Source organism: Zea mays, chromosome 5 (genome assembly GCF_902167145.1).
Source record: "Zea mays cultivar B73 chromosome 5, Zm-B73-REFERENCE-NAM-5.0, whole genome shotgun sequence".
NCBI lineage: Eukaryota > Viridiplantae > Streptophyta > Magnoliopsida > Poales > Poaceae > Zea > Zea mays.
In genome coordinates this window covers 155,115,263-155,186,525 of record NC_050100.1, presented here as the reverse complement: position 1 = coordinate 155,186,525, position 71,263 = coordinate 155,115,263, and the positions used below count along the sequence as shown (strand labels likewise).

Below are 71,263 nucleotides of genomic sequence, written 5' to 3'. Positions count from 1 at the left end.
GCGGAGCGGAGCTCGCCGTCTTCCGGGGCCCAGCCCGAGTCCGAGCCCTGGGTCGGGCGGAGCGGAGTTCGCCGTCTTCCGGGGCTTAGCCCGAGTCCGAGCCCTGGATCGGGCGGAGCGGAGTTCGCCGTCTTCCGGGGCTTAGCCCGAGTCCGAGCCCTGGGTCGGGCGGAGCGGAGTTTCCTATGGCGCCTTTGGCAAGGCCTGACTGCCTGTCAGTCTCACTCTGTCAAGTGGCACTGCAGTCGGAGTGGCGCAGGCGGCGCTGTCCTTCTGTCAGACCGGTCAGTGGAGCAGCGAAGTGACGGCGGTCACTTCGGCTCTGCCGGGGGGCGCGCGTCAGGATAAAGGTGTCAGGCCACCTTTGCGTTAAATGCTCCTGCGACTCGGTCGGTCGGTGCGGCGATTTAGTCAGGGTTGCTTCTCAGCGAAGGCAAGGCCTCGGGCGAGCCGGAGATGTGTCCGCCGTTAAAGGGGGGCCTCGGGCGAGACGGAAATCCCTCGGGGTCGGCTGCCCTTGTCCGAGGCTAGGCTCGGGCGAGGCATGATCGAGTCGCTCGTATGGACTGATCCCTGACTTAATCGCACCCATCAGGCCTCTGCAGCTTTATGTTGATGGGGGTTACCAGCTGAGAATTAGGCGTCTTGAGGGTACCCCTAATTATGTTCCCCGACAGTAGCCCCTGAGCCTAGAAGGGAGTGTTAGCACTCGCTTGGAGGCTTTCGTCGCACTTTTTTGCAAGGGGACCAGCCTTTCTCGGTTGCATTTTGTTCCGGTGGGTGCGCGCGAGCGCACCCGCCGGGTGTAGCCCCCGAGGCCTCGGAGGAGTGGTTTCACTCCCCCGAGGTCTTAATGCCTTGCGTAATTCTTTGGCTGGTCTGGTTGTTCCCTCATGCGAACTGGCCGTAGCCCGGGTGCACGGTCGGGGCCTAAGCTCTCGGGCTGGTATGTTGACGGTGTCAACGGTTCGGCCGGAGCCGGTTTTGCGAGAGCAGCCCCCGAGCCTCCGCACAGGGCGAGAGGGCAATCAGGGACAGACTCGGCTTTTTTACATACGCCCCTACGTCGCCTTTCCGCAAGGAGGAGGGGGGGAGAGCGCCATGTTACCCTCGATGGGCACCGAACATGGTGTCTCCGGTGAGCTACAAGCGGGTAATCCGAGTGGACGTCCGTGCCCCGTTCGTTGGGGGTCGGCTAGGGGCCCAGAGGCACGCCCAAAAGTACCTGCGGGTGATCTGCCGGACCTGGTCCCCTGGCGACGGGGTCCGAGGGCTCGATGCCTCCCTCTGATGGGATTCCGTTACAAGATCGCTCCCGCTGGTCTCGGAAATGTCCTAGGGTACCTCGGGAGCGCAACCCGAGCCTCGGTTATGTATCGAACGTACCCCTGGTCATCCCTCGCTCGGCGTCTGAGGCGACTGTGAACCCTTCGGGGGCCAGCCTTCGAACCCCTGATCAGTAATGGGCGCGGAGCCCGAGTAGCCTGAGGCGGCCGTGGAGCCCTTCGGGGGGCCGGCCTTCGAACCTCTGACCAGTAGTGGGTGTAGGGCCCACGCGATCTGAGGCGACTGTTGAACCCCTCGGAGGGCCAGCCTTCGAACCTCTGATCAGTAGGGGGGCTCGGAGCCCGGTTCCTTCACAGGGAAGGATCCTTTTTGGGGTATCCCCCTTTCCCGGTCCCTGTTGCAAGAGATAGAGAAAGAAGAAAAAAGGAAAAGGATACGAAATCGAACGACGTGGCGTACCTTTTTTGGCGCGGTTATTACGGCGAAGGCGAAGCGTCGCCCGCTTCTCCTGCCAGAAGCGCCGCCTGTCCTGCCGCGGAGTTAATGCGACGGGGCGAGTGGTTGGCGGGGCGGCCGTTGCGCGTGCGCGAGCCGTTCGAGGAACGGATCACGGGAGCCCTATCTTCACGCCGTGAGAGGGGGTTCTCTTGCTGCCCCTAGATGGGACGTGAGTCTGGCCGACGACGTGACCGCCACTCCCGCCCGCCTGCCACCGTCATTACTGCCGCCCCACTTTCGGCTGCATTGACCGTCGCGCCAGGCTGGCGCTGCTGGGTCATGCGCTGGGCCGCCTCGAGTCGCGGTATTGGTTCCGCAACCGAAGAGGCGCGGTGGTGGCGCAAGTGGCGGTGCAGTTGCTTGCATGCAGCATCTGGCGCGCCGGTTGCGTGACGCGTGGGCCTGGGCCTCCATGCTGGCGTGTTGGGAGTCGGAGAAGCGCGTCCACCTGGCGCGGTTGCATGCCGCCTGCATGGCTGCCCGCCCCTTCTGCCCGTTGGTCTGGGCAAAAGTGGGGGGTCGCTTGTAACTGCTGGGCGGTTGTGTGCGCCACGCGCGGCGGTTTGGCTTCTTCTGCTCTGAGCCGATATGCATGACATGCGGGACCCAGCCCCCGCGCCGCGGGGGAGGGCCTTGGAGCGTGTTGGAGAAGACTCAGCCCGTGACGTTTGGGGGCGCACGTAGGGAGAGTTGCCTTTAAAAGGAGGGTGACCCCTTTCGGAAGGCGACCATGTCTTCTTCCTCCCTTATGCGTCGTGTCTTTCCATCTTCCAAGCCCCCGGATGGGGGGTACCCGCCGTCTTTCCGCCTCATCGTTGGAGGAACGCAACTCCGGGGGAGTTGGTACCTTTCAGCCATCGTTCGGCTTCAAGGATTTTCATCATGCAGCCCGGCTGCACCCCTCCACCGGCGGTCACCCAAAATGGTGACCTCCAGCTTGATGGTGGGGGAAAGCGAGCCGGGCTGCGGCCTCTGTCCCTCCCTCGGCCTCGAGGATTTTCGTCATCCAGGCCAAGATGGAGGATGAGGCGAGCCGGGGGGCTGCCCCCGCATGGGTCGGCTGCCCTTTTCTTCCCCCAGCGTCTGGGGGAGAATGGCATCCTCCAGTTTCGCGGAGACTTCCTCCAGCCATGCCGGGATAGGTGGGCCGCTATCACTCGGCTAGGGCGCAGCACTACGCCCTCCGTCCGGACGACGGTTGCGCTGCGTCCTGCGAGGGCGGCGCCCACGCTCTGGGCGGTTCTGACCAGGGCGAAGACCTGCCGGCGAGCTTCGAGGCGTCGGCAGCCGGAGATGGCTTCTCTACCGATGAGATTGCCAATTCCGCCAGTAGCCCTGGGTCTCCGTCTCCCGGCCTGAATGGCTGGTTCTCGTCCTCTGCGGGTGAGAGCCCTCCTATCGTAACACCTGCCCCGAAGCCGCTGCCGAAGCTGCTTCGCCGCCCGGGGCGAGGGTGGTTGCCGCTGTTGCCGGATCGGGCGGCGGCGGGCCGCCCGTCGGTTCGCGATCGCTCCGTGGGTTCCCCGATCTTGTGGGATTATTCGTACCCGCGGGGATGGAACTGAAGTTCCGTTGGTGATGGCACTTTGAATGCCAGTGTTTTTGTTCATTATGGCTGTCGAGGCCTGAACATGTATGTAATCTTGGCGCGGAGCCATGTTTTTTCCTCATTTTCGAGCACTAAGTCTCGCCTGTTGATTATCTGAACCGCTTCACCAAGCATGAGTCGCCCCGTGTCAAGGTGACGAATGAGGTATCCGTATCCCGGAGGCGTAGGAGTCCCTCGGCTCGGTCAGCCTTGGCTGCTGAAAGAGATCTTTTTTCGAGAAAATTTCGACGCAGAGGGGGTCCCCCCCTTTTAGCCCCCGAGGGAGGGTCGGGCTTTGCCGAGGCGAGGCCGACCCTTCCTTGATGACTAAACTTTGCGTGGGTGTGAGGTATATGAACAACTTGAAAACATCTTAAGGGTAGAAGCGACGTAGCTGTTTGATGTTCCAAGCGTTGTCGTAGATCTCGCCTTGATTGTTGGCCAGCTTGTACGTTCCGGGCTTCAGAACTTTGGCGATGACGAATGGCCCCTCCCAGGGGGGCGTGAGCTTGTGCCTCCCTCGGGCGTCTTGCCGCAGCCGAAGCACCAGGTCGCCCACCTGGAGGTCTCGGGGCCGGACCCCTCGGGCGTGGTAGCGTCGCAGGGACTGCTGGTACCGCGCCGAGTGTAGCAAGGCCTTGTCCCGAGCCTCTTCCAGCTGGTCCAGCGATTCTTCTCGGCTAGCTTGGTTGCTTTGATCGTTGTAGGCCCTCGTCCTCGGGGAGCCGTATTCCAGGTCAGTGGGCAAGATGGCCTCGGCCCCGTAGACCAGGAAGAACGGCGTGAAACCCATGGCTCGGCTCGGCGTTGTCCTCAGGCTCCAGACCACCGAGGGGAGTTCCTTCATCCATCGCTTGCCGAACTTGTTGAGGTCGTTGTAAATCCGGGGCTTGAGCCCTTGTAGAATCAATGCCGTTGGCACGCTCTACTTGCCCATTCGACATGGGATGAGCCACGGCGGCCCAGTCCACCCGGATGTGGTGATCCTCGCAAAAATCCAAGAATTTTCTGCCGGTGAACTGGGTACCGTTGTCAGTGATGATGGAGTTTGGGACCCCGAAGCGATGGATGATGTTGGTGAAGAACGCCACCGCCTGCTCGGACCTGATGCTGTTCAGGGGTCGGACCTCGATCCACTTGGAGAATTTGTCGATGGCGACCAGCAGGCGCGTGTAGCCCCCGGGCGCCTTCTGCAAGGGACCGACGAGGTCCAGACCCCATACAGCGAAGGGCCAGGTGATGGGTATCGTCTGCAGAGCCTGAGCGGGCAGGTGGGTCTGCTTCGCATAGAATTGGCACCCTTCGCAGGTGCGGACAATTCTAGTGGCGTCAGCCACTGCCGTTGGCCAGTAGAAGCCTTGCCGGAAAGCATTCCCGACAAGGGCTCGAGGCGCTGCATGATGGCCGCAGCCCCCGAGTGTATTTCTTGCAAGAGTTCCTGACCTTCGGCGATGGAGATGCATCGCTGGAGGATGCCCGAGGGGCTGCGGTGGTAGAGCTCCTCCTCATCGCCCAGCAAGACGAACGACTTGGCGCGTCGCGCTACCCGCCGAGCCTCGGCTTGGTCGAGGGGTAGCTCTCCTTGGCGGAGATATTGCAGGTACGGGGTCTGCCAATTTCGATCGGGCGTGGCCCCGCTCTGCTCCTCCTCGACGTGCAGTGCCTCGCCCTCGGGGGCCGAGGGTACCTCGGGCTGAACCGAGGGCGCCTCAGGCCGAGCCGAGGGTGCCTCGGGCTGTGCCGAGGGTGCCTCGGGCTGAGCCGAGGGTGCCTCGGGCTCGGGCGTGTCGTCGATCTTGACGGAGGGTTGATGCAGATCCCGGGAGAAGACGTCCGGGGGAACCGTTGTTCGCCCCGAGGCTATTTTAGCCAGCTCGTCCGCAGTCTCGTTGTAGCGCCGAGCGATGTGGTTGAGCTCGAGCCCGTAGAACTTGTCTTCCAGGCGCCGAACCTCATCGCAGTAGGCCTCCATCCTCGGGTCGCGGCAGTGGGAGTTCTTCATGACTTGGTCGATGACGAGCTGCGAGTCACCGCGGGCGTCGAGGCGTCTGACCCCTAGCTCGATGGCGATCCGCAACCCGTTGACCAGAGCCTCGTACTCAGCCACATTGTTGGACGCCGGGAAATGGAGGCGTAGCACGTAGCGTAGGTGTTTCCCGAGGGGCGAGATGAAGAGCAGGCCCGCGCCGGCTCCCGTCTTCATCAGCGACCCATCGAAAAACATGGTCCAGAGCTCCGGTTGGATCGGAGCCGTCGGCAGCTGGGTGTCGACCCATTCGGCTACGAAGTCCGCCAGCACCTGGACTTGATGGCCTTCCGAGGGGCGAACAAAATTGTCTCGCCCATGATTTCCACCGCCCACTTTGCGATCCTGCCCGAGGCCTCTCGGCACTGGATGATCTCCCCCAGGGGGAAGGATGACACCACAGTTACCGGATGAGACTCGAAGTAATGTCGCAACTTTTGCCTCGTCAGGATCACTGCATATAGCAGCTTCTGAACTTGTGGGTAGCGGATCTTGGTCTCGGACAGTACCTCGCTGACGAAGTAGACTGGCCTCTGAACGGGCAATGCATGCCCTTCTTCTTGCCTCTCGACCACAATCACGGCGCTAACCACCTGAGTGGTCGTGGCGACGTAGACCAAGAGGGCTTCTCCGTCAGCCGGGGGCACCAAGATAGGCGCCTTTGTAAGGAGCGCCTTCAGGTTCCCGAGAGCTTCCTCGGCCTCAGGGGTCCAAGCGAAACACTCGGCCTTCCTTAAGAGGCGGTACAGAGGCAGACCTCTTTCGCCGAGGCGTGAGATGAAGCGGCTCAGGGCCGCGAGACATCCCATGACCCTCTGTACGCCTTTTAAGTCCTTGATGGGCCCCATGCTGGTGATAGCTGCGATCTTCTCCGGGTTGGCTTCGATGCCTCGCTCGGAGACGATGAACCCCAAGAGCATGCCCCGGGGCACCCCGAAGACACACTTCTCGGGATTGAGCTTGACGCCTTTCGCTTTGAGACATCGGAATGTCACTTCAAGGTCGGAGAGGAGGTCGGAAGCCTTCCTTGTCTTGACTACGATGTCATCGACGTAGGCCTCGACCGTGCGACCGATGTGTTCGCCGAACACATGGTTCATGCACCGCTGGTACGTCGCGCCCACATTCCTCAAACCGAACGGCATGGTGACGTAGCAGTACATGCCGAAGGGCGTGATGAAAGAAGTCGCGAGCTGGTCGGACTCTTTCATCCGGATTTGGTGATACCCTGAGTAGGCATCGAGGAAGGACAGGGTTTCGCACCCAGCAGTGGAATCCACGATTTGATCGATGCGAGGTAGAGGGTAGGGAACCTTCGGACATGCTTTGTTGAGACCAGTGTAGTCTACACACATCCGCCATTTCCCCCCTTTCTTCCTCACAAGCACAGGGTTGGCAAGCCATTCGGGATGGAATACCTCTTTGATGAACCCTGCTGCCATTAGCTTGTGGATCTCCTCGCCTATCACTCTGTGCTTCTCCTCGTCGAATCGGCGCAGAGGCTGCCTGACGGGTCGGGCTCCGGCCCGAATATCCAGCGAGTGCTCGGCGACATCCCTCGGTATGCCGGGCATGTCCGAGGGACTCCACGCAAAGACATCGTCGTTTGCACGGAGAAAGTCGACGAGCACTGCTTCCTATTTGGGGTCGAGCCCGGAACCGATCCGGATCTGCTTGGAGGTGTCGCCACTAGGGTCGAGAGGGACGGCCTTAACCGTCTCCGCTGGCTCGAAGTTGCCGGCATGACGCTTCACGTCCGGCACCTCTTTGGAGAGGTTCTCCAGGTCGGCGATGAGGGCCTCGGCGTACTCCACGCACTCCACGTCGCATTCGAACGCGTGTTTGTACGTGGGGCCGACGATGATGAGCCCGTTGGGGCCCGGCATCTTGAGCTTCAGGTAAGTGTAGTTGGGGACGGCCATGAACTTCGCGTAGCATGGCCTCCCCAGTACCGCGTGGTAGGTTCCTCGGAACCCGACCACCTCGAACGTCAAGGTCTCCCTTCGGAAGTTGGAGGGCGTTCCGAAGCAGACGGGAAGGTCGAGTCGTCCGAGGGGCTGGACGCGCTTCCCAGGGATGATCCCGTGGAAGGGCGCAGCGCCTGCTCGGACGGAGGACAGATCGACGCGCAGGAGCCTGAGGGTCTCGGCGTAGATGATGTTGAGGCAGCTGCCCCCGTCCATCAGGACCTTGGTGAGCCTGACGTCGTCAACGATGGGGTCGACGACGAGCGGGTATTTCCCCAGGCTCGGCACGTGGTCGGGGTGGTCAGCTTGGTCGAAGGTGATGGGCTTGTCGGACCAGTCTAGGTAGACTGGCGCCGCCACCTTCACCGAGCAGACCTCCCGGCGCTCTTGCTTGCGATGCCGAGCCGAGGCATTCGCCACATGCCCACCGTAGATCATGAAGCAGTCGCGGACCTCGGGGAACTCTCCTGCTTGGTGATCTTCCTTTTTGTCGTCGTCGTGGGCCCTGCCACCCTCTGCGGGTGGCCCGGCTTTATGGAAGTGGCGCCGAAGCATGACACACTCCTCGAGGGTGTGCTTGACGGGCCCCTGATGGTAGGGGCACGGCTCCTTGAGCATCTTGTCGAAGAGGTTAGCACCTCCGGGGGGCTTCCGAGGGTTCTTGTACTCGGCGGCGGCGACAAGGTCCGCGTCGGCGGCGTCGCGTTTCGATTGCGACTTCTTCTTGCCTTTCTTCTTGGCGCCGCGCGGAGTAGACGCCTCGGGGGCCTCTTCCGATGGGCGGCCTTGGGGCTGCTTGTCCTTTCGGAAGATAGCCTCGACCGCCTCCTGGCCAGAGGCGAACTTGGTGGCGATGTCCATCAGCTCGCTCGCCCTGGTGGGGGTCTTGCGACCCAACTTACTCACCAGGTCACGGCAGGTGGTGCCGGCAAGGAACGCGCCGATGACATCCGAGTCGGTGATGTTGGGCAGCTCGGTGCGCTGCTTCGAGAATCGCCGGATGTAGTCCCGGAGTGACTCTCCCGGCTGTTGCCGGCAGCTCCGGAGGTCCCAGGAATTCTTGGGGCGCACGTACGTGCCCTGGAAATTGCCGGCGAAGGCTTGGACCAAGTCATCCCAGTTGGAGATCTGCCCCGAAGGCAGGTGCTCCAACCAGGCGCGAGCAGTGTCGGAGAGGAACAGGGGGAGGTTGCGGATGATGAGGTTGTCGTCGTCCGTTCCACCCAGTTGGCAGGCCAGGCGGTAGTCTGCGAGCCACAGTTCCAGTCTCGTTTCCCCCGAGTACTTTGTGATAGTAGTCGGGGGTCGAAACCGGGTCGGGAACGGCGCCCGTCGGATGGCCCGACTGAAGGCCTGCGGACCGGGTGATTCGGGCGAGGGACTCCGATCCTCCCCGCTGTCATAGCGTCCCCCACGCCTGGGGTGGTAGCCTCGGCGCACCCTCTCGTCGAGGTGAGCCCGACGGTCGCGACGATGGTGTTCGTTGTCGAGGTGGCCCGGGGCCGCAGGCGCGGTGTTGCGCGTGCGCCCGGTGTAGACCGAGGCTTCCCGCATGAATCGGGAAGTCGCGGCATGAGGTTCCGAGGGGTATCCCTGCCTTCGGGAGGCAGAGCTCTCGGCCCGTCGGACCGCAGCGCCTTCCAGGAGATTCTTGAGCTCTCCCTGGATTCGCCGACCCTCGGTGGTTGATGGCTCCGGCATCGCGCGGAGGAGCATCGCTGCGGCTGCCAGGTTCTGACCGACCCCGCTGGATGCGGGTGGCGGCCTGACCCTGACGTCGTTGGCGACGCGGTGCTGAAAACCTTGGGGCAGGTGACGAATTTCTCCGGCCGGGGGTTGGCCCACCCATACCTGCCCGACGTCCCGGCGGATCGACTCAAGCGCTCCTGCTCCCTCGTCGAGCCTGGCCTGCGCCCCATGGACTTGCTCGAGCTGTGGGTCGTGACCCCCCGCCGGAACGGGGACCACAGCTAGCTCCCGCGGGATGTCGGCGCGAGGCACCGGCCTAGGAAGATCACCGTCCTCCGGCATGCCGAGATGGTTGCCTTCGGAGGGATCCCCTAGCTCGACGTGGAAACATTCGCGACTTGGGCCGCAGTCCTCGCCGTCAAGGCTACGGCTACCGTCGGAACAGTCGGAGAGGCAGTAGTCACATGCGGTCATAAAGTCCCGCATGGCACTGGGGTTGCCAAATCCGGAGAAATCCCAACAGATGCTGGGATCGTCGTCTTCCTCGGACCCAGAGGGCCCGTAGGTCGAGACGTCCGTCAACCGGTCCCAAGGCGACCGCATACGAAACCCCAGAGGGGTTGCACTCGCCTCAACGAGAGCGCCCACCAAAGCAAGGTCGCTAGGCGGGTTGAGGCCGAGTCGAAATGACGTAGGATGGGAATTGGTCGGTACCTTTTGGTCGACGAGGAGCGTCATAGTCATGTCGGGGACTGATTGCACCGTCGTCTCAGGTACGAGGGCGACGTCCTGCAAGCTCTCCGCGAGTGCGCTGGCGTCGTCCACTTGCTCAGGATTGGCGTGTCGCGGGGGGACGGCGCTCGCCTTCGTCTCGAACGCGAGGTCGACGCCCGGTGTGCCTTCCGTTGGGGCGCTGGGGACGTCGATTCGCTAGACAGCCGACGAAGCGTGGCCTCCCGCTTGACCTTGGTTGCCCCGCCTCCTCCTCCGTTGGCGGGGGAGAGGACGGGGCGAGCTCGAATGTTGTTCTTCCACCACGCGGGGAAGATGTCGTCGATTCCGCCGCCGGCGAGCGGGTTGTCGGCCGCTATTGTCGTTGTCGCGCGGCGGTGGAAGGAGTATCATGTCGTAGTTGCCGTCGAAGGACATGAACTCAAGACTCCCAAAACGGAGCACCGTCCCGGGCCGGAGAGGTTGCTGGAGACTGCCCATCTGGAGCTTGACGGGAAGCTGTTCGTCAGCACGCAGCAGGCCCCTACCTGGCGCGCCAACTGTCGGCGTTTCGAGACCGGGGGGTCCCTGAGCCGACGAGTGAGTGTGCCGCGTGCCCCAGCCCAGATGGGTCGAGCGCGTGGGCGAGCGCGAAGGGGGGAAAGCGAGGTGGCCGGAGACGGGCGTAAGAGAGGTGGAAATCCCGCGGCCTTCGTGTTCGTCCCGCGCCCAGGTCGGGTGCGCTTGCAGTAGGGGGTTACAAGCGTCCACGCGGGTGAGGGAAGCGAGCGGCCCCAAGAGAGCGCCTGTCCCGCCCTCGTCCCCGCGCGGCCAACCTTCTCTAAGAAGGCCCTGGTCCTTCCTTTTATAGGCGTAAGGAGAGGATCCAGGTGTACAATGGGGATGTAGCAGAGTGCTACGTGTCTAGCGAAGGGAGAGCTAGCGCCTTAAGTACATGCCGATGTGGCAGCCGGAGAGATCTTGGCACCCTGCTGGTGTGATGTCGTGGCTGTCGGAGGAGCAACGGAGCCTGGCGGAGGGACAGCTGTCGGAGCGGTTGAGTCCTTGCTGACGTCCCCCTGCTTCCGTAAGGGAGCTGAGAGCTGCCGTCGTCACAGGGCTAGCGGGGTGCCATCATTGCCTATCTGGCGGAGCTAGCCAGATGGGACACCGGTCTTGTTCTCTGCGGCCCGAGTCGGCTCGGGGTAGGGTGATGATGGCGCTTCCTGTTGACGTGGCGGGCCTGTGCCCTAGGTCGGGCGACGTGGAGGCTCCTCCGAAGCCGAGGTCGAGTCTGTCTTCCATGGCCGAGGCCGAGCCCGAGCCCCTGGGTCGGGCGAGGCGGAGGTTGTTCGGCAGAGGCCAGGGCGGAGTCCGAGCCCTGGGGTCGGGCGAAGCGGAGTTCGTCGTCTTCTAGGGCTGAGCCCGAGTCCGAGCCCTGGGTCGGGCGGAGCGGAGTTCGCCGTCTTCCGGGGCCTAGCCCGAGTCCGAGCCCTGGGTCGGGCGGAGCGGAGTTCGCCGTCTTCCGGGGCCTAGCCCGAGTCCGAGCCCTGGGTCGGGCGGAGCGGAGCTCGCCGTCTTCCGGGGCCCAGCCCGAGTCCGAGCCCTGGGTCGGGCGGAGCGGAGTTCGCCGTCTTCCGGGGCTTAGCCCGAGTCCGAGCCCTGGGTCGGGCGGAGCGGAGTTCGCTGTCTTCCGGGGCTTAGCCCGAGTCCGAGCCCTGGGTCGGGCGGAGCGGAGTTTCCTATGGCGCCTTTGGCAAGGCCTGACTGCCTGTCAGTCTCACTCTGTCAAGTGGCACTGCAGTCGGAGTGGCGCAGGCGGCGCTGTCCTTCTGTCAGACCGGTCAGTGGAGCAGCGAAGTGACGGCGGTCACTTCGGCTCTGCCGGGGGGCGCGCGTCAGGATAAAGGTGTCAGGCCACCTTTGCGTTAAATGCTCCTGCGACTCGGTCGGTCGATGCGGCGATTTAGTCAGGGTTGCTTCTCAGCGAAGGCAAGGCCTCGGGCGAGCCGGAGATGTGTCCGCCGTTAAAAGGGGGCCTCGGGCGAGACGGAAATCCCTCGGGGTCGGCTGCCCTTGTCCGAGGCTAGGCTCGGGCGAGGCGTGATCGAGTCGCTCGTATGGACTGATCCCTGACTTAATCGCACCCATCAGGCCTCTGCAGCTTTATGCTGATGGGGGTTACCAGCTGAGAATTAGGCGTCTTGAGGGTACCCCTAATTATGGTCCCCGACACCAGCTTTTAGGAAGCTCTTGAAAATGACTATTTCATCCTTTTCTGGCTTCGGGGTAGTTTCTTCCCCCCCGAAGCGAAGTAGCTTCTTCTCATTCTCACTGAAATAACCCGACTTCACCATCTTGGAGAAATCAGCCTTGGAGACAGTCGACTTTCCGAAGTCCAAGTGGCTGGGCTTGCTTGGCACGGCAATATGGTAATCATCATCGGAATCAGCTTCCTCAATATTTCCTTCTTCCGCTTCGGCAGCAACTTCTTCTGTCTCGGCAACAGTCTGCTCTGCCTCGGCAGTACGGATTTCTTCCGAGGTCACCAGTCCGGATCGTTGCATCGCTTCGGAGATAGGAACAGTCTCCGCTCCTTCGGCTTCGCCTCCTTCACGCTCAACTCTAGCGGTAGAGCGCACTCTGGCCATTTAATTCTGAATTTCTTGGGAACTAAAAAACTTTTTCTTCCGAAGCTTTTTCTTCTGACGAAGTAGGCTTTAAAACTGGAGCTTCGTCTGCTTGCGAGAGTCAAGCTTCGGCTATGGTTAAAAATTTTGGCAGCAAAACAGTGCAATAGCAATGAATGCTGTGGTAACTTCACACCTACCCGTCTGTTTATATAGTGCTGCAGGTAAGAAGGTGAATCGTCAGGATTTTTACACCAGGTAAACAGCTGCTTACACCCGCTGCGCGGTGGACCGCAGAGACCAAATAGTAACCCTGCAGGGTGGGACCGCTACGCGCTCGGAAACTGAATCGTTTCTCGACAACGAGCTCAGGGAAGGTGTTTTTCGGACCTTCGGCTTCCTGAAGCCTAAGAGACTTTTTTCACGGATCAAGCTCGTTACGAAAAACGATCTAGCACCGCGAAGGGGCTACTGTTGGGACCATGCTTCGTCGCCGAAGGTCCTGCAGGAAGAAACAGCTTCGGCTGAAGCTGTCTGCACGTGATGACCGAAGGTTGTTGTTCATGAAGCTTCGGAATTACAAACCGACTTAAAAGTAGAATGACCTTTTAGTCCACAAGTGTTTGAGTCATTGTTGTAAACTTTTATGAGGGGCATGATTGTAATTCCTCACAGGCTGTGTCTTGTGCCTATAAATAGTGAACAATATTCCTTTACTGTTCACGCATTCCTGTAATTGCAATCGCATCACTCGGGAATTATTCTTTGCCAAGGCAGAGGTATAAATGTATTTAATATTTGAGTACATTAAATTGATATAATATAAAAGTGATATTGTAATTTATTTGTCTTTGATGCTTCATATCTCGCATTATTTTATATAATCTATTAGAGTTCAATTACGAAGATTTAACCTTCGTAATTGTATCATCCTTAACCTTCGTCCGAAGTTCATTAAATCCTTAAAGGAATAATGCTTCAGCGGACGAAGGGTATTAATATTTAACATTTTATGTTGCCTTGTTCTTAATTCATAGCATTTGAGAACGAGTCCCCAACATAACCTATGCACTTACCTTATGCAAACTAGTTAAATTCTGCACTTATATATTTGCTTTGGTTTGTGTTGGCATCAATCACCAAAAAGGGGGAGATTGAAAGGGAAATAGGGTTTAACCTTTTCCTATAAATATTTTTTGTGGTTTAATGCCCAACACAAATATTGGACTAACAAGTTTGCTCTAGAGTATATGTTCTACAGGTTCATAAAGGTTCAACACAAACCAATAAAAGATTGAAAAAGGGTTCAAAACAAAGGAGCCAAGAGTGCCCTGGTCTGGCGCACCGGACTGTCCGGTGTGCCACCGGACAGTGTCTGGTGCACCAGGACCGTACAACGTCCAACTCTCCACTCTCGGGTTTCTTAGGGCGCGCTCCTCTATAATTCACCGGACTGTCTGGTGTGCCACCGGACTACCGGTGCACCAGCGGAGCAATGACTCTTCGGTGCAACGGTCGACTGCAAAAGCGTGGGTCAGAGCTACAGTGCGCAAACAGTGCACGCAGAAGTCAGATCAGTCGCCAGAGGCGCACCGGATAGTGAACAGTGCTTGTCCGGTGCCACTAGAAGACAAAGCCTCCAACGGTTCACAGCGCCCGAACCCTAGCGGTTGGGTGACGTGGCTGGCGCACCGGACTGTCCGGTGTGCCCATCGACAGCAGCCTGCCCCAACGGCTATGTGGTGGTTGAGGGCTATAAATACCCCCCAACCACCACCACTCCAAGCATCCAAGTTTTCCAGCACTTCACATTCAATACAAGAGCTAGTGCATTCACTCCAAGACACAAATTCAAAAGAATCAAAGCCTCTCCAAGTCCCAAACTCACTCCAAACACCTAGTGACTAGAGAGAGTGTTTTGTTCCTGTTCTTTGAGCTCTTATTCTTGGATCGCTTTCTTCTTCCTCATTCTTGTTCTCTAAGTGACTTGTAATCAAACAAGAGACACCAAGTGTGTGGTGGTCCTTGCGGGGTCTAAGTGACTCGTTTGATTAAGGAGAAAGCTCACTCGGTCTAGGTGACCGTTTGAGAGAGGGAAAGGGTTGAAAGAGACCCAGTCTTTGTGACCAACTCAACGGGGACTAGGTTCTTTAGAACCGAACCTCGGTAAAACAAATCACTGTGTCCATCCGCTTTACTTCCTTGGTTGATTTGTTTTCCTCTCTCTTTCGGACTCGAATTCATTTCTAACGCTAACCCCGGCTTGTAGTGTGTGCTTAAGTTTGTAAATTTTAGATTCCGCCTATCCACCCCCTCTAAGCGACTTTTACTAACAAGATGTTTGTAATCCACGTTGTTCTGTAAAACAAAGTGTTATGATCAAGCAAATTCAGGAGATGAGTACTAAATAACATGTGCAAAGTGGCTATATGTTGTAAAACTGCTGCAAAAAAATTGTGCCATAAGACTAGTACCAACATGTATGCAACTATCTAGTTGGATTCAAGGGAACAAAAAAAATACACTAAACACAATTATTCACTACTACTAGTAGTTTGCCCGTGCGTTGCTACGACATATTACAATACCTAGGTAAACTATTCACCAAAAAAATTTCAAGATTTTCTTTATTGATTGTCTCCGCTCTTCGTATAATATTTTTTGATTTGGCTAACTGATGTTCTTGTTTACTCCATCCAATATGTCTTGGTACAACACGACCAATGAAGTGACTGATTAAAAGAGAGTTCACAACGACTGACTGAACAAATAGAGATTATAAAATGACATAATTCCACCATACAGAGACCAAATAATAGAAAGTTTGTGAGCTCAAGTTTATAAAATAAGTCACATGAACTCAAACTTATAAAAAAGATAGATCAAAATATGTAGTGATTGCTAAAGGCAGACATCAATAAAAACTGAATGCACTCCATATAAATTATGCTACTTCATAGCAATTACTAACGTTTAAAACCAACAGATAACCTTTCATTTTACTGTTAGTGTGATAAATCATTGTTGCTTCATCCAATTCAGCAACCTTAAACACCATGGAGTCCATTACGCCAATATGGTCTCAGAAGCGACCTAATGCTTGCAAGAGCCAAGAACGTCATGCCGTGCTTGGGCTGTAGCCTCGGCCCGTAGTGCTGGCCCGACCCGACATGATTATATATTTTTTATTTTACAGAAAACGTATATACATATATACAATTTATATTCAATATTAAAAATATCTGAGCATGATGTTTTACTGGTTAGAAAACTTCATCTAGTGTCTCCCGCCCTTTTTCCATCACACCATGCCACCGTGGGTTCAAACCCCACCTTTTGCACCATTTTTTAACATTTTACATTGATTTAATCAAATGGGTCGACGGGCTAACGGGCTGGCCCGACACAGTCAGCAGGTCGGCATGACATGCCTGGGCCAGAGTTATAGGTGTGTACATTCGGACCGCCCCGCCCAAGCCCGAAAAGACCCGTATTCGTTATAGGTGTACATTTGGGCTGCCCGGCCCAAGCCCGAAAATGCCCGTATTGTTTGAATTTCGGTCCGGGCCAGCCCGTTTGAATTTCAAGCCGTGTCGGGCCGGCCCACGGGCCTAGCCCTCGGCCCACGACCCGGCACATAATTGCTTAAACGTGTCGGGCTCATTTTGGGCGGCCCGAAATTATAAAAGCCCGAAATTCAATTTTTGGCCCGAAATTCACATTAGGACCCGAAATTCATTTTGGCCCGAAATTCACATTAGGGCCCAGAATTCACATCAGAGCTCTAAATTCAAAACAAAGTTAATAAAGCAAATAAAAGATAAGACAAATAAATTTGACTAAAATCAAACTTAATATTTATATTAAACTACCATAGCTATGCAATGACTACCTCGTTTACAAATCATTTTGTTAGAAGAAAAAAAAGTATAATCAGCTCTATACAAAGTTCGTAAGTTCAGTTCATTATCTAATGTTCATAACAAAAGTAAAATTACATCACATACTCTAAATCAAAGCTACAAAAAATATATGACTAGCATTATCTCTAACTTTGTGTTCTTTATAAAGTACATGAAAGTGTGGAATGAGGTGTGATTTTTAATAAATATATGGGCCTTTTCGTGCCTGGACCATTTCGTGCATGCCTTAAACGGGTCGTGCTCGTGCCTGCCCATGGGCCACGACCTCGCCCCAAACCCGGCCCGACACTAAAATATTTTGGGTCGTGTCGTGCCTGAGCCGTGCTTTTTTCGTGCTTCGGGCGGCCCATCAGACCCGGCCCAAATGTACACCTATAGCCAGAGTTGTGACCCGCGGGCGTCTGGCCCGGGCTAACGGGCTGGTCCGACACAGTCAGCAGGCCAGCATGACATGTCTGGGCCAGAGTTGTGGCCCACGGGCGTCTAGCCCGTGTCGGGCCGCCGTTTGGCTATCTAGGCGTGTAGGTTAATTTGAAATAACTGTGAGGGGTTATTTGTAAAAAAATAACGCGGGACGACCGTTGAAACTAGTGCTTTTAAGTACTACTAGTATAACATATATGCAACTAAAAAGAATGCATCACTTCTGCGAACAACAAATCAAAACAGATCTACTAACGTGCTACCAAAATCGAAAATAAGATTGAAGAATAACCAACGAGGCAACGAATCAAGATTTGGCTTAGCTTCCTCGGTGGTGGCGTTCTGCAAATCTTATATGGCGACTTTGGCCTTGTCCACAGCGATGTTGGCAAGCTTCACAGCCGCCCCCCGCTTTCTTCTGCACAACCTAGCTGTGCTTCCAGCTTCCTCCACGGCAACAGAAGCGTCGCGAGCATCGACGACAGACAAGGCCGGGGGAGAACGAAAGCCCATCGATAGAGAGGCCTCAAGTGACCATGTCTGCTCCGGTGGCTTAATCTCTACTACTTATTAAGTAAGCAATAGTAGTCTGCCTCTGACATGTTCTGCCTCTCACTTGTTCTGCCACCGACCTGTTCTGCCACCGACTGTCGTACAACCCCACGCCAAAAAATCATTTTGATGCGGCACTAGAGGCGTTAGTATGAACAACAAACAACACACTGACGCTTATAAGCCACGTTTCGACGCTTTTAGTGGCCGGTATGGCACTAATCAAAAAACCCCATAGCAGCGCCTGTGTCCGAGCGGTTTATGCAGCCCAGTGGTTCGTGCGGCCCAACAGTTGGTGCGGCCCATTGTGCAGCCTAGCCTACGACGCCTGTCATCTTCTTCGGTGTGGCGGTGCCCTCCACTCCACGACGGCGCGCCGCACTCTGCCCACGACCTCGACCTCCTCCCCCATGACCACGACCTCAACCGCTCTGCCAGCTCCGCCACTTACGCACGCACGACCTCAACCTCGCCTGATTCAGCGCATAGAAGAGCGTGCGGTGTCGAGGTCGAGCGTGCGGCGCCGAGGTCGAACGTGCGTCGCCGAGGGAGAGGAAAACCACCGAGCGTTATTTCCTAAGCCTCCCACTTGATGTCTCCACCGTCCCTCAACGCAGTTGCCGCCGCCCGGGATGCGCTCCACCCCCGCCCGCTAATCGTCCCCTTGCAACTGCTGCCGCGGCCGCCAATCGGCCCCCAAGAACCAAAGGTTCGATCTCCGCAGGTGGCAAGCTCCTTCTTCATCCACGCCCTCCCTCCGCCTTGAGAACCAGAGGTCCGAGCTCTGCAAGCCCCCTTCCTCCACGCCCTACGTTCTTGATTGATTCCTTTTTGCTTGTGATTTTGCATTTCGGAAATCGAATCCTGTCGTTCTTGGGGATTATTGGGGGGTGATTTTAGGATACACGAGGCCGCTGCCTGGGCTTGCCGCCCTTGGGTTTCTTGTCGGTGTTGCTGCTCTTTGGGCTCCTCTGGCCGAAGAGCTTGGGCATGAAGCATGTGGGCTGGGCGCAAGTACTTGGGGTCGGGGCTCATGGAAGATTTCATCAGCATCGACGAGACCGTGTAGCCTGCCTGAAAGATCAAAGTCGGAGAGCATGATGTGGCCATCCTCTCTCACGAGGACGTTCTCTGTCTTCAAGTCTCTGTAGACCACCCTAATCACGTGCAGGTACTTCAGCGCAAGGAGCACTTCTGCGGCGTAAAACCTGGAAAAACAGAGAACCACAAACATCAAAACTATGTGACACTACATATTTCGTGTGACAAAAGTTATCTGGCAGAACATTATGTGCACCGGGTCTGCATGCATGTATTTGTGGTCTTTAGATTATGAAAAACATGCATGGCGATTGATGGCCATCTCGTTTATTCAGAGCTCCACATTCTGGCAAACAATAGTATGAAATGTGCATGTTGTTGAATGCATTCACGAATAGTGCAAGAAGCAATGATGAAAATGTGCAAAGCAAGCATTAGAAGTTATGTCTATCCTAATCTAGGAATCAAGTTCTATATCATGAGATCTGCATTAAACATTGCATCTATACTAATTTAGGCATCAATATGCTAAGCATGACAGAAACAACAAGAAAAAAAAGATGGAATCACTTTAACTAGCACTCCTTTTAAAATTAATAAGTAAAAAACCAACTTTAGCAAGCAGTCTATCGCTAGCACGACATTTTTTTAAGGATTCACTATCCTCCACGCAACCACTAGAGTGTTTGACTATCGTACTGAATTATTGTTGTCCTGCATCTTTTTGAACTGTGATACAGAAGTAGTATGGTAATACGGTTATATGCATGTTCGGGGATTGAGTCCTCAACTTTAATTGAAAAACCAACAAATCTGAATACACTTGCCTTAGTCGAGATATGTATCTCCTTTTAATTCTATACTTCTTTCGCATGCCCCCTTAATCTTGATGCAAACTATGGTGTCATGCCTTCTTCCCCTTATCTCTACTACTAATTATGTGCCTATCGTAGGCGTCCACAATTGCTTGGCGCACGGTTCTGCCGTCGCGTTGCGCGCCTACCATCTCCCTCCGCGCTCCATCTGCCACCATCCTCGCTCGCCTCCCTCCACGCTTTCTGCAGTCGCGTTCTCCTTCCTTCGACATCGCAGATCCCCCGCGCCTGCCATCTCTATCCACCACCATTCGCGCTCCATCCGCCACCATCCGCGCTGCATCCGTAAACTGCCTCCCTCCGTGCTTCCTGCAGCCGCGCGCTCCTTCGACGGTGCGGATCCCGCACCCTTGAATCCCGCCAGCGGATCCCACAATCAAGCAGCGGCGGCGTCCTTCGATGGCATCCTCCCTCGCCCAGAGACGACACACTGTGGTATGCAGGCGGGGACCTAAATCGTGTCTGTACCGCGCGAGGTGTCGCTGCAGGACCTCCTCGTGCAGCTCGTCGTACGACGATGACGGTGTCCTTCTCTTCCGTCGCCGAGGTACGTCCAGAGCGTGGCAACGACACCCACAGGCCACGACATCACCGCTCGGTCTCGGCGTCCGCCTCCACGCACGCTTCCTCCCAGATCGACGGAGTCCCTGCTCTCTAGATGCGGACGAGATTGCAGCCTCGATCCGCGCTCTCCAGGTTCGCCCAGATCGACGGCGTCTGCGCCGCGCTCTCCATGGAAGGTTCGCCCAGATACACTCTGATTCCCTGCTCCTCGCTCTCCCCTGTTCTCGCGCTCTACATGGAAGGCGAGGCAGGCGCCCAAATTGACAGAATCCTTGCTCCATGCTCTCCAGACGCGGATGGGATTGTGGCCTCGATCCGCGCTCTCCATGGAAGGTTCGCCCAGATCGACGGAATCTGTGGTCTCCAGTTTCTAAAAGTTGGAATCTCAGCTTCTAGAGCCTGTTGCAGCTTCTACGCCTAGATCGACAGCGTCCGGCCGCTGGTGCCCGGCGCCAAGCTTCACGCCGTCGTCGACGCGTGCCACAACGATTCTGTCCTCGACCTCCCCTTCCTCTGCAACATGTCCAGGTAATTTGGAAGCTCATCGTCCGGTGCTGGAATCCCTGTGCCCGTACATCTAAAACATATCTCCATTCCTCTCTCTGTCTGTCTAGGACCGGGAACTGGCAGTGGGAGGATCACCGTCCACCGTCGAGCGTCTGCAAGGGCACGAGCGGCGGCCAGGCGGTGCTTATCAGCGGCTACAGCGACGACAAAAGCAAGTTCAGCATGGTCAGTGCACTGCACTGCACACCCATCCTATACTCCTACTATGGCGTGCCCTCCCCCTTGATTTCCTCTCAGTTGTCTGGCCAGGCGGTTGGTGCGGGATCCATGGAGATTTCCTACCTCTGGAAATGAAATACACATGGGCAGAATCAAACAACAGTAGATTTTTTATGAAATTTAGGATTGTTTACGGAGCTGAATATGGATACATGCAGGTGGCCTTTTTGTACAGAGGAAGGAATGAGTATTAATTAAGTTCTAATTAGTTGCGAGTTGTGTTATGTCCTATAGAACTGGGGAGTTTTGCTCCATGGTGGGTGTTCCTAGGCTGCAAATTTTGTATGTTCTTGCATTGAGAATATGATGGGTGAAGTCCGTGACACGTCGCGTCGCGCCGTCGGCCGCAGACAGCTCAATACTGAGGTTGAGGCCTCACACCTTTCTGCAAAAATGCACATAAGGTGCTCCACCTTGCCAGAATTTTCGTGTGTTTTTGGTTTCTAATTGGTCATGTAAAAGTTTATGATTAGTTGTTGCATCAATGGATTGGCTAGAATTTTCAAAGTACATGTGCTTGGTGTCTTCTCAAGGGCATAGGGAAGATATCATAGCTGATCTTTTCACACAAGTGAAGGATCCACAAAAGGGATTTGTTCACTGTGGAATGATCAAGCATGCTAAACATCTTAGTTGTCTAACTTAGTTCTTCAGATAAACAATCTGTCCTTTTTTTAAATGTCATATTTTTGCTTCATGGAACTACTCGTGTCATTCTATAAGGCAAATGGGAGCTGCAAACCAAATAGGAAAATTTCTATGGGTTCGTAATTGTCTGTTTGAATGAATCATGTTGCTGTCTGAACTTAATCTCTTTTCCTTGCATGTAAAGAAAAACAGCTGCCAATTTTCTTCATGTTAGTACATATTTCAATAGCTAAACAACTACACCTTGTATACTTGGAGAAGAATCCTGGAGTTATTTTACTTGTTTCCTTGATTTGTAGAGACATGCCAGTGAGGAGCAGTTTAGTCGGTTCTTGCTTTATGAAGTGGATGCAATTAGAAAGGTATTTTCTTCACAATATTATTCTCTTTTGATGTATTCTCCTAACCGTGTTTACATAATTTATTGTTTGTGTTTGTACTTAGGCGTGTGCCAGCTTGGAAGAGGGCTACCTTCCTCCAGTTACATTCATTGTGGTGCAAAAGCGCCATCACACACGATTTTGTCCTGAAGATCATTGTTCACACAAACAGACAGATCGACGTGGAAATATTTTGCCAGGTAAAACAAATTTGCTATTGTCCAATTGTTCTTGAAACTGATGAGGCCACATTACTACTATTTGATGAATCATATATGTATGTATGTATGTATATTTTATATATATATATATATATATATATATATATATATATATATATATATATATATATATATGCGGCTCTCCTATGCATTCTTATTGTTTCTGGATACTAATTTTATTGTGTTCTTAGGAACCGCGGTTGACACGAAGATATGTCATCCAAGTGAATCAGACTTCTACCTTTGTAGCCACTCTAGCATTCATGTGAACCGATGCTAGATGTTGTGATGCTTCAGAAACAAAACAAATTCTTGTCTCAACGCGAGTGGTTTTACTCATTTTGCACTTTTGGCAGGGGACGACCAGTCAGCACACTACCATGGTGGGCATTTGAGATTTGCAACCTTGTCGTGCATAGTTTTCTCTAACACACTAAGCACCCATTGCACCGAAAAAACTTACAGGATGAACTAGATGCAAAACCTGAAGAACTGGAAGGAGAAGAGTTGGAATCTCAGCTTCTAGAGCTTGTTGCAGCTCTTTCGATGCATCCAGTGCATGTCCCAGGCAACAAGCAACCAGCTCGCCCTGCTTCACAGAAAGCTACAGCTAAAGACGATAAATTGGCTACACTGCAAGCTGAAATGACATTATGACCAGGTTAATGTTTGCTCCATCTGTACATCTTAATGTGTATTTGATGTTCCTTTCATGGGATTAATTCACTGGTATCTATTTCAGTATTTGATTCATAACTTCTGTGCGCTTCCCTTAAAAAGTTGTTGTTTATTAAGAAGTGGAATACATGATAATCTGCAACCACAAATTGTTTTGTCGTGTGGTGTCCAAAAAGTTTACATGTATACATCTTTTTAGAATTTTAGTTTCCATTTAGTATCTTCCGCTCTCTATTTGAAAGAAGTGAAGTTCTTCCATTCCCCAAACTTATAAATCATGTTTTACTGTTGTGAATTGTTTTTGCTTAGATGTAGACAATTTTGTTTTCTATAGGAACATAGTTTTTCAAATTGCACCCCAAAATATGATAGCTTATATATTTTGGTTGTGATTAGGAGTGTTGGGTTGACTTCCAGATATAACAGGTAGTTGATATGTATTGCTTCGATCCAAATTTAAATCTGAGTTGAAGATCTGGTTTAAGCATTTGATGAAAGGTGATCCTCAAATATCATGTATTCCTTACCAATGATTCCATCCAGTTCATCTCTCTTATGAGTTATGAATAAGTGGACTTCTACTTTTGCAGGATTAACGCATGGACCAAGGAAGCGCATGACAAGCCTGATAGCGTGGAACTGATGAAAGGGATGGTCTCTGCTACATGTATTACTGTCCATCCCATCTTTGTTTAATGGTCGCAGTTGCTTTATACAATTATTCCTACCTATGCTAGACTGTGAGACATTATATATCAATGTATTTTATCATATTGATTCCGCAGATCTAGGGGCTGTGTGCGCACTTAGAATCAAAGGTGCAGCTGCCAAAGTTCAACTAGCATTTGTTTGCACTTTCGTAAGTCTATGGCCATCTCAATTCAGAACATGCAGTATACCATATGGTCTGATTACTTTTGGTGCTTAGGTTCCTTTTGACATGGCTACAAATTCTTTTTACGGAACAAGAAGACATCCCATGAAAATCCGTCCCTCACATATACACAAAAATGAATCTATTTGATGGAAGCAGGTAACTATTCTTTGTGATCCCAATATTTCCCAGCCCTCCTCAGATAGCAGCTTGGAATGCACCATTTTATGACTGAGGTAATTTAATTACAACCTCTCCTTTTATCGTCTATAATAACTTAAATATGTATGAGATGCTGATAGATGAAGTATTCATTATACTAGAATTTGGGAGCAGTACCAACATCACATGATGATTTTTAAAGAAAAATTACCATCAGCCACACCTAGGGCTGGAAAAAAGCTCAGTTGCAGTTGTGATATTATTTCGTCTTTTTAAACCTGTCAGGAAAATGTGATATTATTTCGTCTTTTTATTTCAAGTTGCAGTTGTCTCAGATGCGAAGTAAACTTTATTGGTGTGGTAGTCTTGCAGTTGCAGTACTGTTAATTAACCCACCCCTTATCTTTGTCTCTGTAGTTCTCCAATTTGAAGTATATAAACGTCGCAATGGTCATGATAATAAAGAACATGCTGCCAAATATTATAACGGCTATAGGAGAGAGAGATATTCATGAAGGGCCAGAATAAAAAGGATTGGGCTACACTGTTGAAAACTCTGGTCTTCAACAGGCTCGAATATGAAATACTCCATGGCACACCAGACTGAAACATTCCTACTAGCTGTCCATCTTTTTTGATGATGACCTTGTAGGTTGATGCTCACTTATCTTGTAATCTGCTTTTGAAACCTCTGCAGTATTTCATTGCTATTTGTTGACAATTTGATGTTGTGGATGTGTAGAAGGACCACACTTTTCTTGAGTTTGGTTGTGCTTGTTCCAAATCTCCAAAGTGGCTATTGACTTCTCGGTGGTTAATGTGTTGCTTTTCAAGGTTTTATTTGGGCCTTTTGTTCTAAGTTTCTGTTTATGGGTAAACCTGGTGTTCTGAGAATTTTATCTTTTCAGCTATAGTGATGGTTGGGACATGGTGTGTGACTGTTCCTTTCAACTGATGAGATCTTGTACCAGGATTATTTGTCTAAGTATGCAAACATATACTAGGCTTTATTGAACTATACAGTTTTGGGTGAGCCATTTATTGATTTATAACAATTACATAGGGAGTTTACTTTTAATAATGCATACACTAGGCTACTTTAGAATTAAAGAAGTCCAACCAAAATTTCCTCGTTGATTGTTTCTTTTCCCTTCTTTTGCAATATTCCTTCTACACGTATCTTCCTTTGCTTGCATGCTTCTCCCTCTTATTAATGAATTGTGGAAACTCTCTTGCCGCCTTTTCGGGGAAAAAAAACTTGTGTCCGATGCTTGGCAATAGAAGCTCAATTACATGTACTTTTAATTTCAGATTGAGCTTCCCTTACATTCTACAGATGCCAGTGGAAGCTTCACGATGTATATGGTGTGAGATTAGTAAGGCCACCTGATTCATGAAGACTGATTACATGCTTAAAGGGACTAGGAGACCAGAGAGTCTGTTTAGATATGCACCATCATCACAGAAGAAAGAAATGCAGCTTGCACTTCTTGCTGAACGTTAGGGTACACGTAACCATGAATCTTTAATTGGCAACGTTGAATGCTTTCCTGGCCCTGTTCATACTTCTTGCTGAATTGATATAACCAATAGACATGATCTGTTCGTATTTTTGTTTTCCAGAAATAAAAGGTATGATTTGAATTCGTGAAGTGACCAAGAGACATTACTTGCATTCTTTGTGCTTTGATCTGTTTAGTGATGACAGGTATAATATATCTGGAGAGTTGTTCCTTCTTTATAATTTTGTTTTTAACAAAGTAAGTTTGATTAATTCTGTTAATGTAAACTTAATTCCCCTATGTCACTGTATAGGTGCATCCTGACAAAAAAATCCCTTCCTAAATGTTTCCTCCAACAGTTTCTCGACACCATATTTGAGGGAAAGTGAGGGTGACTTAGGATATGATTAAATATAGGATGTTGGATAGGGGTGCTGCCGGAGGGAAAGTGAGGGTGATTTCTGTTCGCAATGCCGAAAGTCGCGCCCTCTATTTGCGACGTTGGAAAGTCGTTGCCATCGTCCAAGTTCGTCGTCATCACTAACTGTTGCGTACTCGAGCTGTGTGCGTCTGACGTCCGAAGCTGCACCGAGTGTCGTTTCTTCTTCGTACATTGCTCCGTATCGAGTTCGCCCGCATAATGATCTTCTCCCTGTCGTGCTTGTCGTCGCTACGTCGTGGTAAAAAGGATTAGATTAGTGTATGATTGTCGACATATTTGTGTGTTATTACAAAATTCTAAATTGACTCTTTAGAAATAATTTGTGTAATATTGATAATGTTTACCACATGGATTTTACATATTATAGCGATATTTGTCGTTCCATTTATATATTTCATACATTTTTTTTACTCCCGTCGCAACGCACGGACATTCACTTATTCGAAAATGAAGGCACGAGATGACGAGAGCTTACACAGTCCGACGGATTCAGACGTGTCTTCTGTCTATTCTGTCGAAGCCGTCGCCTCTCAATCTGTTCTGACGAAGCAATGTTCTATAATCACAAAAATCTCGGTTAAACCTATCTTCCCATTTTGTTCCTCGTCGAGCTCCTCGCTCCGCAGCCAATCATCCTCAGCCAAAATTTCTAGAACCTCGCGCAGTCGCCCGCACCACGCCAATCTGCTGCTGCTCTCGATGGTGCGCCTCCATCAGCTCCTCTCTCGCACGCTTGCATCTCACCAAATCCTCGCTTCTGCCACCTCCAGCGTCCGCTCCACCCCGCGGCTGCTTCTCCCTCTCCGGTTGCCGCCGCCTGCTCCTCCTCCCCATGGCCGTACTCTGCTTCCCATCATCGTAGCCGCGTCGCGTCAATACGCCTCGTCGACCTTCGGGAGGCGAGGGCGCTCGACGCGGCCGCCGATGTTGCTGAGGCGCAAGAGAGCCAGGAGTCCGACGCGGAAGGGCCCTGGCGAGCTCCGCGTGCAAATTGGCATAGAGGAGGCCCTTCCCGACGACCCTGGAATCCTGGTAATAGCTTCTGGGCCCTAGTTTCGCAGTTTTGATCTGATGGTGCAGGTTTTTTTCTCAAAATAAATTGAGCACGCATTTGAAGCCACTTTGTGATATCTCCCTTTGTACGTAATGTTAAATTGGCATCATATATCTATCCATCTCACTGCAAATCGCTTTGCAGAGCATTGCAGAAACTCTTCGGACGGATGTTGGGAAGGCAGTGAAGCTGGCCCTCAACGACCTTGAAGGCTCGGATTACATGACCAGAGATCCTTCTATATGCAATGTGGACAAGTATGCTAGCATTGAGGTCTCTGTGTTGCTTTGTGATGATGATTTCATCAGGAAGCTCAACAAAGAATGGAGGGATGAGGATCATGCTACTGATGTTCTGTCAATGTCTCAGCATATCCCAGAGCTTGATATTCCCATTGTATGACATCCTACCAAATGAGTCTATTTATTTTGGATGCTTCTTTTGACCCTTTTTGTTATATATATGTTTTGTTTTGCTTTGACAGCTGCAGTTGGGTGACATAGTAATTTCTGTTGACACAGCTCGACGGCAAGCAGAAGAAAGGGGACACACACTTGTTGATGAGATAAGAATCCTCATGGTTGGTTTGTTCCTCTCTTTATTTCCTAATAATGTTTAACTGCAACTTTTCCAGTTGCATAAATGGATCAATAGTCGTGTGGATGTTGTCAGATTTATCAATATAGTCATTTTCATCTTTGCTGCACTTTGTACCTCCATAATACGCAAATAGGATGTTCAGTTCACTCTGCACTCTGAACCTTCACAATAGGAGCATACAACATTAAGAAAATTTGTATCAAAGGCATAAAAACCATAGAGCACTGTTTTAATGGAGCAGTATCTGATATTTAAAAGCTGCCTGCAAAAATAGAGACTAAAGGTCATGGCGAGATGCACAATGCACTAGTGCTCAACTGCTTGTTTCCATCAGCCATTGTGTATCAACAGCTGAATGACTCTATGCTATTACTGTTGTAATTTGTGAAGCATCCTGCATATGGCAGCCAAAGAGCTTTCACACTTCTTTATGCTAACAGACTTAAACTTCAATAGGTGCATGGGCTATTGCATTTATTGGGCTTTGACCATGAAGTCAGCAAGGTGGCTGAAGAAGAGATGGAGAAGGAAGAAGAACATATTTTAAATACTCTTGAATGGAGAGGAAAGGGATTAATTAAGAGTGCTTATGATATTGCTACTGTTATGGAACATTTACAAAATTCTGTTGGTATGTTTCCTCTGCACGGCTTAAGCATTACAGAAAAGAAAATGAATGGCAATCTATTTCTTGTCGCTTACCTATAGATTCACTCACAGAGGCTGATAGCAATATAGAGAAAGTGATCCTACAAGAGAAACATCAACCCAAACTAAGCCATATCATCTGTGATATAGATGGTGAGTTGACTGAGCACCTAGAAATATTTGGCTTCTAGTGGGTCTTGCCAAGTTCTAGTGAATAATTTCTTCCAAAAAATTTGGTAAGGTACTATCATGGATTATGAAGGTGGTCTGCATGAAAAATCAATAGGATCTTTGAGAGAGGCAATTGCAACAGGAGTAAATGTTATCATGGTTACTGGAAAGGTGGGTTCTATGCAGTTATGGTATTTGTTCATGCAATACTAATGGCACTGATCTGAAGTGGCAGCTAATTTTAGAATAACTTTTAAAAGCTTACGATTACCACTCATATTCATATGCCAGCTTTCCCAAAACAGACAATATGAGGGACACTTGGGAAAATTATCATGAAAGCTAATAGTTAAGAGGATGCTTAGTTTTTATGTCAATTTTATTATGTTAATTGCTTCCTTATTTTCTTTGATTGTAATATATAGGCTGGTTACATACTCCATCTATTCTAAATTATACGATGTATTGACTTTATTAATTATATTGGTTTCGCTATACAATTAGATATACACTATGTCTAGATACATAGTAAAATAATATATCTAGAAAAAAATAGTAAAAACAAACAAGGGTAGATCGAGGGCTGGAGACTCCCACATGAGTGGGTCTCGGGAAAGGATAAACCGAGGCAAGCCTCCCCCGCAAATGCGGAGAGGCTACTTCAAACCCGCGATCTGATGAGTCAGTGAGACGGCTCTCACTATTGCATCAGGCCTGCCCTTCTTATCTAAAAGTGTTGGACTGCTGTGTGTGCTCCCATTGTAATGGGCCTTGGCCCAACCCATACACTATTGATATAGCTTACCCTAATTAGGTTAGGGGTTTCTATCCAATATGGTATCGAGCCAGTTTTTCTTTTCCCTCTCCCTCTAACCAAAACAGCTTATAATTTGGAATAAAGGGATTATGAAATCTATGAAATAGGTACTTATGGTAATTTCTATTTTACATTAGGTAACTATGTATTCTTGTCGAAGAAAAATTCTATTATTCAATAATTACTTATTTTTTTATTGAACTCCAATCCAATAATAAGTAATATAATATCATGTGATCAATGAAGAATTAAAGCGTGTTAACAACATCCAAGAGACTTATCACTTCATATTATTTTTTTTATTATGTGTTCTTTATCTAGAGTCGGGCTTCCACTATTAGAACCTTCAAGCTTCTTGATTTCCGCGAAAAAGGTGATTTTATTTCAGAGACTTCACCTGGTGTATTTTTGCAGGTACATCATATTCAATCTAAATTGAATAAGAATTCTAGATTTGTAGAGATTATTTATCAAAACCCTGTACTGATGTGCCATCTTATGTTACCCTGTTTTTTCTTGTGCTATAATCCTGAGGACGTAACATGGATGGATAGTTTTGCCCAAAGTGTATTTTATTTCACACAATTTCAGAAGTCCTGTGTATATATGTATATGTGCTTCACTGGTTTAGCATAACCAAATTGAGTTCCTTATCATTACCTTTGACCAAACACTGTTTGCTTGATATTCATTTTTCTTCTACAAAATAAAAGCCTTAACAAAAGACTTGTAAAGTTACATGGGTTGGAAAGAAATGTTGTTTTGTTGTGCGAATATAACATGGTCAAATTAAATTTTTAAATATTCGAGGCAAGGTTGAGCATCTTTAATTGCTGCCCAATCCGTGTAAGTTGTTTCTGCAACTATGTATGTATCACATGAGCCACATACAAATGATAATATTGTTAAATTGAGATGTTTTCTGATGCCATCATGTAAGGATTATTTGGAAGGAAGTGGTGCCAACTTCTGAGCTGTCACCATCATTTTTCCTTTGTTTATCTGAACATCTACTGGTTTCATTGAATCTACCATTTTCTCAAGTGAGACTAGGCACCCAAATAATTATATTTCTGCTACATTTGGTTCAGGGTTCACTTATCTATGGAAGGGATGGCAAAAAAGTTCATAGAGCAGAATTGGATTTAGATGTCTGCAAGGAGGTAGTGACTTACGATTATGTCATTGAATTATTTTTAGTAAAATCTATGCTTGTTCTTGAATTATATTTTGCACCCACTATTCCTTTGTTCGGGAGATGTTGGCCATTTTTTAATTAAATTGGTGTGTTATTTGTATTTGGTTTTGGATGATATAGGCATGGAATGCACTCCCCTTGAGCATGAGCTCCTACCAATGTTTCTTTCGAGTCTGTTAACATCTTTTTTTTTGGATAAGGGAAATTTTATTGCTTCAAGATAATCAGAAGTCACAACTCTCTTGAAAACAAAAACCCGACTTCTGCATCGCGCAAGATGCACACGGTCTAAACAAAAAAACCAACAACCCAAACACTCTAGTAGTAATCAATCCTAAGACTAGATCGCTACCCATGAGTCTGGGTAAAAAAACTTCTTGACCACTTGCTCTAAACGTTGACAGGTAGCCAAAACCAACTCCTGGAAGATAGTCTGTTAACATCTATGTTTCTCTTTTATTCATTTTCGCTAAAAAAACTCTCGACCTAGAAAAATCATCATTTATGTTACTTGCGAGTTCCATTTGTTCAATTTGCAGGCATTGCTGTACTCCTTGAAGCATAGAATTCCTCTTGTTGCGTACTGTGAGGAACAATGTCTAACATTGTTTGAACACCCATTTGTTGAATTGTTGCACACTGTACATAATGAAAACAAGGTATAAACTTTAGATATTTTCTGTACAGACTTATGTTCTAACTAAGATAGGCTTCAGGCAGTTGACGCAATTTTGTTTATATCAGGTAAAAGTGATGCATTCAATTGAGGACCTTTTGGAATATTCATCTATTCAGGTTTGTCTTACTATACTCGTACTTTAATCGTGGAAAGCATATAATGATTTATTTAGGGTTCTTTTGGTTGGACTTTTGAACCTGCTTTTGCTTTTGCAAAAGCCAGAATCCAATCAAAGGGGTGAAAATCTACAACTAGTTTGGTCCAAAAGCTACTTTTGCTCTAGTACAAAACTAAAATGCAGTCCATCCTCTGCTTTTACCCACCTGCCAGCAGTTATGAAGATATCAATTCATTGTTTTCTTCTTTCTCGTTTTCGACCTCTTCCCATCCGTGAGACTATGATCCCTTTCTCGTCCCATGCGGCGTCTTTGGCTAGTGGCGGTGCTCCTTCCTCCCGTGCTCGGCTTCGACGACCCCTCCTTTCTAGGGCGAGGCCAGCCCTTCTAGCTTGACCTTGGCCCTAACCTCCTCATGGGACCTAGGCCGCCACGTGGGTGAGCGTGGGTCCGCTGTCGTGGGTGAGCACGGGTCCACCGTCCCAGGCGAGTGCGATCTTGGCCAGGTATCCATTTGGAGGAAGAAAATGATGCTGATGGATGGGGTCCGCTTGTCACTGAGAGAAGATGACAATGAATTTTTTTTTCCAAAAGTCACAACTGTTGAACCAAAAGGCTTTTAGCTTACGTACAACTCGTAACCCACTATTGTTTTTCCACAGTCCACAAATAACAACGACTTTTTTAGAAGCCACGACTGAACAAAACACACCCTTAAGGCTGGTAGGGCTTTGATTTTTATTATTCTGGTCAATATTGTTAGTATCTTATGCATAATAGTGAACTTTTTTATGTTGTCACAGAAGTATGATAATAAAAAAAACTTTGAAGTAGCAAATATCTATATATTTGCTAAGCTCATAGCATCCTCACTCGAATGGCACAAACTGTAGGTCTACCTATATAGATCATCCAATGCACTATCAAGTAGTAGGAACACTTACCAACACAAAACTTGACACATCACCATTAGTAGTTTAGTAAGATAGGCCTCTCAACCTGTTATTAGGTTATATGTTCAAATTATCATCTTGGGTATGAGTATTAGATTGTAAGGATTCTTATTATTTCTTTATATTGGACATCCATATATGGTTTGTGTGTACGGTCCAGCGCCTAGGCGTTAACCGTCGGCCGACCTTGTGTATTTTTGGTTAGAGAGATATGAGATCTTGTTGTTTCTATAAATTACAAGATCATCTTACCCTATATATTGTATACTAGGTCTCTCATCAATCAGTCCACTGATTCACTCAATGTTACATGCTCCTTACCCAGTGTTGTTGCTCCATGTTGCCTCTCGACACTCCTCTCGTCGACCCCGACGGCGATGCTACCATCAACGTCGCTGCCAGTGTTGACCTGTAGCGCGCAGAGGATGCCTACGCCGCTAAAGAGGCTAGAAAGTGCATGACTAAGATCACCTACGATGCCACCCTAGCTCGTGCTGTCATGTGCGGGCGCACCTACACCAGGTGCCATAGGGCCCGTGACGTGCGCCGAGCCCAGGAACGCGCAGTTGAGCGCGCGGCCACCACCAGTGGCTAAGAGGGAAAGTAGGGATTTATTTCTATCTGCTAGTCCTAAATTAGTGGAGTTTGTTTCTCCAATTAGTTAGAGATCTCTTTCTATCTGCTATTCCGAAATTAGTGGAGTTCGTTACTCCAATTAGTTGGGCCGCAGGCCATATATACCCATGTACCGACCAATCGAGGATTAACAAAATTATTACCTCCAATCTCCTCCTTACCTCTACCTAAGCTCGCGATCAGGGGGAATAACCCGATCGATGAAGACAGCACGGGGGCAAAACCTGGCCGGCGACCACGGACTGCGACTACGAACTACGTAGTCGGGGACCCACCACCTTGAGCATCTCTGCTCTTGACAACCTGGTATCTAGATCCCGGCGTTCCTCGCCCACCCGTTCCGCCCATCTGTCCACCGCAGCCGCCTTTCCGTCTGTCGTCGCGGCCGTTTCCCATAGCCCACCACTGTCACCTTCCTCTTCCACTGCCTCCACCGTGGCTCACCGCGCCATGGCGGATCCGACCCTCGCTGATGTGGTGTCAATGTTGAGGGCCCTCAACGCCGACTTGACGGTCGTGAAAGCCGATTTGGCAGGCCTCACGGACAAGTCCGCCTCAACGTCTAACAAGGGTGGCGGCCGCCTAGTCGGGCCTCGCGACCTCGACCGTCCGCCCAGATTCTAGAAGCTCGACTTCCCACGCTACGACTGGAAGTCTGACCCTTTGCTCTTCATCAACAAGTGAGTCTTATTTCCATCAGCAACGCACAATGCCAGAGGAAAAGGTGTGGATGGCCTCGTATAATCTGGAGGACGTCGCGCAACTCTGGTTTATCCAACTCCAGGAGGATGAAGGCACGCCACCGTGGGGCCGCTTCAAGGAGCTGCTGCATCTGCGTTTTGGGCCGCCACTGCGCTCCGCCCCCCTATTCGAGCTCTCCGAATGCCGTCGCACGGGGACCATCGAGGAATACTCCAACCGATTCCAGGCCCTCCTTCCCTGTGCCGGGCGGCTCGAGGAGGCACAGCGGGTACAGCTATACACCGGCGGCCTGCTTCCGCTGCTCAGTCACCAAGTGCGCGTCCACAACCCGGAGTCTCTTGCGGTGGCCATGAGTCTGACACGCCAACTGGAGCTCGTTGAGCTGGACCGGCTGAATCAGGCGTCTACCAAGGCCGCGTCGTGTGCCTTACTGCCAACATCGGCACCGCGTCCTGCGGAAACCACCCTTCCCACGCTACCAGCACCTCCGGCCAAGCCGCTGGCGTTGTCTGCGCCGCAGGCCCAAGGGGCCGGGGCCCAGGTCAAACGCCGTCGAACGACCTGTCCAAAGAGGTGCAGGTCGAACGACGTCGTCTTGGGCTTTGCTACAATTGTGACCAGCCGTACACACGAGGCCACAACCGGGTCTGACGTCGGATCTTCTACATCGACGACATTGAGATAGATGAGGAGGTGGCGACTGACGAGGCCTCGATGTTCTCTCTACACGCGGTCGTGGGTGCGCCGGTGAGTAGCACCATCCAACTGCACGTGCGGGTGGGCGCCGTGGACTTCATCGTGCTCATCGACATGGGGTCCACACACAGCTTCATTGGGGAGGACGCCGCTCGGCGCGCGGGCCTACCCATCGAGCCACACCCTCGACTCATGGCGACGGTGGCCAACGGGGAACACGTCGCCTGTCCTGGGGTCCTCCGCTAGGCCACGGTACTCATCGACGAGATGGCGTTCGGCATCGACCTATACGTCATGCCCCTGGCCGGCTACGACGTGGTGCTGGGCACACACTAGATGGCAACCCTGGGTGACATTGTATGGAACCTGGCGGTCAGCACCATGGCGTTCAAGCAGGCCAAGCGGGACGTCTGCTGGCGTGGCGTTGCTACACCAAGCCCTCCACGCCTGCACACCACAGAGACCACCGAGCCCTTACCAGATGAAGTGCTCGGCTCCTTTTTCGGCGTCTTCGCCGAGCCGACCGGTCTACACTCGGAGCGCGGCCACAACCATCTCATTGTTCTCAAGCCGGGCGCTGGTCCAGTGGCTGTGCATCCCTACAGATATCCGGGGGCGCACAAGGATGAATTGGAACGACAATGCTCCGCCTGATCAAGCAAGATATCGTACAGCGCAGTGACTCCGCGTTCTCCTCCACTGTCCTCCTCGTCAAGAAGCAGGATGGATCGTGGCGCTTCTGCGTCGACTACCGCGCCCTCAACACGCTCACGATCAAGGACGCTTTTCTAATCCCGGTCGTCGATGAGCTGTTGGATGAGCTCCACGGCGCCAAATTCTTCACCAAGCTCGATCTGCGCTCAGGGTACCATCAGGTGCGCATGAGGCAGGCAGACATCCACAAGACGACATTCCGTACCCACGATGGCCTATATGAGTTCCTAGTGATGTCGTTCGGGCTGTGCAACGCCCCGGCCACGTTTCAGGCACTCATGAACGATGTACTGCGCCCCTTTCTTCGCCGCTTTGTACTTGTCTTCTTTGACGATATCTTGATCTACAAGTCTTGGGCGGATCATCTTCGTCATCTCCGCGCCATACTCAGCACGATTCGACAGCACGTCCTCTTCGTCAAGCGCTCTAAGTGTGCATTTGGGGTCGCGTCTGTCGCCTACCTCGGCCACACGATCTTGGAGGCGGGTGTGGCCATGGATCCCACCAAGGTGCAGGCCATTCACGACTGGCCGGTACCTCGATCGGCGTGGGCGGTGCGGGGCTTCCTCGACCTCGCAAGCTACTACTACAAGTTCATCCACAACCATGGATCCATCGCGGCTCCGCTCACTGTACTCCTCAAGAAGGAGGGCTTTACTTGGGGCGACGTGGCTGCCTCAGCCTTCACCGCGCTCAAAGACGCGGTCACCACAGCGCCGGTGCTGGCCATGCCGAACTTTGCCAAGCCCTTCATCGTCGAGTGCGACGCTTCGTCTCAAGGGTTCGACGCAGTCCTCATCCAGGAGGGTCATCCGCTCGCCTTCTTCAGCCGGGCCGTGGCACCCCGACACCGAGCGCTTGAGGTATATGAGCACGAGCTCATCGGCTTGGTCCAGGCGGTTGTACCTATAGGGTCGCCGTTTTAGCGTCAAGACGGACCACTACAACTTGAAGCACTTGCTGGAACAGCGCTTGGACACCATTCCACAACACCATTGGGTCGGCAAACTGCTGGGCTTCGATTTCTCCGTCGAGTACAAGCCAGGCGCGATGAACGTCGTGGCGGACGCGCTGTCTCGGCGCGACACAGTGGACGGGGAGCTGCTCGCTCTGTCCGCTCCACATTTTGCCTTCCTCGACAAACTCCGGCAGGCTTAGCTCGGGGACCCGACCCTCCTCACTCTCCATGCAAAGATCGCCGCGGGTGGCTATCCAGCGCCATGGTCGGTCGTGGACGGCATGGTGCAGTTCGACGACCGGGTGTATATACCACCTGACTCCCCGCTGCTGCAGGAAATCTTGGGGGTAGTCCATGAGGACGGTCACGAGGGCGTCCAGCGCACGCTTCACCGCCTCCGGTGCGATTTTCATTTCCCTAATATGAAATAGCTTGTGCAGGACAAGGTGCGCCAGTGCGTGGTCTGCCAGCGCTACAAGTCTGAGCACGTGCACCTGGTGGGTCTCCTCCTTCTGCTCCCGGTGCCACAGGGTGTTTGGACCGATGTCGCACTCGATTTTGTAGAAGCACTTCCTCGCGTTCGCGGCAAGTCGGTGATCCTCACCGTGGTGGACCGGTTCAGCAAGTACTGCCATTTCATTCCATTGGCACATCCGTACTCAACTGAATCAGTGGCCCAGGCTTTCTTCAATGACATTGTTCGCCTCCACGGCATTCCCCAGTCCATGGTCTCCGACCGCGACACAGTCTTCACGTCCACATTCTGGCAAGAACTCATGCGCTTGATGGGCACCAAGCTGCAGATGACGACGACGTTTCACCCCCAGTCTGATGGTCAGTCCGAGTCAGCCAATCGCGTCATCCTCATGTACCTGCGATGCCTCACGGGGGACAGGCCGCGCGAGTGGCTCCGGTGGCTACCTTGGGCGGAGTTTCTCTTCAACACAGCATACCAGACGTCGCTGAGGGACACTCCATTCCGAGTGGTATATGGGCGTGACCCGTCGTCCATCCGGTCGTATGAACCAGGCGACACTAGGGTGTCGGCCGTCGCCAAGCAGATGGAGGAGTGTGTCGAGTTCCTGGCAGATATCCGCTACCGACTGGAACAAGCCCATGCATACCAGAAGCGGCACTACGATCGCGTGCATAGACCAGTCCACTACCAAGTGGGCGATTGGGCGTTGCTTCGACTACGTCAACGCACCGCGTCATCACTTCCTCAGGCTGTCGGTGGCAAGCTCAAGCCAGGATTCTTCGGGTTGTACCGCATCGTCGAGCTCATCAACGAGGTCGCCGTCCGGCTGGAGCTTCCTCCCTGTGCCCGTATCCACAACGTCTTCCATGTCGGGCTATTGAAGAAGTTCCAGTGCACCCCGCTAACTGATCCCCCGCCGCTACCGTTACTGCATCATGGCACCATCGATCCAGAGCCCGAGCGTTTTGTGCGGTATCGACTGGCTCGAGGTGTCCATCAGGTCCTCATCCAGTGGAAGGGTGCATCGACAGCGTCGACTACATGGGAAGATGTCACCCCTGTTTCGCGCCAACTTCCCACAATTCCAGCTCGATGACGAGCTGGCTCTTGACGAGGAGGGAGATGTCATGTGCGGGCGCACCTACACCAGGCGCTATAGGGCCCGTGACGTGCGCTGAGCCTAGGAACGCATGGCTGAGCGCGCGACCACCACCAGTGGCTAAGAGGGAAAGTAGGGATTTCTTTCTATCTGCTAGTCCTAAATTAGTGGAGTTTGTTTCTCCAATTAGTTAGAGATCTCTTTCTATCTGCTATTCCTAAATTATTGGAGTTTGTTTCTCCAATTAGTTGGGTCGCAGGCCATATACACCCATGTACCGACCAATCGAGGATTAACAGGATTATTACCTCCAATCTCCTCCTTACCTCTACCTAAGTCGGCGATCAGGGGGAATAACCCGATCGACGAAGATGGCACGGGGGCAAAACTCGGCCGACGACCACGGACCGTGACTACGAACTACGTAGTCGGGGACTTGCCACCTTGAGCTTTTCTGCTCTTGACACGTGCACAAGAAGCCAAGCGCAAGGCTGCCCTCGCCAAGAAGGACACGGTGCAGCTGATAAGCGCATGCATGCCACCCTTGATCGTGCTGCTCGTGAGCGTGCAGTGGTCGAGCCCCAGGAAGATGTTGCCGTCACCAACTTGGCTGAGTCCTTATGAAGGACCTTGGTGTCTTTCATCACTTCTTATGTATTAATGTTTAGCACACCAACTCGGGTCTCGTCCTCTCTTAGCCACAATATATGATTGACATCCTTGAGTATGTTGGAATGGCTCACTGCAAGCCAATTTCGACACCTGTTGATATGAATCCGGAACTCTGAGCAGATGGTGCTCCCGTATCTAATCCTATGGACTTCTGCAACCTTGTAGGTGCTCTTCAGTATCTCAAGTCTGCCTTTATATGCACGATCCTCGGGAGCCACACCTTGCTGCCCTGAAATGCATTCTACGCTATGTTCATGGCACTCTGCACATGGATCTATTCTTGCGCCCCTCCCCTTAGTCCAACTTGGTGGTTTACTCTGATGTTGATTGGTTGTCCTGATATGTGCAAGTCTTCCTCAGGCTATGTAGTGTTCCTTGATGAGAATCTGGTCTCTTGGTCATCCAAGCGTCAGAACACGTCTCTCACTCCAACGCTAAGTACCGAGCAGTCGCCAACACTGTTACAGAAACCTCCTGGTTACGCCAACTCTTGTCTAAGTTGTACACTCCTTTGCACAAGACAACTTTTGTGTATTGCGACAACATCAATGTAGTCTACATGTCTTCCTAACACGTGGAGATCGATCTTCACTTTGTTCGGGAGCGTGTTGCACTTGGTGATGGCCATGTCCTCTATGTTCCTATGACATCTTCGCCGACATATTCACCAAGGGGCTACCTTTGTCAGTCTTCATGGAGTTTCGGTCTAGTCTAAACGTTCGATATACCAACAATTAGACTGCGGGGACATGTTAGACAGCCATATACTGTTTGGTTGTATGGGTCCAGCACCCAGGCGTTAACCACCGGGCAGACCTATATATTTTTGGTTAGAGAGATTTGAGATCTAGTCGGTGCTGTTTCTATAAATCACAAGATCTCCTCACCCCTATATATTGTATACTAGGTCTGTCAATTAATCAATTCACAAATTCACACAATCTCATTTGCTTTCACTTTACATTAAAAAACCTTGGCAACCTAGGAGGAACTAGGTGTATTGTTAAGAAGAAATAGGCACCTGAATTTGCCTTGATGAGGACTTGAACTTGGGTGCTCTGTGTGACCAACTGAGCTAGGTTCTGTTCCTATATTATCTCTTTAGACGATAAGCTAAGATTGTTGAGGTTCTCTATGTGAATAGAGGCGAAAGGGGCTCTAGCCTAGTGGTTAAGGACTTCCGAGTAACACCTCCAAGTCCTGGGTTCGATTCCCCTCGGGGGCGAATTTTCAGGCTTGGTTAAAAAAATCCCCTCGCTGTGCCCCATCCGCTCTCGGGTTACGATGTCCTGTGCGCTACCCTCCGGTTGGGCCGTTGCAGAGTGGACGGTTGACGCCGGCCCGTTAGTGATGGGGGGGCCAGGGTTCGGGGATTTTCTCGGCCGGGACCATTGTTTCGGTCTCTTATTAATATAATACCGGGAGGACGGTCTTTCCCTCCCCGGCCGAGTTTTTTTTCTGTGAATAGAGATGAAAGAAGAAATGCAGTATGATCAATAAAATATCAAGGTAGCTCATAAAATGTCTTTAGCTAATCTCCTTAACACAGAGTTGTCAGAATAACTAATTCATATTAGATCAGTTTTGGCACTTGACCTTCCTGTTTGGGCCATCAAAGCAATTGATAAGCTGAGGAAGGGCTTCCTCTAGAGGGGCAGGAAAGAGTTCCGTGGTGGTCACTGCCTCTTGGCTTGGCCTAAGGTTACCCGTCCCAAGGAGCTGGGTGGTCTTGGGATTAGTGAGTTAAAGAGCCTCTGTTGGGCTCTGAGAGCTCGTTGGCCATGGCTGCAGAAAACAGATCCCAGTAGGCCTTGGACGGATTTCCCCACTCATGTATGTAAGGTGGTTAAAAATCTGATTGCTGCAACCATTATTACTATGCTCGGTGATGGAGCCAATACCCTTTTCTGGAAGGACAGATGGTTGGATGGGAGATGTATTAAGGACATAGCTCCTGCAATGTTTGATTTGGTGCCCCTGCGTCTTGCCAACAGACGGTTGGTTAAAGATGCTCTCCCTAATTTCCAGTGGATCTCCGATGTGAATGGGGCGATTTCAGTCAGAGTCATTGCTGAATTCCTGGAACTTTGTGAAGTGCTTGATGCAGTTGTGCTCCAGCTTGGAATAAGGGATAGACATTTATGGAAATTCAGCGCTTCAGGGGATTATACAACTAGTTCTGCTTATAAAGCTCTCTTCCTTGGTTCAGTTCAGTTCGAACCAGCAGAACGTGTGTGGAAATCTTGGGCTCCTGGGAAGGGCAAATTCTTTATATGGCTTGTGGAACATAATAGGTGCTGGACTGCTGACAGGCTTATAAAAAGAGGACTAGACCGACCTGAGCAGTGTCCCTTGTGCGACCAAGAGGCTGAAACCATAAATCATTTGCTGGTCAAATGTGTTTTTGCCAAGCAGTTCTGGTTTAATTTCCTTAGTTCAGTGGGGCTACAGGAGCTGTGTCCAGCTCATGAGGATTCCTTTGAGTCGTGGTGGAAGTCTAGCAGCTCTCGGGCATCTGATCTTTTGCGAAAAGGTTTCAATTCTTTAGTGATCCTAGGTGCTTGGACCATTTGGAAGCATAGGAATAGATGTGTCTTTGATGGTTGTAATCCCAGCTTGGCCACAGCCCTTAGGGTGGCTAGGGAAGAGGCGGTGCTCTGGTCCTTGACTCATGCCAAGGCCCTGTCCTTCCTCCAAGTTGATGAGTTGCTGGCTTAATTTAGCGTTGTGGGTCGTGTTTCCTCCATGATAGTCGGTGATCCTTAGGCAGTCGCTAGTGGTGTGTGTGCTGTAATGGGGTTCTCTCCCCCCTTTCTTATTCTTCTATTAATACAAAGATGCGCAGCTCTCCTGCGTATTCCAGAAAAAAAATATTATATCAGTTTAATTTCTATTGGATTTACACTATTTACTTATACATGCAGAAATTACTTCTTTTTGATAGTACCAAAGAGGATTCATCTGTCCTAAGGCAGCATTTTTCAGAACTGAGCAGAGGGAAAGCACATGTTATCAAAATGCATTCAAATACAATTGATATTGTTCCCCTCAATACTTCAAAAGGTGGTGGTTTAAGAATTCTACTTGATCATCTTGGAATAACAAAAGATGTAAGAATTCATTCCCATTAAAACTATATTTAGCGTTCATTTTTGTGCCTTATTTCAATCTGTCGTTTGCTCTGTTGAAATATGGAAGTGCTGGCATTAGATTTTTCTCTTATGGATGTCGTTTACTCCCCCCCCCTCCCCCTGCAGTGCGATCTTGATTCTATTGGAGACTATACCAGATGGCTAAGCAATAAATGATTCAACTGACATGATTACTGGGTCGTTCTTAAGAAAAAAATGTGGAATCGTAGGCGCGCCAAAGGAACAAAACTATTGCTCTGAAGGTTGCAAAAATTGTATGTTTGTAGCACCATCTCTTTTAGTTGGCAATTCATGTGTTTTTATATTTCGAAAAGGATTGGGTGGTGAATGTCAGCTTAGATATTTCCTTCAGGTAATGTGTACATAGATTCAAAGTATGTAACTTCAGCGGAAACTAGCCTTTAATTTCAAATACCATGAATTTTTTGTTCGTCTTCTGAACAGATCATTTTGTTGAGATACATGTGAAGAGAATTGAATGGGCCACATCCTTGTGCAACTGGAGCTTACCATGTGACATTTGCTTTTGTCCAAAGTCATCTGCAACACCATTTTTAACTCTACATAGATTTTTTTGTAGTTTTGTTTTGTGTAGCATAGCATTGATAAATGTTGCTAAATAAACGAGTTAATGGTTTCTCCACGTTGTTGATATTTGTTCGAATGAAACTAATGCTGAAGTATAATTTATGGTCAGGAATTCAATGGATGCATTGTGATGACGATAACTGTATTTTCTGCCATGTTGGGCTTTGTTTATTATGACTCACCGTTACTCATTACATCCATTTGATTGATCGATCTTTTTATTTATCATGAAATGAAGCACATAAGAAATCAGGTTGATTGTAGAAACAAATATTGTTCAGATTTTCATGCATAAAGCACACACGAAGCACAGCTCGTCAATGGAAAGTGGAGGCTTGTCACCCTAGTTTTCCCTTTGTTACAGATCAATATGTGTTGCAACTCTCTTGTTCTGGTGGGCATATGATTTAGTGCTGATGTTCAAATTGCTGGTGTTGCTAGTTCCTGGCATTACTCTAGCAAATGAACCATTTGAGGGCCTCTTTGCTATCATCTTGTTGCACGGCCTTGATACAATGATTGTCCGTTGGTTCATGTCTAATCCTACTGAATAGCTTTTGCTTGCTCTCATCCTCTTACTGTATGAAACTTTCTTTGCAAGGTCTTGAACACTTGTAGCATCAGATATAGACGTGAATGATTGGGCCTTCCCTTGGTAGTAATTGGACAGCCCTTTCCTGTGGAAATCGTGTTAATTGAACATGAGTTGGAATGCTTTGCATCTGAAGTGAAATTTATAGAAGTAATGTTGACTATCCATCTTTTATAATCATGACATTGTGTTATATATCCACTCAGTATTTTTTCCTTTCAGCAAATATACATATGAAGTTGAACTCTGCTGCATGCTTATCATAGATCTTGTGCAAAAGGGAACCTCTACTAGTTATCACAGAGCAGTATCAAGTTTTGTTGAGCTGAAAGTGAATTTGCAAGCTTTTTATAACAAATAACAGATCATTCCATTGTATGGTAGGGACAGAAGCTTGCTGGTTTAATAGAAGATAATAGTGCAAAGAAATCGCAAAACTTATTGAAGCATTTGTAATTTTGAGGCTATATCTTTTTCTACCTTCATCATGAATGTAAAAGTTACAAAACTACATTGTGAAGCCACATTGTGATTTATTTGTAGAAATTGGACAGCTTTTATGACTTTTCTTCAAGGTAAATGATTATAAACATGCACCTGATTGGAAGCTCATCTAGCAGCGAGGATAACTCATACAGGGGACCCTCGGCGTCCAGATGCAACGTGCTCGAAGATGCTGAGGATGGCTCAGAGCGATGGCCAGGTGGGGAAGAAGTTGCATCATCAGACACGTTGGAAGCTGATGAGCACAAGGACCCACTGGACGCGCCCGAGAAGGAATTGTAAGACTCGGAGCTTTCGTCACCTGGTTTATTGCAAATCTCCTTGTGACACGAGGGTACTCCATGAGGTGCTAAGTTGTAAGGCTCTGCCATTCAATGTTTTGACATCAAAGGGACGCAGCTTATGTGGATATATATAGGAGAAAAAGGGAGAGCTATCCAAGTGGTTGGATAAGCGTCTTGTTTAGTCGGAGAAATTTTGTGAACTCACGGCCGGAGAGCGAGTGATAGTTGCCCTTACTCCATGTGATCTTGATAGATTAGTACATTAATATTTCTTCATTTCTTGTGCTATTTTATTACTTATGAACTCCGTCTCTTCGTTGTTGACATGAAGCAAGAAATGGACATCTGTCACTTATTTGGATAAATCAATGATAACTTAGCTGATGGGGAGCATGCGGAACAACGCCCTTCGGGCTGAGACAGACAAGCATGTTACCTCCGGCCAAGAAAAAGAGAGTTATCCCAGCGGATTAGGAAGGATAAGGTAGATTATGGCGGCAAGAAGGTGCTTTCTGTTAGCCTGGGGCTCATGCCTAGGGTGTTAATAATGTTAAATAAGAGTGAGATTAGTTTCTTTATTGTGGTGTGGTAGACTTGTGGAGCCAATCGGCTGGATCTCAGTCAGGTCGTCGTCAACACTCCCTTATCATGCACACACATGAATCTTTTTAACTAGGCAACGACTGCTATACAAACAGTCTAAGCGTACAAGCAAATATCTGATTTATTATATCGTGATCCAACCGTAGATCATATTTAACACTTAAACCCTTTCACCACCAGCTCAATAATTTTTATAAAAAACCTCTAACAAATCATGGTTGTATTTATGGTTGGATCGTAATCTAATGGATCAGATAGTTTACTTGCACGTTTGAAAAAAAGACTGCTTGTATAGCAGTCATTGCCTATGCTTGTCGATCATCGAATCAGCTACGTCTACCGACCGTACTGTCGATTTCATTATCTACCATCGTCAAACATAGTGTTTCAGGGTACAACATTTACCGTTTGTCTATAGTAGTTTCAACGTCGTTACATCAACTTTTTTTTACAGACTTTAGCACAACGCTTTATTAAAATAAAAAAATCATATGAGTCCATAATTAAACAAATAAAACAAACAATTTATAAAAACATAAATGAAAATTACATAATTTCCGAAGCTAAGAAAATTACATAATTTATAAAAAGAAAAAAAATACTATAATTTACGGAAACAATTGCCAGTTGCGTACGTGTGTTACGCGTAAAGGGTGATGCATCTGTATGCATAGTGCTTTTGGAGCCAAGCACTGAACGCTACCGTGTAAAGAGTGATTCTCACGTTACGGTTAAGCCACGTAGAATTTCTAAAATATATAACTGCATATGATTTGCCAGGCATAAAGCAGTAGACTTTTTCTGCAGAAAACACTAGCCACAGCAACGCATCTCCAATACTACCTGAATACCTGAATGAAGAGATACCCTCACTGTACTTGCAACGTTACGTGCAAGCTTGCAACGACGGAGGCGCACAGGCATGGACACCTCAGCAACTCGCACAAGGTGAAGGTAGGAAGAGAATGCCTTTTGTCGCCTTGTTCCGGCCTTCCCTGCAGCTCCAGAGCACTGGTTGTCAGAGCCTAACTAGGCCCACCGAGGGGCTACGGTAGCAGCAGTCATAGGCTCTTCAAGGAAGATTAGATAATGATAGTTAGAGATAAGATTAGAAAATTAGTTGAGACTATTTAAGAGATTAGTTAAAATTATTTAGGAAAGTTATCAGTTAGTAATTTGTTGAGAGTTTTAAGAAGATAAGGATCTCTAGCTAGATAGGGGTAGTCAGCCGACCTATTTATGTAATCAATGGATGAGATATAAATCAGTTAAGAATTAGAAGGGAGAAACACTCTTTTTGCTCGGCCGTGGGTACAGGCCTCCGGCCGACGTTCCTGCCCATCGATATCCCTCTCCAATCCGTCACCGATCTAGCGACCATAACAGTGGTATTGCTTATAATTCAGAATTTCGACACTGGTTTTCACTGTGCTTAATGGTCAATGGACCTCTAAAATCGACCTTGGTTGCTCGACCATTCCTCTCATCCATTTTTTGAGAGAACTTCTCAACAGAAAGAACTTTAACTAAATATTCTAAAATATTCCGCTGTTGCAACAGTAAAACCTCAAAAAATCTAGATTATAGGACAACCTACTACAGCCCCTCTGTTATTTTCTATTTGTCGTGTTTTAGTTCAAAACTAAACTAACAAATGACAAATATTCGAGAACGGATGTAGTAGTATATTTGAGACCCTTAAAAGGGTGTTCTATAATTTTTTGACCAAATTTTATAAGATAAGTATTGTTGGAGTAGTTTTTCATGGGTAGAACCATATATTTTAATTTGAGCCAAAGGTTTAAGATATTGTTGGAGTTACTCTAAGGCCCACCAAACATAAATGGCGTAGAATGGATCCATCATTCAGCTAGCATCAGTGTACGTTACATCCATGCTATTCGCATCATATTATTGTATATTTCGGAAACATGTTTATACATCGAGTAAAACTGATTTAGAAATTTTCTAGATATTTCTCTGCTTTTTTCTAGAGCTTGTTTTGAAAACCGTCTTCCAAACCACTTCAAACTGCTTCATATTGGAAGGCTGGACGTCAGGTGGAGAAAGTCGCGGATGAGCCGCTTGGCCTCGGCCAACCTACGTTCAGTTATAGATGTTCAAATGGACGGGCCGTGCTGGCCCGAGCACGGCTAGACCCGACATGGATTAGGACCGTACCGGTCCGGTCCGGATTAGCTAGCGGGCCGTGCTGTGCCGACCCACGGGTCCCAAACGAGGCCCAAACACGACCCGCTAGATTAATAATTGTGCCGGGCCGGTCCACGGCCCGACGGGCCTAACGGGCCCATAACAATATATAACGTTTAAATTATACAAATATCCTAAAAGTATGTATTTTTTAGGGTTTAAATCATATTTATTAGCTCTAAACATTTATTTACACCTACATAACCAACAAAAACACATGTTTCTTGTGTTTTATACTCTATATTCAAGTATAATATATGTATTTATATGAAAAATAGAAAAAAATAAAATCGGGTCGTGCCAGGCCTAGCCCGTCGTGCCACACCTTTGGCCCAGGCATGGCCCGGTTCACTACGTGTCGTGCCGGATTCGTGCCGGACCAAATCCGTGCCGGGTGTCGGGCCGCCCGGCAAGCCCGGTCCGTTTGGATATCTATACGTTCAGTCAGAAGGTGAACCATGGTCTCTAGCTGAAAAGAGAACTCCGAGCTGCATATTTTAGGGGTGTTTGATTTAAGCAATCAATTCATTCAAAACGAGGTGACGTATCATTAGTCTATTTATTAAATTTAGTGGGATAAGTCTATTCCTCATATTAGTACTAACTAATTATATGTTTGGTTTGATGTTAAAGTAGGATTAGGCGGGGTGAAACAGTACCCTCGATTTTTTGGACGACGCCATCACCAAAAATTGCTCCGATATTCGCATCGTCCTCATGTGACTCTCATCCAAACACTATAAAAATATGATCGTTCTTTTCCATTTCTTTTTGTACGCCAACCAAACATATCATAACTATGAGGAATGAGACGATGATACTAATTTTATTCAAAAACTAAAAAAAATAAGAAGTAAGAAAATGATAAATTAGCTCATTTACCAAATCAAACACCCTAATGTACACCAGGCCCTACAAGCCGAACCAACTTGATCATCGCGGCCCACTCGTATCAGATTCGTTTGCTGCCTGACGACATAAATAGTTGATGACTTCTCGGGACAATGATGACGACGACGACAGCCATGCCCATCCCCGTCAATAATCATTCACGTTCACATTGCTGGCGCTGCGTGGTGCACTACTGCTAAGGGTACGTTTGGATCTGACCGTCGTTGGACCTTTTAAATTTTAGATCCGAAGTCTCTAATTAGGTTGTCTAACATTAGCTCTAAACTTTAGCAGTTCTGAGTATTAGCTCTTTAAATTGAGCTGAAGTGTTCTAAAGTTCTTAGAGCTCTAAAGCTCAGAGGGAAATCTAATCTGTTTCTAATTTTGTACTCAAGGACAACAGTCATTCATTACGCGCTCCATGAACAAATTAAAGCAGCCGTCTATGATTACTTTCTTTTCTCCTCTGAATAAATAAAATAGATTTGTAGAGTTGCCTGGAGTCAAAATTCTTAAACTTCGATCAAATTTCTAAGAAAATTCACCAAAATTTATGAAATCGTCTTAGCATCATTAGAATGCATCAGCAAGGCTAACAAATCTCTTTTCATGGTATATTTTGTACTTAGTACTGATGATACCCTTACAGCTCCTTATCTCAAGATGATTAATTAATTTAATATAGTATTGGCATATTCCAAGCACTTGTAATGGCAAGTCCTTAAGGTGGTGAACCGACAACAAGTCTTCAAGATTGTGCATTGATTATACTTCCTTGGTCCTAAATTAGTATTCGTTAGCTCTTGCTTTTTTTGTCTGTATTCAAATGGACGATGATGAAACTAGACACATATACAAAACACATACTGTCAATGTTTCGAACCTCCTCTCCGACAAGTAAATTTTTATGTGCGCGTTCTAGGCTTAGGACAGTGTGCTTGATGGGCGCAAGGTTTATACCGGTTCGGGCATAACGCCCAACATCCAGTCTTTGATGGCTCGCGCTACCAACACATTTGTTGTTCAATGCTTGTAAGGGGTTACAAGCGGACGAGAGAGGGAAGGAGAGCTCACAAGTCTCTTGTGCGTGGGTGGACCTAAAACTACGGACTAGAGTCCTCCACTAAGCCTTGGCTCCGGCCTCTAGGTCTTCAGGTCTCGCCGAGTGTGTGTGGTCGTCTTCCGTCGAGTGTCCTCTTTGTTCCCGAGTTCTGAGACTCGAGTCTGCTTCATTCGTGACCGACCTTCTCCTTTTATAGGCTAAGGTAGGGGTCAACCACTAGTGGCTTCCTCGAGAAGGAGACACTATAATATGGTAAAACCGAGTCTTTTACCCTGGTGAAGTCGTGTTGTCCGTATGCGTCTTGGTCACCCGATCGTCTCTGCTTGTGCTCATTATGATGGACGACGTGGGCGGCGTGGAGCCATGGCGACATCACTACTGCCTCTGCGCCACGCCGACCGTACCTCTGGCCTCTGTAGCCTGGGTCTCGGTGTGGCTCATCATGTCGCAGGGCCTGTAGATGGTCTGCACACTTAGGTCATGAGTGCGCCGTAGGCCGAGGGGCTCGCAGGTCATGAGTGGGAGGCACACTGATTCTCTGCTGTGACTTGGTGCCAGACGTAGTTAATGTGGACGACCATTTATGGTGGGTCAGTCTCGAGCCAGGCGAGGAATCCACTCGAGTGGCTTCCCTTCGGTTTGCCCGGCCCCCTTTCTAGCTCCGCCTCGCCCGACCCCGAGTTCGGTGCCTCAAGGTTTATCCGAGGGCGGGCGCTTTCTAGGGTAGACGGTTCCCTTACCCTCCTATTGGTCGGTGGTGCTCGGTAGTCCAAAGGTCTTTCTCCCATGCTTTTTCTGACCAGTGGGCCTCAGGGGCTCAGGGATCTTTTCCCTGACAGTATCCTCCAAACTCCCTCTCGGTCGGGCGGCGTTTGCCCTACTGTACTTTATTTTCGTGCTCCAAGGCACGTTAAGCCCGAGTCCTAAGGGTTGGTAGGCTTTGTGAGACTCGTCATTGGCCTTCCGGGGGCTAGTCGGTCGCTATAAGTAGAGGGTCTCTCCGCTTTGTTCAATCAACTTCATCCGGCGTCCTTGAAAGGGAATTAGGCTTACACCTAGTTCCTAAATAATTTTGGTGGTTGAATTGCCCAACACAAATAATTGGACTAACTAGTTTGCTCTAGTGTACAAGTTATACAGGTGCCAAAGGTTCACACTTAGCCATTAAAAAGACCAAGTATTGGGTTCAACAAAAGAGCAAAGGGGCAACCGAAGGCACCTCTGGTCTGGCGCACCGGACTGTCCGGTGTGCCACCGGACAGTGTCCGGTGCACCACCGGACATGTCCGGTGCACCAGAGGACTCCAACTCCAACTTGTCACCTTCGGGAAATTCCAGAGGCGACTTCGCTATAATTCACCGGACTGTCCGGTGTACACCGGACAGTGTCCGGTGCTCCAAGGAAGAGTGGCCTCAGGAACTCGCCAGCTTCGGGAATTCATTTCAGCTGCTCCGCTATAATTCACCAGACTGTCCGGTGTACACCGGACTGTCCGGTGTAACTGCGGGGCAACGGCTACTTTGCGCCAACGGTCACCTGCAACAGCAATTAATGCGCGCCAGAGCGCGCAGAAGTCAGGCACGCGCGAACAGGCGCACCGGACACTCTACAGTACATGTCCGGTGCGCCACCGGACATCCAGGCGGGCCCAGAAGTCAGAGCTCCAACGGTCGGAACCCTAACAGTCTGGTGACGTGGCTGTCGCACCGGACATGTCCGGTGCGCCATTCGACAGACAGCCTCACCAAACGGCTAGTTTGGTGGTTGGGGCTATAAATACCCCCAACCACCCCTCATTCAAATCATCCAAGTTTTCCACTTCTCAACTACTTACAAGAGCTCTAGCATTCAATTCTAGACACACTCAAGAGATCAAATCCTCTCCCAAATTCCACACAAAGCTTTAGTGACTAGTGAGAGAGATTTGCTTGTGTTCTTTCGAGCTCTTGCGCTTGGATTGCTTTCTTCTTTCTTGATTCTTTCTTGCGATCAAACTCACTTGTAATTGAGGCAAGAGACACCAATCTTGTGGTGGTCCTTGTAGGAACTTTGTGTTCCAAGTGATTGAGAAGAGAAAGCTCACTCGGTCCGAGGGACCGTTTGAGAGAGGGAAGGGGTTGAAAAAGACCCGACCTTTGTGGCCTCCTCAACGGGGAGTAGGTTTGAAAGAACCGAACCTCGGTAAAACAAATCCGCGTGTCTCACTTCACTATTTCGCTTGCGATTTGTTTTGCACCCTCTCTCGCGGACTCTATTATATTTCTAACGCTAACCCGACTTGTAGTTGTGTTTATATTTGTAAATTTCAGTTTCGCCCTATTCACCCCCCTCTAGGCGACTTTCAATTGGTATCAGAGCCTGGTGCTTCATTAGAGCCTAACCGCTCGAAGTGATGTCGGGAGATCACACCAAGAGGGAGATGGAGACCGGCGACAAGCCCACTACGAGTCACGGGAGCACTTCATCGGAAGAGTCCCGCACCAAGAGGAAGGAGAAGAAGAAGGACTCCTCCAAAGGGAAGAAGTCTTCTTCACACTCCAAAGGGAAGGAGAAGAAATCCTCTTCTCACCACAAAGAGAAGAAGGAAAAATCTTCTTCCCACAAGCCGCATCGGAGTGGGGACAAGAAGAAGAGGATGAGGAAGGTGGTCTACTACGAGACCGATTCTTCATCAACATCCACCTCCGGCTCCGACGCGGCATCCGTCACTTCTAAGCGCCAAGAGCGCAAGAAGTATAGTAAGATTCCCCTAGCGCAAGAAGTATAGTAAGATTCCCCTACGATACCCTCACATTTCTAAACATACACCTTTACTTTCCGTCCCATTAGGCAAACCACCAACTTTTGATGGTGAAGATTACGCTAGGTGGAGTGATTTAATGCGATTTCATCTAACCTCGCTCCACAAAAGTATATGGGATGTTGTTGAGTTTGGTGCACAGGTACCATCTGTAGGGGATGAAAACTATGATGAAGATGAAGTAGCCCAAATCGAGCACTTCAACTCTCAAGCTACAACCATACTCCTCGCCTCTCTAAGCAAGGAGGAATACAACAAGGTGCAAGGGTTGAAGAATGCAAAGGAGATTTGGGACCTACTCAAGATCGTGCATGAGGGTGATGAACTCACCAAGATCACCAAGCGGGAAACGATCGAGGGGGAGCTCGGTCGCTTTCGTCTTCGCCAAGGGGAGGAGCCACAAGATATGTATAACCGGCTCAAAACCTTGGTGAACCAAGTGCGCAACCTCGGGAGCAAGAAATGGGACGACCACGAGGTGGTTAAGGTTATTCTAAGATCTCTCATTTTCCTTAACCCCACTCAAGTTCAATTAATTCGTGGCAACCCAAGATATACACTAATGACTCCCGAGGAAGTAATCGGGAATTTTGTGAGCTTTGAATGTATGATTAAAGGGTCAAAGAAGATCAACGAGCTTGATGAACCCTCCACGTCCGAAGCACAACCGGTGGCATTTAAGGCGACGGAGGAGAAGAAGGAGGAGTCTACACCGAGTAGACAACCAATTGACGCCTCCAAGCTCGACAATGAGGAGATGGCTTTAATCATCAAAAGCTTTCGCCAAATCCTCAAGCAACGGAAGGGGAAGGATTACAAATCCCGTTCCAAGAAGGTTTGCTACAAGTGTGGTAAGCCCGGTCACTTTATTGCTAAATGTCCATTATCAAGTGACAGTGACAGGGATAACAACAAGAAGGGCAAGAGGAGAGAAAAGAAGAGGTACCACAAGAAGAGGGGAGGCGATGCCCACGTATGCCGCGAGTGGGACTCCGACGAGAGCTCCACCGAGTCCTCCTCCGACGAGGACGCCGCCAACATCGCCGTCACCAAGGGACTCCTCTTCCCCAACGTCGGCCACAAGTGCCTCATGGCAAAGGACGGCAAAAAGAAGAAGGTTAAATCTAAATCCTCCACTAGTTATGAGTCTTCTAGTGATGAAAATGCTAGTGATGAGGAGGATAACTTGCATACCCTTTTTGCCAACCTTAACATGGAACAAAAGGAAAAATTAAATGAATTAATTAGTGCTATTCACGAAAAGGATGACCTTTTGGATTCCCAAGAGGACTTCCTAATTAAGGAAAACAAGAAACATGTTAAGGTTAAAAATGCTTATGCTCTAGAAATAGAAAAATGTCAAAAACTATCTAGTGAGCTAAGCACATGCCATGACACTATTGCCAACCTTAGAAATGAAAATGCTAAATTAATTGCTAAGGTTGATTCTCATGTTTGTATTTCCAATCCTAGAGATGATAATGTTGATTTACTTGCTAGGCTTGATGAATTGAATATTTTTCTTGATAGCCTTAGGATTGAAAATGAAAAGTTAATTGCTAAGGCTAAAGATTTTGATGCTTGCAATACTACTATTTCCGACCTTAGAACTAAGAATGATATGTTGCATGCTAAGGTTGTAGAATTAAAATCTTGCAAACCCTCTACATCTACCGTTGAGCACACTTCTATTTGTACTAGATGTAGAGATGTTGATATCAATGCTATTCATGATCACATGGCTTTAATTAAACAACAAAATGATCATATAGCAATATTAGATGCTAAAATTGTCGAGCATAACTTAGAAAATGAAAAGTTTAAATTTGCTAGAAGTATGCTCTATAATGGGAGACGCCCTGGCATCAAGGATGGCATTGGCTTCCAAAGGGGAGACAATGTCAAACTTAATGCTCCTCCTAGAAATTTGTCTAACTTTGTTAAGGGCAAGGCTCCCATGCCTCAGGATAACGAGGGTTACATTTTGTACCCTGTCGGTTATCCCGAGAGCAAAATCAGGAGAATTCATTCTAGGAAGTCTCACTCTGGCCCTAACCATGCTTTTATGTATAAGGGTGAGACATCTAGTTCTAGGCAACCAACCCGTGCTAAGTTGCCTAAAAAGAAAACTCCTAATGCATCAAATGATCATGACATTTCATTCAAAACTTTTGATGCATCATATGTGCTTACTAACAAATCCGGCAAGGTAGTTGCCAAGTTTGTTGGGGGCAAACACAAGGGGTCAAAAACTTGTGTTTGGGTACCCAAAGTTCTTGTTTCTAATGCCAAAGGACCCAAAACCGTTTGGGTACCTAAAGTCAAGAACTAAAATTGTTTTGTAGGTTTATGCATCCGGGGGCTCAAGTTGGATACTCGACAGCGGGTGCACAAACCACATGACAGGGGAGAAGAAGATGTTCTCCTCATATGAGAAAAACCAAGATCCCCAATGAGCTATCACATTCGGGGATGGAAATTAAGGTTTGGTCAAAGGATTGGGTAAAATTGCTATATCACCTGACCATACTATTTCCAATGTTTTTCTTGTAGATTCTTTAGATTACAATTTGCTTTCTGTATCTCAATTATGTCAAATGGGCTACAACTGTCTCTTTACTGATGTAGGTGTCACTGTCTTTAGAAGAAGTGATGATTCAATAGCATTTAAGGGTGTGTTAGAGGGTCAGCTATACTTGGTAGATTTTGATAGAGCTGAACTCGACACATGCTTAATTGCTAAGACTAACATGGGTTGGCTCTGGCATCGCCGACTAGCCCACGTTGGGATGAAGAATCTTCATAAGCTTCTAAAGAGAGAGCACATTCTAGGATTAACCAATGTTCATTTTGAGAAAGACAGGGTTTGTAGCGCATGCCAAGCAGGAAAGCAAGTTGGCACTCATCATCCACACAAGAACATCATGACAAGTGACAGGCCACTGGAGCTCCTACACATGGATTTATTCGGCCCGATCGCTTACATAAGCATCGGCGGGAGTAAGTACTGTCTAGTTATTGTGGATGATTATTCTCGCTTCACTTGGGTGTTCTTTTTGCAGGAAAAATCCCATACCCAAGAGACCTTAAAGGGATTCTTGAGACAGGCTCAAAATGAGTTCGGCTTAAGGATCAAGAAAATTAGAAGCGACAACGGGACGGAGTTCAAGAACTCACAAATAGAAGGCTTCCTTGAGGAGGAGGGCATCAAGCATGAGTTCTCTTCTCCCTACACCCCACAACAAAATGGTGTAGTGGAGAGGAAGAATCGAACTCTTTTGGACATGGCAAGAACCATGCTTGATGAGTACAAGACACCGGATCGGTTTTGGGCCGAGGCGGTCAACACCGTCTGCTACGCCATCAACCGGTTATATCTACACCGAATCCTCAAGAAGACATCCTATGAACTCCTAACCGGTAAAAAGCCCAATATTTCATATTTTAGAGTTTTTGGTAGCAAATGCTTTATTCTTGTTAAAAGAGGTAGAAAATCTAAATTTGCTCCTAAAACTGTAGAAGGCTTTTTACTAGGATATGACTCAAACACAAGGGCATATAGAGTCTTTAACAAGTCCTCAGGACTCGTTGAAGTTTCTTGTGACGTTGTGTTTGATGAAACTAACGGCTCTCAAGTAGAGCAAGTTGATCTTGATGAGATAGGTGAAGAACAGGCTCCGTGCATCGCGCTAAGGAACATGTCCATTGGGGATGTGTGTCCTAAGGAAGCCGAAGAGCCTTCACATGCACAAGATCAACCATCCTCCTCCACGCAAGCATCTCCACCAACCCAAAATGAGGACGAGGCTCAAGTTGATAAAGAGGAAGAACAACATGATGAGCCACCTCAAGATGACGGCAATGATCAAGGGGGAGATGCAAATGATGAAGACAAGGAGGATGAAGAACAAAGGCCGCCACACCCAAGAGTCCATCAAGCAATCCAACGAGATCACCCCGTCGACACCATCCTTGGCGACATTCATAAGGGGGTAACCACTCGATCTCGTATTGCACATTTTTGTGCGCATTACTCTTTTGTTTCCTCTATTGAGCCACACAGGGTAGAGGAAGCACTTCAAGACTCGAATTGGGTGATGGCGATGCAAGAGGAGCTCAACAATTTCACGAGGAACGAGGTATGGCATTTAGTTCCACGACCTAACCAAAATGTTGTAGGAACCAAGTGGGTCTTCCGCAACAAACAAGACGAGCATGGTGTGGTGACAAGGAACAAAGCTCGACTCGTGGCCAAGGGGTATTCACAAGTCGAAGGTTTGAATTTTGGTGAAACCTATGCACCCGTAGCTAGGCTTGAGTCAATTCGCATATTATTAGCCTATGCTACTTACCATGGCTTCAAGCTTTACCAAATGGACGTGAAGAGTGCCTTCCTCAATGGACCAATCAAGGAAGAGGTCTATGTTGAGCAACCTTCCGGCTTTGAAGACAGTGAGTATCCTAACCATGTCTATAGGCTCTCTAAGGCGCTTTATGGGCTCAAGCAAGCCCCAAGAGCATGGTATGAATGCCTTAGAGATTTCCTTATTGCAAATGGCTTCAAAGTCGGCAAGGCCGATCCTACTTTATTCACTAAAACTCTTGACAATGATTTGTTTGTATGCCAAATTTATGTTGATGATATTATATTTGGGTCTACTAATGAATCTACATGTGAAGAATTTAGTAGGATCATGACACAAAAATTCGAGATGTCTATGATGGGGGAGTTAAAGTATTTTCTAGGATTCCAAGTCAAGCAACTCCAAGAGGGCACCTTCATTAGCTAAACGAAGTACACTCAAGACATTCTAACCAAGTTTGGAATGAAGGATGCCAAACCCATCAAGACACCCATGGGAACTAATGGGCATCTCGACCTCGACACGGGAGGTAAATCCGTCGATCAAAAGGTATACCGGTCGATGATAGGTTCATTACTCTATTTATGTGCATCTCGACCGGACATTATGCTTTCCGTTTGCATGTGTGCAAGATTCCAATCCGACCCTAAGGATTCCCACCTTACGGCTGTAAAACGAATCTTGAGATACTTGGCTTATACTCCTAATTTTGGGCTTTGGTACCCTCGGGGATCCACATTTGATTTGATTGGTTATTCGGATGCCGATTGGGCGGGGTGTAAGATTAATAGAAAGAGCACATCAGGGACTTGCCAGTTCTTGGGAAGATCCTTGGTGTCTTGGGCTTCAAAGAAGCAAAATTCGGTCGCTCTTTGTACTGCCGAAGCCGAGTACATTGCCGCAGGCCATTGTTGCGCGCAATTGCTTTGGATGAGGCAAACCCTGCGGGACTATGGTTACAAATTAACCAAAGTTCCTCTTCTATGTGATAATGAGAGTGCAATCCACATGGCGGATAATCCCGTTGAGCATAGTCGCACTAAACACATAGCCATTCGGTATCATTTTCTTAGGGATCACCAACAAAAGGGGGATCTCGAGATTGCATACATTAACACTAAAGATCAATTAGCCGATATCTTTACCAAGCCTCTTGATGAACAAACTTTTTCCAAACTTAGGCACGAGCTCAATATTCTTGATTCTAGGAACTTCTTTTGCTAAACTTGCACACATAGCTCATAAGTGTACCTTTGATCATGTCTCTTTTATATATGCTATGACTAATGTGTTTTCAAGTCTATTTTAAACCAAGTCATAGGTATATTGAAAGGGAATTGGAGTCTTCGGCGAAGACAAAGGCTTCCACTCCACTCCACAACTCATCCTTTGCCGTCACTCCGAGCATCTCTCCGTCTTTGGTATAATCTTCACTCATTTATTTTATGACCAAAGGAGGAGAAAGTACTTCGAAGGGCCTATATTTCATTCCGAGTATCCGTTTTTGGCGATTCATGCCAAAGGGGGAGAAAGTATTGGCCCAAAGCAAAAGGACCGCACCACCACCCTAATTTTTAAAATTAATGATTTTCAATTGGTAAATTTCAAATTGGTATCTCTTTGTGTTCTAAAGGGGGAGCAAGTAGTATTTTCAAAATTTGATATCTTAAAACTCTCTTGAACTCTAAGAGGAGAATTTATTTGAGGGGGAGTTTTGTTTAGTCAAAGGAAAAAGCATTTGAAACAAGGGAAGAAAAATTTTCAAATCTTATAAATGCTTCTCAAAATCTTATCCATTTACCTTTGACTATTTGCAAAAGAGCTTTAAAAAAAGGTTTACAAAAGAATTTGCAAAAACAAAACATGTGGTGCAAGCGTGGTCCAAAATGTTAAAAATGAAGAAACAATCCACGCCTATCTTGTAAGTATTTGTATTGGCTCAACTCCAAGCAACCTTTGCACTTACATTATGCAAACTAGTTCAATTATGCACTTCTATATTTGCTTTGGTTTGTGTTGGCATCAATCACCAAAAAGGGGGAGATTGAAAGGGAATTAGGCTTACACCTAGTTCCTAAATAATTTTGGTGGTTGAATTGCCCAACACAAATAATTGGACTAACTAGTTTGCTCTAGTGTACAAGTTATACAGGTGCCAAAGGTTCACACTTAGCCATTAAAAAGACCAAGTATTGGGTTCAACAAAAGAGCAAAGGGGCAACAGAAGGCACCTCTGGTCTGGCGCACCGGACAGTGTCCGGTGCACCACCGGACATGTCCGGTGCACTAGAGGACTCCAACTCAAACTTGTCACCTTCGGGAAATTCCAGAGGCGACTTCGCTATAATTCACCGGACTGTCCGGTGTACACCGGACAATGTCCGGTGCTCCAAGGAAGAGCGGCCTCAGGAACTCGCCAGCTTCGGGAATTCATTTCAGCTGCTCCGCTATAATTCACCGGACTGTCCGGTGTAACTGCGGGGCAACGGCTACTTCACGCCAACGGTCACCTGCAACAGCAATTAATGCGCGCCAGAGCGCGCAGAAGTCAGGCACGCGCGAACAGGCGCACCGGACACTCTACAGTACATGTTCGGTGCGCCACCGGACATCCAGGCGGGCCCAGAAGTCAGAGCTCTAACGGTCGGAACCCTAACAGTCTGGTGACGTGGCTGTCGCACCGGACATGTCCGGTGTGCACCAGACTGTCCGGTGCGCCATTCGACAGACAGCCTCACCAAACGGCTAGTTTGGTGGTTGGGGCTATAAATACCCCCAACCACCCCTCATTCAAATCATCCAAGTTTTCCACTTCTCAACTACTTACAAGAGCTCTAGCATTCATTTCTAGACACACTCAAGAGATCAAATCCTCTCCCAAATTCCACACAAAGCTTTAGTGACTAGTGAGAGAGATTTGCTTGTGTTCTTTCGAGCTCTTGCGCTTGGATTGCTTTCTTCTTTCTTGATTCTTTCTTGCGATCAAACTCACTTGTAATTGAGGCAAGAGACACCAATCTTGTGGTGGTCCTTGTAGGAACTTTGTGTTCCAAGTGATTGAGAAGAGAAAGCTCACTCGGTCCGAGGGATCGTTTGAGAGAGGGAAGGGGTTGAAAAAGACCCGACCTTTGTGGCCTCCTCAACGGGGAGTAGGTTTGAAAGAACCGAACCTCGGTAAAACAAATCCGCGTGTCTCACTTCACTATTTCGCTTGCGATTTGTTTTGCACCCTCTCTCGCGGACTCTATTATATTTCTAACGCTAACCCGGCTTGTAGTTGTGTTTATATTTGTAAATTTCAGTTTCGCCCTATTCACCCCCCCTCTAGGCGACTTTCAGTCCTTTTGTTTTTATAGAAATGGCATCCTGTGAGAAGGCTGCCCTGCCTGAACCCTTTGGGGGACCCTCGACCAACCATGGATCGTGGCAAGCGTCCTGCCTCAGAGTGTCCTCATCAGGGCCGGTCCAAGAGTAGTCCAACATGGGAAGGGTTGGTGGTTTATGGAGCTTGTTTAATATTTTCTTCGTACCTCATTCTCCGAGGATGGCTACTTCAGGACGACTGGCTCAAGCACCCGAAGGGAGCTTATTTTTCTTTTGTTTTCCCCCACGGCTTCTCCGGATGAGGAGTCAAGGGCTGGCCCTTAGGACGGTGGGCTCATGCCCTCCCTCCTATGGGGTAGCGCGTCTGGTGCCCTAACTGTGATCGGCCACCCCGTCGCCACTAGGGGTAAAAACGGGTCGGGTATACCCGCCGGGTACCGGATACAGATAGTGCAAATACCCGTTTTTTCGGATACAAATTTGGGTATTTTTATATTTGGGATGGATACGAGTAATACCCGGATAGTGCAGCTTCGGATACGGAGTGGGTACTACCTGGTAAATACCCGGATATTCGTGTCGGATACGGGTACCTGGAATTCGGGTACCCGTTTTTTCTTTTTCTGCATAATAATATAGTTATAAAATCATAACTTTTACTTATCAAATCGGATAAAGATAAAGTTTATATAAAAATTGTAGAGCTCGAAGAGATCTATAACTTTGTAGTGCATCACATTTTTGTTTAAACATATCTTTAAGCCAAAATCATTGAAATAATGTTTAAATTTATATCAAAATAATAGACTTTATCATTTTTATGTGGGGACTTAAGATTATCTCCATGTGGGAACTTAAGATTATCTTTTTATAAACTATTTATTAATATTGGTAACTTATTTGCAATTTTCGGTCGACGCTACAATATTTTTATGAACTTAATTGTATTTTGATGATTTTCTACAATAAGAAATTAATAATACACCAAATAGCCTAAAAATTCATGAATTTTATGGGGACACAACATATATCCACATATAGTTCTCAAAAACATTTGGACTATAAAATTCACAAGATGTTGGTGTTTCTTCCATTCCACTCCCACTTATTGCGTGAGTTACACGTGAAATCATTTTATGTATCGAAGTTTCAACATAATCAATATTTCACTTATCATTTTTATGTGCGGACTTGAGGTTATATTCAATAGAATGTTTATTTATTTTGGTAAGCTTTTTGCAATTATGGGTCAAAACTAGTTGTCGGTGTTTCGGACCCGGGGGGGGTCCCTGGACCGACGAGTAAATTTGTCGCTGCGTGCCCCTGCCCAGATGGGTTGGCGCAAGATGGAACACAAGGGGAAAGTGCGGCTCGTGTTATCTCGCACCAGGGGGTGTGCTCGTAGTAGGGGTTACAAGCGTTCGCGAGAGAGAGAGAGTGAGCCTGTTCGTTGGCTCGTCCCTCCGCGCGACCCTCTCGCATGAAGGCCCTGGACCTCCCTTTTATAGATGCAAGGAGAGGGTCCAGGTGTATAATGGGGGGTGTAGCTAGGCGCTAACGTGTCTGGCAGAGAGGTGCCTGAGCCCTGCGTACATGCCAACGTGGCTGTCGGAGAGGTGCTAGAGCCGTGTGTACGCGGTAACGTGGTCATTGGAGAAGTGCCTGAGCCCTGTAGAAGCACAACTGTCGATGCTGCTGGGATCTTGCTAACATCTCCTTGCTTCCGTAGGGGTCTGAGAACCACCATCGTCATGGACGCACGCGGGGAGCCATCATTACTTGTTATCGAGGCAAGCCAGATGGGACGCCAGTCTTGTCCCCTCATAGCCTGAGCTAGCTAGGGGTAGGGTAATGATGTATCCCCCATGGCGCGGTCAGTCCGAGCCCAAGGTCGGGCGAGGCGGAGACTTCTCTTGAGGCCGAGCCCTGGGGTCGGGTGAGGCGGAGACTTCTCTTGAGGCCGAGCCCTGGGGTCGGGCGAGGCGGAGACCACCTTCCGAGGCTGAGGTTGAGGCCGAGCCCTGGGGTCGGGCGAGGCGGAGACCTCCTTCCGAGGCCGAGGCCTAAGGTCGGGCGAGGCGGAGCTTCCTGTTGCGCCCGAGGCTGAACTTGGCTGTTGCAAGCCTCACCCTGGTGGGTGGCACAACAGTCGGAGCGGGGCGAGCGACGCTGTTTTCCTGTCAGGTCGGTCAGAAAGGGCGAAGTGACTGCGGTCACTTCGACCTTGCCGACTGAGGCACGTGTGTCAGGATAGGGTGTCAGGCGATCCTCGCATTGAATGCGCCTGCGATACGGTCGGTTGGTGAGGCGATTTGGCCAAGGTTGCTTCTCGATGAAGTCTGCCCGAGCTGGGCTTCGGGCGAGCCGAGGGTGCGCCCACTGCCTGAGGAGGCCCTCGGGCGAGGCATGAATTCGTCCGAGACTACTGTTCCCGCCCGAGGCTGGGCTCGGGCGAGGCGAGATTGCGTCCCTTGGTAGGCGAGGCCTTGACCTGAACCACGCCCATCAGCCTTTGCGGTTTGTGCCGATGGTGGTTACCAGCCGTGTTTAGGAGAGTTGGGGTACCCCTAATTACGGTACCCGACAGTAGCCCTCGAGCCTCGAAGGGAGTGATGGTACTCGCTTGGAGGCTTTGCCGCACTTTTTTGTGAGGGGACCGACCTTTCTCGGTTGTATTTTGTTCCGGTGGGTGCGCGCGAGCGCACCCGTCGGGTGTAGCCCCCGAGGCCTCAGAGGAGTGGTTTGACTCCTCTGAGGTCTTAATGCCTTTCGTGATGTCTCAGCCGGCCTGGTTGTTCCCTCATGCGACTTGATTGTAGCCCGGGTGCATGGTCAGGTTCCGAATTTTTAGGCTGGTTTGTTGACGCTGTCAACGGTTTGGCCGTAGCCGGGTTGCGAGAGCAGCCCCCGAGCCTCTGCACGGAGCGAGAGGACGATCAAGGACTGTCTCGACTTTTATTATACACCCCTTCGTCGCCTTTCCGCAAGGAGGAAGGGGGAAAGTGCCATGTTGCCCTCGGAGGGCGCCGAACATGGTGTCTCCAGTGAGTTGCTAACGGGTGATTCGAGTGGACGCCCGTGCCCCGTTCGATAAGGGTCGGCTAGTGGCCCAGAGGCGCGCTCCAAAAGTACCTACAGGTGATTTGCCGGACCCGGACCTGTTCGATAGGGTCCGAGGGCTCGGTGCCTCCCTCTGGTGGGATTCCGTTACAAAATCGCTCCTGCTGGTCTCGAAAATATCCTAGGGTACCTTGGGAGCGTAGCCCGAGCCTCGGCCATGTAACGGACGTACCTAGAGTCATCCCTCACTCTGCGTGTTCTAGGGCGGTTGTCGAACCCTTCTGAGGGGCCAGCCTTCGAACCCCTGATCAGTAGTGGGCGCGGAGCCCGGGCGCTCTGGGGTGACTGTCGAACCCTTCCGAGGGGCGAGCCTTCGAACCCCTTATCAGTAATGGGCTTGGAGCCCGCGTGCTCTGGGGCGGCTGTCGAACCCTTCCGAGGGCCAGCCTTCGAACCCCTGATCAGTAGGAGGGCTCGAAGCCCGCTTCCTTCGCTGAGAAGGATCCTGAGAGCACCTAGAGGGGGGGGGGGGGTGAATAGGTGATCCTGTAAAAACTTAAAACTTAAAGACACAAAACTTGATTAAGTGTTAGCACAATTAAATCAAATGGCTAAGGACCGAGCTCTTGTGAAACACAATAGGCACAATGAGAACAAACACAAGAGACACGATGGTTTATCCCGTGGTTCGGCCAAGTACAACACTTGCCTAGTCTACGTTGTGGCGTCCCAATGGACGAGGGTTGCACTCGACCCCTTTCAAGTGATCCAAAGATCCACTTGAATACCATGGTGTTTTTCTTTCTTTCACTATATCTCGTTTGCGAGGAATCTCCACAACTTGGAGCCTCTCGCCCTTACAAATGATGATCACAAAGAAGCACAGATGTAAGGGAGGGAAAAGCAACACACAAGTCTCAAAAGCAATAGCTCAAACACGCACACTAGTCACAACTTGAGATCTAAGTTCACACACGGAGTTCTCAACTCAAGAGGAGCTCAAATTACTATCACAAAGAATCAAACGCGCTAGAATGAAGACTTGGTGCTTAGAGATGATCAAATAATGCTTGGTATTCTCCTCCATGCGCCTAGGGGTCCCTTTTATAGCCCCAAGGAAGATATGAGTCGTTGAGAGCAATCCAGGAAGGCAATTCTTGCCTTCTGTCGAGTGGCGCACCGGACAGTCCGTTGCACCACCGGACACTGTCCGGTGCAGATTGCTTTCCTATTCTGGTGCAGCCGACCATTGAAGATTTGGAGCCGTTGGTGCACCGGACAGTCCGGTGCCCCCATCAGACCGTTGGCTCAGCCACGCGTCACACGCGGATTGCGCGGCCGACCGTTGGCGCAGTCGACCGTTGGCTCACCGGACAGTCCGGTGCACCACCGGACAGTCCGGTGCACCACCGGACAGTCCGGTGAATTTAGCCGTACAACGTTGATCACTTCCCGAGAGCGACGACTTCGCCGTCGATGGCTCACCGGACAGTCCGGTAATTTATAGCCGTACACCACCGTCGAGTCCCGAGAGCGGACTGTTCACCGAGACTGGTCCTGGCGCACCGGACACTGTCCGTTGCACCACCTGACAGTCCGGTGCACCCAAACCGAAACTGCCTTTGGCTGAACACAGCCAACTCTTTTCCAAATTGTTTTCTCCTGTTTCTAGCACTTAGACACAATACATTAGTCTTCAAAACAATGTACTAAGTCTAGAAACATACCTTTCACCTTGATTTGCACTTCTTTAGTCTTTGACACAATTTAACACTTAAACCATTTGTGTTGGCACTTAATCACCAAAATACTTAGAAATGGCCCAAGGGCACATTTCCCTTTCAATCTCCCCCTTTTTGGTGATTTATGCCAACACAACAAAAAGCAACACATAGAAGTGCAACGTCAATGCAAATGAGAACAAGAATTGCTTTTGATTCAAATTTGGCATATTTGGATCAACCTTTGCCACCACTTGGTTTTGTTTTTGCAAATCAACTTCAATTTCCTATCTCTAAGTCAGACACACTTGTTGAGGCATAAAGAGAGGTATTCCAAGAAAAAATGATCAAAGATTAAAAAACTTCCCTTTTTTATAATCAAACATTCTCCCCACAGGAGGCCAACTTTTGACAAAAGAGACACTTAGATTATTTTGACAAAACAAAAGTTCTAACTTTACTATTTTCAAAATTCTCAAGTGGTAGCTGATCCATTTGCTTTAGCCTTAATTTCTCCCCCTTTGGCATCAAGCACCAAAACGAGATCATTTTTGGCCCTTTTAACCTCATTGCCTCACCAAAATCTTCAATGAAGAGTAAAAATGGCAATAGGAGCATGGAGATGAACTTGGAGTAAGTTACCCTATCATCGGAGTGCAGTGGAAGTCTTTTATGGTCCAAGTCCACCTTTCCCTTTCAATACACCTGTGAGACTAATTTAAGAAAACTCAAGCACATGGTTAGTCTCAAAGGATCAAGTTGTAGCACATCTCCCGCTAAATATGTGCATCACTCACACATGGACTTTTGAGGTCTGGGGATTGCTTTATACAACTTGATTACCATAATTAAGCAACAAAATGCATAAAGGAACATGATCAAAGGCATAAAACACATGTATGCTATAAATCAATTCAAGTTCCATGAATCTAGGACATTTAGCTCACTACGCAGCCTGCAAAAGGTTGACTCATCTAGAGGCTTGGTAAAGATATCGGCTAGCTGGTTTTCGGTGCTAACATAAAACACTTCGATATCTCCCTTTTGCTAGTGGTCTCTCAAAAAGTGATGCCGGATGTCTATGTGCTTAGTGCGGCTGTGTTCAACAGGATTATCCGCCATGCGGATTGCATTCTCATTATCACATAGGAGTGGGACTTTGCTCAGATTGTAGCCAAAGTCCCTGAGGGTTTGCCTCATCCAAAGTAGTTGCGTGCAACACTGTCCTGCGGCAACATACTCGGCCTCAACGGTGGATAGGGCAACGGAAGTTTGTTTCTTAGAACTCCAAGACACCAGGGACCTTCCTAAGAATTGGCACGTCCCTGATGTACTCTTCCTATCAACCTTGCATCCAGCATAATCGGAGTCTGAGTATCCAATCAAGTCAAAGGTTGACCCCTTTGGATACCAGATCCCGAAGCAAGGCGTAGCAACTAAATATCTAAGAATTCGCTTAATGGCCACAAGGTGACACTCCCTTGGATCGGATTGAAATCTAGCACACATGCATACGCTTAGCATAATATCCGGTCTACTAGCACATAAGTAAAGCAAGGAACCTATCATAGACCGGTATGCCTTTTGATCAACGAACTTACCTCCTTTGTTGAGGTCGACATGTCCGTCGGTTCCCATTGGAGTCTTTGCGGGCTTGGCGTCCTTCATCCCAAACCGCTTGATCAAATCTTGCGTGTACTTCGTTTGGGAGATGAAAGTCCCATCCTTGAGTTGCTTCACTTGGAACCCAAGGAAGTAGTTCAACTCGCCCATCATTGACATCTCAAACTTTTGAGTCATCACCCTGCTAAACTCTTCACAAGACTTTTGATTAGTAGAACCAAATATTATGTCATCGACATAAATTTGGCACACGAATAAGTCACCATCACAAGTCTTAGTGAATAAAGTTGGATCGGCTTTCCCAACCTTGAAAGCATTAGCAATTAAAAAGTCTCTAAGGCATTCATACCGTGCTCTTGGGGCTTGCTTAAGTCCATAGAGCGCCTTAGAGGGCTTACACACGTGGTTGGGGTACCGTTCATCCTCAAAGCCAAGGGGTTGCTCTACGTACACCTCTTCCTTGATTGGCCCATTGAGGAAAGCGCTCTTCACATCCATTTGGAACAACCTGAAAGAATGGTGAGCGACATAAGCTAACAAAATGCAAATAGACTCTAGCCTATCCACAGGAGCAAAAGTCTCCTCAAAGTCCAAACCTGCGACTTGGGCATAACCTTTTGCCACAAGTCTAGCCTTGTTCCTTGTCACCACTCCGTGCTCGTCTTGTTTGTTGCGGAACACCCACTTGGTTCCCACAATGTTTTGCTTTGGACGTGGCACCAGGGTCCAAACTTCATTTCGCTTGAAGTTATTGAGCTCTTCCTGCATGGCCAACACCCAGTCCGGATCTAGCAAGGCCTCTTCTACCCTGAAAGGCTCAATAGAAGAGACAAAAGAGTAATGCTCACAAAAATTAACTAATCTAGAGCGAGTAGTTACTCCCTTGCTTATATCACCCAAAATCTGGTCGACGGGATGATTCCTTTGAATCATCGCTCGGACTTGAGTTGGAGGGACTTGAGGTGCTTCTTCCTCCATAACATGATCATCTTGTGCTCCCCCTTGATCACATGCCTCTTGATGAACCTGTTCATCGGTTTGAGTTGGGGGATGCACCATTATTGAGGAAGAAGGTTGATCTTGCTCCTTTTGTTCCTGTGGTCGCACATCTCCAATCGCCATGGTGCGTATGGCGGCCGTTGGAACATCTTCTTCATCTACATCATCAAGATCAACTTGCTCTCTTGGAGAGCCATTAGTCTCATCAAATACAACGTCGCTAGAGACTTCAACCAAACCCGATGATTTGTTGAAGACTCTATACACCTTTGTATTTGAGTCATAACCTAACAAAAACCCTTCTACAGCTTTGGGAGCAAATTTAGAATTCCTACCTTTCTTCACTAGAATGTAGCATTTACTCCCAAATACACAAAAATATGAAACGTTGGGTTTGTTACCGGTTAGGAGTTCGTACGACGTTTTCTTGAGGAGGCGATGAAGGTAGACCCGGTTTATGGCGTGGCAAGCTGTGTTCACCGCTTCCGACCAAAACCGCTCGGGCGTCTTGAACTCTCCAAGCATCGTCCTCGCCATGTCTATGAGCGTCCTATTCTTCCTCTCTACCACACCATTTTGCTGAGGTGTGTAGGGAGCGGAGAACTCGTGCTTGATTCCTTCCTCCTCAAGGTACTCCTCCACTTGAAGGTTCTTGAACTCGGACCCGTTGTCGCTCCTTATCTTCTTCACCTTGAGCTCAAATTCATTTTGAGCTCTCCTTAGAAAGCGTTTAAGGGTCCCTTGGGTTTCTGTTTTATCCTGCAAGAAGAATACCCAAGTCAAGCGGGAAAAATCATCAACTATAACAAGACCATACTTACTTCCCCCGATGCTGAGGTAGGCGACGGGTCCGAAGAGATCCATATGCAGCAGCTCCAGGGGTCTTGATGTGGTCATCACGTTCTTGCTGTGATGAGCATTTCCCAGTTGTTTACCTGCTTGACAAGCTGCACAAGGTCTATCTTTTTCGAAAGACACATTTGTTAGACCTAACACATGTTCTCCCTTTAGAAGTTTGTGAAGGTTCTTCATCCCTACATGTGCTAGACGGCGATGCCACAACCAACCCATGCTAGTCTTAGCAGTTAAGCATGCATCTAGACCGACCTCCTCTTTTGCAAAATCAACTAAATAAAGTTTGCCGTCTAGTACACCCTTAAAAGCTAATGAACCATCACTCCTTCTAAAGACAGACACATCTACATTTGTGAATAAGCAATTATAACCCATATTACAAAGTTGACTAACGGACAACAAGTTATACCCGAGTGACTCAACTAAAAACACATTAGAAATGGAGTGCTCAGATGAAATAGCAATCTTTCCTAGTCCTTTAACCTTGCCTTGATTCCCATCACCGAATATGATTGAATCTTGGGAATCTTTGTTCTTGACGTAGGAGGTGAACATCATCTTCTCCCCCGTCATGTGGTTTGTGCATCCGCTATCGATAATCCAGCTTGAGCCCCCGGACGCATAAACCTGCAAGGCAATTTAGGCTTGGGTTTTAGGTACCCAACTCTTGTTGGGTCCTACAAGGTTAGTAACAATAGCCTTAGGGACCCAAATGCAAGTTTTATCTCCTTTGCATTTTGCCCCTAATTTCTTAGCAATTACTTTCTTATTCTTCCTATAAATTGTAAAAGAAGCATTGCAAGCATGGTAAATTGTAGAAGGTTCATTACTTGCTTTCCTAGGTACATGAACAACATTTCTCCTAGGCATATCTCTACCATACACAAAGGAAGAACTTGAAGCAAACATGGCATTTGAATCATAAGCATTACAACTCCTATCATGATGAACATTTCTAGAAAGTTTCCTATCATAAATAAATGCATGATTCTTTTGAGCACTATTAGCCATAGGTGCCTTCCCTTTCTCCTTTGTGAAAGTGGGAGCCCTTTGGCTTGTTAAGTTCTTGGCTTCCCTTCGAAAACCAAGCCCATCCTTAATAGAGGGTTGTCTACCAATAGTATAGGCATCCCTTGCAAATTTTAATTTATCAAATTCATTCTTGCTAGTCTTAAGTTGGGCATTAAGACTAGCCACTTCATCATTTAATTTGGAAATGGAAATTAAGTGTTCACTACAAGCATCAACATTAAAATCCTTACACCTATTGCAAATCATAACATGTTCTACACAAGAGCTTGATTTATTAGCTATTTCTAACTTAGTATTTAAATCATCATTAATACTCTTTAAGCTAGAAATAGATTCATGGCATGTACATAATTCACATGAAAGCATTTCATTTCTTTTAACTTCTAAAGCAAGAGAATTTTATGCACTAACAAATTTATCATGCTCTTCATATAAAAGATCCTCTTGCTTCTCTAACAATCTATTTTTATCATTTAAAGCATCAATTAATTCATTGATCTTATCAATTTTAGTTCTATCTAAATCTTTGAATAAGCTTGCGTAGTCTACTTCATCATCATTAGACTCATCATCACTTGAAGAAGCATACGTAATAGTACTTCGAGTACTTACCTTCTTCTCCTTTGCCATGAGGCAGGTGTGATGCTCGTTGGGGAAGAGAGCCGACTTGTTGAAGGCTAAGGCGGCGAGTCCTTCGTTGTCAGAGTCGGACGAGGAGCAATCCGAATCCCACTCCTTTCCAAGATGTGCCTCGCCCTTCGCCTTTTTGTAGGTCTTCTTCTTTTCCCACTTTCCGCTCTTTCCTTGTTCCTGGTCACTATCATTGTCGGGACAGTTAGCAATAAAGTGACCAATCTTACCACACTTGATGCAGGAGCGCTTTCCCTTCGTCTTGCTCTTGTTGGGATGCTCCTTGCGACCTTTGAGCGCCGTCTTGAAGCGCTTGATGATGAGGGCCGTTTCGTCCTCATTTAGCCCGGCCGCCTCAACTTGCGCCACCTTGCTAGGTAGCGCCTCCCTGCTACTTGTTGCTTTGAGAGCAACGGTTTGAGGCTCGTAGATCGGCATTGGGCCATTCAACGCCTCATCAACATATCTTGCCTCCTTGATCATCATTCGCCTGCTTACAAACTTTCCGAGTATTTCCTCGGGCGTCATCTTGATGTACCTAGGATTCTCACGAATAGAGTTTACAAGATGAGGATCAAGGACAGTGACGGACCTTAGCATAAGTCGGACGACGTCGTGGTCCGTCCATCTCGTGCTCCCATAGCTCCTTATCTTGTTGACCAGGGTCTTGAGCCTATTGTATGTTTGAGTTGGCTCCTCTCCCCTGATCATCGCGAACCTTCCTAGTTCGCCTTCCACCAACTCCATCTTGGTGAGCATGGTGGCGTCGTTCCCCGCATGTGAGATCTTGAGGGTGTCCCAGATCTGCTTGGCGTTATCCAAGCCGCTCACCTTATTGTATTATTCCCTGCACAAGGATGCTAAAAGAACAGTAGTAGCTTGTGCATTTTTATGGATTTGTTCATTGATAACTATAGAATTATCGGAACTATCAAATTGCATTCCATTTTCTACTATCTCCCATAGACTTGGATGAAGAGAGAACAAATGGCTACGCATTTTGTGACTCCAAAATCCGTAGTCCTCTCCATCAAAATGTGGAGGTTTACCAAGTGGAATGGAAAGCAAATGAGCATTGGAATTATGCGGAATACGAGAATAATCGAAAGAAAAGTTCGAGTTAACCATTTTCTTTTTCTCCTCGTATTCATCGTCCTTTTGAGAAGAGGAAGATTCGCCGCTGTCGTAGTAGACAATCTTCTTGATACACCTCTTCTTCTTTCCATCCTTCTTCTTTTGACTCAAGCCGGAGTCATTGGCTTTGTCGTCCCTCGGCTCGTTGAAGATGGACTCCTTCTCATTGTCGTTGACCACCATCCCCTTTCCCTTAGGATCCATCTCTTCGGGCGATTAGTCCCTTTCGTGAAGATAACGGCTCCGATACCAATTGAGAGCACCTAGAGGGGGGTGAATAGGTGATCCTGTAAAAACTTAAAACTTAAAGACACAAAACTTGATTAAGTGTTAGCACAATTAAATCAAATGGCTAAGGACCGAGCTCTTGTGAAACACAATAGGCACAATGAGAACAAACACAAGAGACACGATGGTTTATCCCGTGGTTCGGCCAAGTACAACACTTGCCTAGTCCACGTTGTGGCATCCTAATGGACGAGGGTTGCACTCAACCCCTTTCAAGTGATCCAAAGATCCACTTGAATACCATAGTGTTTTTCTTTCTTTCACTATATCCCGTTTGCGAGGAATCTCCACAACTTGGAGCCTCTCGCCCTTACAAATGATGATCACAAAGAAGCACGGATGTAAGGGAGGGAAAAGCAACACACACAAGTCTCAAAAGCAACAGCTCAAACACGCACACTAGTCACAACTTGAGCTCTAAGTTCACACATGGAGTTCTCAACTCAAGAGGAGCTCAAATTACTATCACAAAGAATCAAACGCGCTAGAATGAAGATTTGGTGCTTAGAGATGATCAAATAATGCTTGGTATTCTCCTCCATGCGCCTAGGGGTCCCTTTTATAGCCCCAAGGCAGCTAGGAGCCATTGAGAGCAATCCAGGAGGGCAATTCTTGCCTTCTGCCGGGTGGCGCACCGGACAGTCCGGTGCAGATTGCTTTCCTATTATGGCGCAGCTGACCGTTGAAGATTTGGAGCCGTTGGCGCACCAGACACTGTCCGGTGCACACCGAACAGTCAGGTGCCCCCATCAAACCGTTGGCTCGGCCACGCGTCACACGCGGATTGCGCGGCCGACCGTTGGCGCAGTCGACCGTTGGCTCACCGGACAGTCCGGTGCACCACCGGACAGTCCGGTGAATTTTAGTCGTACGCCGTTGATCACTTCCCGAGAGCGACGACTTCGCCGTGGATGGCTCACCGGACAGTCCGGTGCACCACCGGACAGTCCGGTGATTTATAGCCGTACACCGCCGTCGAGTCCCGAGAGCGGACTGTTCACCGAGACTGGTCCTGGCGCACCGGACACTGTCCGGTGCACCACCTGACAGTCCGGTGCACCCAAACCGAAACTGCCTTTGGCTAAACACAACCAACTCTTTTCCAAATTGTTTTCTCCTGTTTCTAGCACTTAGACACAATACATTAGTCTTCAAAACAATGTACTAAGTCTAGAAACATACCTTTCACCTTGATTTGCACTTCTTTAGTCTTTGACACAATTTAACACTTAAACCATTTGTGTTGGCACTTAATCACCAAAATACTTAGAAATGGCCCAAGGGCACATTTCCCTTTCAGAAGGAAAAGAAGAAGTACTACAAGAAGAAGGGCGGCAATGCCCACATGTGTCGGGAATGGAACTCCGGCGAGAGCTCCACCGACTCCTCCTCTGATGAGGATGCCACCAACATCACCGTCAACAAGGGTCTCCTCTTCCCCAACGTCGGCCACAAGTGCCTCATGGCAAAGGACGGCAAAAAGAAGAAGGTAAAATCTAGAGCTTCCACCAAATATACAACATTTAGTGATGAGGGTAGCTCTAGTGAAGATGAGGATAATTTGCTTACCCTTTTTGCCAACCTTAACATGCAACAGAAAGAAAAATTGAATGAATTGATAGGTGCTATTCATGAGAAGGATGAACTCTTGGATAATCAAGAGGAATTCCTTATTAAGGAAAACAAAAATCATGTTAAAGATAAAAATGCTTATACTCAGGAGATAGAAAAATGTGAAAACTTGACTAAAGAGCTTAGCATTTGCCATGACCATGACACTATTTCCAACCTTAGAGCTGAGAACGCTAGTTTAATTACTAAGGTTGAAAAATTAAATGCTTGTGATGATTCTATTGTCAGTCTTAGAAATGAAAATGGTAGTTTAA

General features: G+C 48.4%; 2 protein-coding genes across 16 annotated transcripts; one reads left to right on the top strand and one right to left on the bottom strand.

Moving 5' to 3' along the window:
- Positions 1–25,942: 25,942 nt before the first annotated feature.
- Positions 25,943–43,137, top strand: LOC103627072 (haloacid dehalogenase-like hydrolase family protein). 15 transcript variants are annotated; one of them, XM_035959149.1, is made up of 14 exons: positions 25,943–26,499; positions 26,666–26,917; positions 27,006–27,101; positions 27,578–27,752; positions 27,842–27,922; positions 28,011–28,111; positions 29,079–29,171; positions 29,849–29,920; positions 30,495–30,614; positions 30,700–30,750; positions 40,603–40,768; positions 40,916–41,064; positions 42,000–42,140; positions 42,611–43,137. In XM_035959149.1, the coding sequence occupies exons 1-11, from the start codon at positions 26,167–26,169 to the stop codon at positions 40,693–40,695; spliced, it is 1,467 nt and encodes a 488-aa protein (XP_035815042.1). In that variant the 5' UTR covers positions 25,943–26,166; the 3' UTR covers positions 40,696–40,768; positions 40,916–41,064; positions 42,000–42,140; positions 42,611–43,137. The 15 variants fall into 15 exon arrangements, with proteins under 15 accessions (XP_035815042.1, XP_035815038.1, XP_023155960.1 ...); XM_035959145.1 differs by having other exon boundaries at positions 40,583–40,768; XM_023300192.2 differs by having other exon boundaries at positions 40,916–41,162; positions 41,255–42,140; positions 42,611–43,085.
- Positions 41,639–42,884, bottom strand: LOC118472062 (uncharacterized). Its single transcript, XM_035959151.1, has 2 exons — positions 42,588–42,884; positions 41,639–42,075 (listed from the first exon to the last, which is right to left on the bottom strand). The coding sequence occupies exons 1-2, from the start codon at positions 42,863–42,865 to the stop codon at positions 41,757–41,759; spliced, it is 597 nt and encodes a 198-aa protein (XP_035815044.1). The 5' UTR covers positions 42,866–42,884; the 3' UTR covers positions 41,639–41,756.
- Positions 43,138–71,263: the final 28,126 nt, after the last annotated feature.

Bases quoted from the DNA above. Each gene is read 5' to 3' on its own strand.
- LOC118472062 (XM_035959151.1), bottom strand. From the start codon at position 42,865: ATGGCAGAGCCTTACAACTTAGCACCTCATGGAGTACCCTCGTGTCAC. The intron at 42,076-42,587 runs GTGCATGTTTAT...CGATTTCCACAG, and splicing joins CTAGATGAGCTTCCAATCAG to GAAAGGGCTGTCCAATTACT.
- LOC103627072 (XM_035959146.1), top strand. From the start codon at position 26,167: ATGGTGCGCCTCCATCAGCTCCTCTCTCGCACGCTTGCATCTCACCAA. The intron at 28,112-29,078 runs GTGGGTTCTATG...TTCTTTATCTAG, and splicing joins TTATCATGGTTACTGGAAAG to AGTCGGGCTTCCACTATTAG. The intron at 40,769-40,915 runs GTAAGAATTCAT...CTCCCCCTGCAG, and splicing joins ATCTTGGAATAACAAAAGAT to TGCGATCTTGATTCTATTGG.